The 72,089-nt window shown below is 44.4% G+C and overlaps 3 long non-coding RNA genes across 3 annotated transcripts; 2 read left to right on the forward strand and 1 right to left on the reverse strand.

Annotated features, from left to right (window-relative positions):
- Positions 1-32,032: 32,032 nt before the first annotated feature.
- Positions 32,033-35,293, reverse strand: LOC138511058 (uncharacterized). Its single transcript, XR_011280564.1, has 3 exons — positions 33,079-35,293; positions 32,856-32,989; positions 32,033-32,436 (listed from the first exon to the last, which is right to left on the reverse strand). It is a non-coding gene; the product is annotated as an uncharacterized lncRNA (long non-coding RNA).
- Positions 35,294-36,569: 1,276 nt separating this feature from the next.
- On the forward strand, positions 36,570-38,617 carry LOC138511060 (uncharacterized). The gene is made up of 3 exons (XR_011280565.1): positions 36,570-37,484; positions 37,574-37,707; positions 38,127-38,617. It is a non-coding gene; the product is annotated as an uncharacterized lncRNA (long non-coding RNA).
- A 2,308-nt stretch (positions 38,618-40,925) lies between these two features.
- Positions 40,926-43,934, forward strand: LOC138511061 (uncharacterized). Its single transcript, XR_011280566.1, has 3 exons — positions 40,926-42,794; positions 42,884-43,017; positions 43,437-43,934. It is a non-coding gene; the product is annotated as an uncharacterized lncRNA (long non-coding RNA).
- The last annotated feature ends 28,155 nt before the right edge of the window (positions 43,935-72,089 follow it).

Genomic DNA, 72,089 nt, shown 5'->3' on the forward strand with positions numbered 1-72,089 from the left:
TGCTCGGGTTCATCTTCATACCCACCGATGCCAGGAGTCCCTCCAGGTGCTCGCTGGGCTGTAATTGGGCAGGTTTCCGTTTGGCGACACTGGCTGCTTCCGGGGCCGCCATTGTTTGGGATGAATTGATGACTTTTCCTTCGACGCACTCACTGCCCCATTTCTCGGTGGACTCTAAACAGTCAATCTGCCATCACCTGTGGTTTTTGGATTTGCCTAATGCAAATTCTGTGTTTTCGTTTTGGGAATAGAAATCCATTCAGCTGTGTGTTTGCTTCTGTTAGGAAGCAAACAAAGCTGTTTCTACAACAGTTGAGAAATATGACTCCTACGTATTTCAAAAAGCTGGCGTTTCTCTACAAAGTTAGAAACAGCGACCATAAACAAGAGCATCCAAAGCGTGAGTGAACGTAAGGAGCGTGCGCTTCAAGGTAAATGCCACTGGCACTCTTTTTCAACACTTTACCTTGCTGAGAGTCCCTCCCCCCTTGCAATTCTAGAGAGGTCATCTTTCAGTGTGGGATAGAAACCCTGAATCCTAAACACGAGGGGGGTACCCAGTCCATTGTGAGTCCCCTGGGCGTTGACTATGGTTGTTTGGTGGAATACAAGCTAGTGGCCTGAAATAGAGTCGAGAGAGGGAAAACAGCAGGGACGTAAAATCTCCAGGAAAGAAAATGGAAGCCGATAGAACAACTCAGACCTTGGAATTTTGAGAGCCAGGAAGAACACAAGAAAGTGCAAAAAGGACGTGTGATGAATCACCTTCCGGGGCACCAGTGGTCCAGGGATGAATATCGGTTTCTAAACCATCAATCAGCCCAACACCATTAGTACACAGACTGGATCCAAACAGATTGGAAACACAAGCAAATTATAAACCTCCTTGTCCAAATTCGGTAACGTGGACGGAACGGCAGGCTTATCTCCGTAAGGTTGTGGATGGTTGGTTAGTTGCAACACAGTGAAAATACCATTATTACCCAATAATAAAAGGTCAGTCAAGGTTGTATAAAACTATCTACTTCATTATTATCACAACAGACAGTTCTAGCACACTGCAAAATACAACCCACCCTGTAAAGGAATGCAGAGGACAGACAGTTTCAAGAAGGAAAGGGGATGCACTCTGAATACTGATAGGAGAGTAGTTGGTAAATTAATTAATCACTATAGTTCAAGGATACCTGGTTTCAGCACAAAGGGAGCAATGGGTCATAAAATGTCACTAGGGGCCTTCAGAGAAGGGTCAGGGGGACAGAACCACAATGTACCTTGTGCTTGTAGACATTCTTGATTCTCAACAGCGTCAAATCGGTTTCAGGGCGCTTTGCATCTTCTGTGACAGAGTTCAAAACTGCAGCTCGAGGGGCTCGACTGGCTTAAAAATGTCCTTTAAGGTGGATGCCGGTTGATGTTTGTCGATGCACTCCTCCTAGCTTCTACACTGGGCTTGTGTCATCATTTAAGACGGATGGCCCAAAGCTGAGGAGAGTGTTGCAAGCAACTGCCTTGTCCTTGGTTTGGTTTAGAGACTCTCTGGCACTTCCCACCTAGGAAGGCTGCTTGCAGAGCCTACCAGGGCATGCTGTGTGCTGGCTGGGTACCGGTTCTGAAGCTGCTGGAGGGTCCTCTGGATTCATTCTCTGTTCCCTGGGAGATGTTAAGGGGAGGGATCTTGCTTCCCTCTCTGGAAATCCTGACCTTCCTTCACTGGCGGAAGCTGTAAGGCAGACTGTACCTTCAGCCAGGGTCCAAATGAGGTCTTCTTGTTACTCCCTGCAAAGTATTCAGATGATGTGCCCAAAACAGGGGCTCGACCCTCTTTTAAAGCCAAATGGGCCCCAATGATTCGTGTAGGCTAGGCCTACCTTAATGAACCAATCCTGGTCCCCACCAACAATCTCCTGTATTCCGGAGGTCATAACCAGAGTGCTTTGCACCATTAAAGGTAAAGGGGTGAAACATGTAATACTAAGTCCCACCCATCTTCTTGTCTGTTGTGGATCAAAGGGTCTATCTGGTTATTTGAACTCTCTGTGGTTCATGATTAAAGCAGCAGGTTTCCCTTGAAGCTGTGGCAAGAACAGGCTTTCTGTATCCATCAAATCACATACTGCTACCCTCAGAATGGGGTTCCCCTGCAGGGGCTGCCACTGTAAACACATGTACCAGACATGACAGCTCACTGTCACTGATACTTTAGGGCAGGAGCTGGCTTCAGGTTGACATAGTGCATATGAAAGCAGTGTTGGGGTTTTCCTGTCCTTTGTTAGTCCTGCGACCAAGCCCACTTTGGACCTGTTTGAATTAACTCTGATTAGTATGCAAGGCTATGACCAGCAGCTAACAAAGAAAAGGGCGGATTCATGGAGCCTTTATTAGTTAATTAGGCTGCCCATGGCCGGAGGGAGGTTTTTCCTTACCCCTTCTGAGATGCCTTGATGTACTCTTGGCTGTCATATTCCAACTAAACATGGTGCCTGTAGGCTGTGTCCACCCAGGATATGCGTATCTATGTGTATGTCATGCAGTGAGCATAGAAAAATGTGTGCAGATTAGCCCTACACATTTTCCAGAGGTTGATCTATCATCCTTCAATTTCATTTATAATTTCAAAAAAGCCCAGGCAATCTCACACCCACCATGCGGGTGGTCGAAATCCTCACAGGGAATTTCTGTGCTTCATTGATTTATTACATGCACTCTTTAAGGGATGGGGGCTTCTGGGTGCTTCAGCAGTGTGTTCGGGTCCCATCTGATTCCAGGTTTTAGGAGGATATGGCAAGGAGAATGTTTTAGTCCAGCTGAGTGTCACAAGGCTGTTGACGCTTCTCAGGTCATCTGGGAGGCTGCATTATAGACAGCGGACCATGGCCGTAAAATGCCTATTGCTGGGCTTTGGGCATCTAGTTTTGGGTACAGTCTGCTGGTTGCCAGTCCCTGGTCATAAGACTCTTTTTGGGCAGCAGGGTTTGACTTTATCTTCGAGGAAAGAGGGGGCTGTTTTGTTCAGGCATTTGCATATGAGGGACAGGATTTTGAAGATCCTTACCTTCCACGCGAACCAGTAGACGTTGCTGCGGTGGCTAGTCACTGATTTGGATTGTCTCAGTCTAGAAATGAGTCTACCTGTAACATTCAGTGCTTTTTTCCCCGTCTTTTTATTTGGTAGGAATTGAGGCCTCCTTTAGTTCTATAAAGTAGCCCAGCCGGGAGCTGACTGGGGTTACTTTTACCATTGAATGCATTTCATGACGTATTAATGGAGGGATTTCCTTTAATAGGCTAATTTGCAATAGGCCTGTTTTAACCACTTTTGAGTTCACGCTGAGACCGCATCCCAGTTGACTCCCAGTTTTCTTACCTTGTATTTGATATGTATGATTTCGTCAAAAAAGATTGAAATTTTGCTATTTCGCCCCATTCACTCTGCTCAATGGCTCAATGGCCTTTATGGTGACCTCTTGGCCTGGTCTTGGTGGCCTGTGACACACAGGTATATTATGTGTCATCTGCATATGAGTGGAAATGAAGACTGTGGGCACAGATCATATCAGGGTTTTAATGTTAATGTTAAAAAGCAAGAGTGAGAGGGGAGGTCCTCTATAGGCTCCTCAAACCACATGGGCTAGCTGAGAGGACACATTTCCTGGTATAATGTTCTATAGGTGACCAGACCGAAGATGGAGGTTCTGACTGCATGTCGTAGCCAGTGGATGAGGATGTTATTGCAAAATGTTAAAAAACAGTTGATAGAGGGAAACTGATACGCGTGCTTGGGGATCTCATGGCTGCCAAGTCTAGCAGGGCAGCCCAAACTGAGATCAGTGCTGTTCCTGTCTGTGGTGGGGTGGAGGCCAGATTGACAAAGGTACAGGACTTTGTAGGCGTTTAGGAGTTCCTGAAGTTGTGATGTGACAAGTTTACCAAAATGTGAAAGTGCCACAGAAGTCAAGCAATTATTTTGTGGTAGTTCTTCCGGTGATTTGTTTAGGAGGAGGGTGACTAGGGAGTGTTTTGGGGCTGGTGACACTTGAGTTGACTCTTGGGCGCTGTTGGCGAGTTTGATGGTTGGGATGCATAATATGCTGTGTGTATGGTAGCAATGACCACAGGGCAGGGATCAATTGAGGCCTTTCCTTGTTTGACCTTTTTTTGTTAATGAAGGTGAGTACTTTGTCTTTGAAACTATTGATGAGGGTGACATTGTCGTTTTGGTTGAGTTTTCAGGTTGTCTCTGGAGATTATTGCAGGGTGTTTTAATCAGGCTTGCATCAATGATTGAGGCTGTAATGCATTCTATCTTTTCTGGGAAGTTTTATATGCCATAGAAGGTTCTTCAATCTGGGCTGTAGTTGAGTTTGACATTGGGAAGAGGAAGTTTTGAACTCCTTAGAAGAGATCCTGGAGCTGTTAATAGCATCCTAGATTCCAAAGTATTGTTTATATATTGAAAATATGGCATTATGTTTCGTGGTTCATCCTGTCATACCATGGGATCCTTTGATTTCTGCCACACTGTTTTCTGTTGCCATCATGTATTTTTAAAATGCAAGATTTTCTCTATGTAGCATAGGTGTTGTCGGAGTGGTTTGTTGCTTCCAGGAGTGGGGCACATGATTTGACCATTTGTATTACTCCATTTGTCACGCCCCTTAGGAAGCGCTGGTCACTATGGCACCGTTGGGTTCGAGGGTATGCAGCGTCCATTTTTACATCTAAGATGGCGGCTACAACTGCCTGTCGCAGTCTAGCTTCTCTGTTACCACACGGAAACTCGGCTCCGCTCCCTCGACCAAGCACAGCATATCTGCCTCTTTCTGCAACAAGCGGGCGCGTTGCTACTCCTTCTAATCAACGCTGTGTAAGTACGGACCTAGGCTTTGTCTTTCTGTCCTTATTGCGTTTCAGTGTTCAATTACCTTCTACCTTTCTGTTTCCCGTATCAGTACACCTCACTTCCCAGCCGTAGAACCGATACCGCAGTACTTCCATGAGCGGAACAAACTCTCACGATTTCAGGGAAGGCTTCTGGATTACCTCTGCACTTCAAACAATATCATCCCTCGGTAACCTCCGAGGTACGAAGGCAGGGCCGGCTCTTTCTTTCTCTCTTCCACACAGTAGGATTTGTTCTAACGTTGTTACCTTCTCTCCCAGTCAATCTTATGCTTCCGCCACTCCCGACAAACATCGGACTACTTATCTGAACCACTGCTCGAAGACTATTCCGTTTCTCATCACAGGTATTCCTTGTCATTAGAGGTACAATTAACTTCACTCTCTCAGCCCGTGCTAACACGTTCTTTCTATCACAGTGAAGTCTCCCGAAACCAGAGCCTTCTGTTTCACATAACATAGTTCCCGGTCAACTACTAGGTGTGAATCTCAAACTGTTTTCTTTCTTCCACTACCATACTGTCCAAACTAAACCTACCATTACTTACTGTGTCTTTCTCATTTCCTTATTTTAGACCGCACGATGTGAACCAACCTGGAAGTACGACTGCTTAGGAGAACACCATAAGTAGACGAATTGACAGACACACAGGGTTTTCTTCCCCCCGAGGGTTTCCCTTGGCCTTTCTCTCCGTCAGCGGTATTTTGCCATGGGGGAAGAGGGAGAGTTCAGGGGAATTCCTATCAGCATCATCTTACCTGAGTTCCGGTCACGAGTGGGTCCAAGAATTCGTCCCCGTTGGTGAGTCGTTCACTGATAGAGAGTATTTCAACACAATTGATAAAACAGTATTTCAGTTATTACACCATTGGAGATGTCATCAATGAGCGAGGTGGTTGGGGCCTGGGAGTCTTGAAGGGTAGAGTTTACTCTGAAACAGGCAAACAATTGTACAGGGGGCAAAGAGCACAACCATAGAAAGATCAAAATGTGTTGCACAGGTGGACACTGCAAAAATGAGCAAAATGTCCATTCCTCTGCTGTTCTAGGCCAAAGATTCAGTCATAACTGCCAGGACAGGTGTGGGAAAAGGAAGAGATCCAGACGCAGTTGAGAACTGATTGAATAAGTATTGCCCTGCAAGGTCTCAAAGGAGGTTTGGGCAGGATTACCACTGTGAAGTTCCGTAGTTGAGAGGTGTGGTCAGAAGACCCCCAAAGTCTCGAAACACCTGGGATCCTACCTTTGCTCACCCATTGTGGGGATGGACCTTTAATCACCTTAACCAAAAACAGGCCCACCACTTAAGAAGAGAGTACACGGTTGTAAATGAAGCAAGTTTACTGTACAAAAACTCCAGGGAGCAGTTAGATGGTGTTACAGGACCAAACTAACCCAGGTATCAACAATACAACATCAGTTGGCATTTTATATACCTTTTGCAACAATTTAAACCACTGCCAGATACATGTATAACTCTGCACCCACCAAATATGATTGAACAAAACCTCTTCATTGAAATCCCATCTTTCCCCAATTCTTCCATTTTCATTTGTAAGGCTTATCTTCATTATTATCATCAGATCATATTCAAAACGCACATCTTCTTGTGATTCGTTGTAGTAGGTCCTGTTGGTGCATGGTTTAAACATTAGTATAGAAAACATAATTAATTGCTAGCAATAACTGACCTAAAACCTTTAACTTTAAGTATGATTGCACATGGTCTCACTGACGTATTTTAGCAAATCTAGAGAAAGGTCTGCCTAAACAGGATTTTTCTTGAACCATAGATTACAATCCCATTTCCCAGACTCCTGTCGCCTCTAAAAGACCTTCTAAGTTATGTGGTTACATACAGCCGCAGATGAGCTGGAAAAATACTTAAACAAACAAAATGACTAACCCCCTGTAAAGAATGTAATACAAATGGCAAGATAACATTTGTTACCTTGCATCTTCCCAATCTACAAGGCTCCCACTGTATCGCACAATTGAAACTTGTAAGTAGCTTTGAGCATTTACATTATCCCGTCTTTTACTACAGACCAGAATAAACAACGAAAATCTTTGTGTCACTCTCTCAAACATCAGGAGATTATATCTACTATATACAAGACTGATCAGGCCATAAACTCAAGGCTCTTCTGCAGATGCTGAGCGCAAAGTTTGAGATTCCTCATTTACCTGCCTTCTCTCATATGAAAACCTGTTTAGAAGTCAAAGAGCGTTTTGCAAGAGAGCCCTAACCACTACATTCTGATTCTTGTGATAAGGGCATTTATATTGAGATTCACAAATTTCCCATGTGTTTATATTAAGGTACATGTATGTTTTTACACTTGGTAGATGTGATAATTACTCTTTCTGCATGCGTGCAAGCTAATATTGTATCAGTTCTGAACAAAAAGTAAATCGTACTCAGTTCGCCACACACCCAGTCATCAATATGGCGCTTGCAAAATGAGTCCCTCGTTAATGATGAGAACCCTTCATGGCCACCCCGACAAGCTGCTAAAAATGACCATCAGACAGCTGCAAGGAAACACCAAAGGAGAATGCATCTGGGTGGAGCTGCCCATTATTGGGAAGGCATAAAAAGCTGACTGGGGCCTATGGCAGAGTGCTGGGGACCAGACCCCTGCCCTGTCCTTCCTGAGGGTCCTGACATGCAGCTGGCTTTCCTGAACTTTAAACAGAGGTTTCTATGTAGGTAGAATTGATCCCTTTGCAACCAAAAGGTGGGAGGGATCTGCTCATCCTATATCTTTTCCCTTTAAAGCAGGCGGAGGGTGGGGGATCTGTGTATGTTCGTACCCTATTTAACAAAAATTTTAATTGCAATTATTCCCCCCAGGGTGATTTTTTTTTAAATTCGAAATTAACAAAGCTCATTCCAGGTGTGCACTGAAAACTATAGACTATAATTAAATTGGACAATTTTTACCATCCAGCTTCCCCAACACAAGTGGAGGGGCATCCGAAATCCAAAATTCCTAAATCATCCCAATTTTTACCATCCAACTTCTCCAACACTGGCCTTTAAGAGGAGGGGGTCTGAGATCCGAAATTCCCAAATCATTCAAATTTTTCTGTTTAACTTCCCCAACACACAGACCAAAGTAGGGGGGGGGTCGGAAAAACAAACTGATAAATCACCCTGTGTTTATTTCCTGCTAGCCCTTTAAGCATATAGGAAAACCAAAATTGTACAGCATCACAAATGTAAAGTTATGTTATTCAGGGACCAGTGTTGATCATTTATTTTGAAATTTGTATAAAGTAAAATATTGTGATTTGGGTTTTTCCAACCAAATTATGTGTGTTATTTATGTAGAGAGAAGTTTATTGTGTTGTGCCATGGATAAAGTGGTGTGTGACATTTTAGTGTGATTTTCTATTACCTATCATCCAAAGAAATACAAATATATTTCCTGTGTACCAGCCTGGTTCTTGGCTCATTGGTTGCTCAGGGTGAGGGATCTAAGTGGCGTGATATGAGGCTGAGACATGCCTGAAGAAAATAACTAACATTAGCATCCTCGGCGAGGGAGCCAGCTAATCAGGTGGCTCAGAACGTGGGCTTGAACCACCGGCACAAGCCTGCGTTACAGGCCACCTGATGGCCAGCTCACACCACCGCCATCTTCCCCAAACCAATTTGGCTGTGACGTCCATTGCCTCCGCAGACGCACCTTCCTCTCAGCTTCCCCTGGCCACCATGAACATGGAAAGAGAAGAGGGCCTCTGTATGGAGCCCCGCCTTCCCTTTCCATGGCGGCCATCTTCAAAAAGGATGTTCCTTCCTACAACGGGATGCCTGGCGTGTCCCGTTGTAAGAAGGAAAATCCTTTTTTTTAGCACCCGGGTTATCGCTTTGGTAACCCGGGGTGCTAATGGCCTTCATCCTCTGTTCTAGCCCTACGAACGGTGGATGAATGCCACATTAACCATTTATTGTGTGACACTTAGCTTGGGGAGGGATGGAACTCCCTGTGTTGAGGGTGGCCTCTCAATAAACCGTTCCATAGCAAAAGGATATCCCTGGGGCACACACAGTAAGCCCAGTTTTGACTTCCGCTAGGAACCCCAATCCTCATGCATGATGCATTGAAGTAAAGCTACAACTACCTCCTCTATGTAATCCAAATACCCTTGAGACTGACTGCAAGTAAGAAACACTGGAACCACAGACAGTGGCTGGGTGAGCGGAGAGATACAGATGGAAAGAATCAAGAAAGTCAATCTACACAGCCATACCCTTTTCTGCAGGGTAGGTGTTTCATATATTTTTTATATACATTGCCACTCTCTAAGAAATGCAAGTTTCATGAATAAATGAAATAACAAGCATAGACCAGATCTGAGAGCAGCATAATTTTCAGAAAATTAGCAACCTTAATATAAATAAGTAAAACGAAGCACAAAGGACAGGTTTGTTCAGCAGGACCAGCCTCTAAGCGGAAAAAAGGAACTTAGAGGATACACAAACTCCCCTATTCAGTCTATACCCAGACTAATCTACTGCCACACACAGGCCTGACTCCAGCGCCTCTGGTCGGCCCTAGAAAGTAGGCCGTGCCAGGGGAACCTAAGGAATATGGGTGTGCTGGGTTAATTTCACTCTAAACATTCAGCAGCAACAGCAGAGATATCATTGTGAGAGACTGAACGGCAGGAGGTCGGCCAGAATTTGTTTGCAAACCCGAGACAATGATGTATGCCCCACAGCCATGAAACGACCAGGGAGCTATAGGGTCACTGACACCTATAACTGAGGTAGCACACTTATCCAAGCTGGCTGCCTACAACTATTTTCTCAAACCCAAAATCAGTTTTGCTTTCTGTAATTTAAAGCATGTTTATCTTTTGTGGAAATATAGCGTTTTTTCACATCATGCTCAATAAAATGGTTAGCTATATCAAAAAATAAATGACAGATGATGTTGCTTGAACACAGATTTCTGAAGAAGGTGCCTCATCTGACTGGCGTGGGGCTTACAAATTACATTCAAAGTATATATTCTGCTGCATTAACTACTTGAGTATAAGTGAAAAAATAAAGTTGATAGTAACACAAATGTAATTTTGGAGGGGAGAGTGTAGTAAAATAACAAATGATAGATGCATGGCTTTGGATTAAACATTACCACTACAGTTGCTCTACGCAACATTCTATGTCATAATTCTGTAGTATCTCTGTGCCATTGCAGAAGGGGACAAGCCATTAGCAAATGACTCTTGGTGCTGCCACCAAAAGGTGCAGTCCAATCTCAATTGCTAGGCCATGACCCCTCTGCACTGGAACACAAGCAACCACATTCATTTATTTGGCCTTGTGGTCTAGCATTATGGGAAGGGCTTCTCACATTAGTGACAGGGCCGAGACTGATTTGCAAACAATGGTAAAGAAGGCTGGCCAGAGCAGTGCCGGTGGTTATGATGGATTTAAAGACGTTTGCCTATTAGGTGCAAGCCAGACCTCATGCAGTGGAACACAGGTAGGATAGAGATCAAATGTGAGGGGAAACACACATCCCATGGGTGTATTTGGTCATTTACCCACCCAATGACTAGCCATGGCTATGTTAAAGCCTATGGCATTACCACCAACTACCTCCCCCTCGCCACCAAAACGTAACCTTTCTGGAACTCTTTGAGCAAGCTCTATTGCAAAGTAACACAAAACGTGTTGCAATATAGGGCCTGCCAGCGTTAAATCTAATCATTCTTTTAGTGTTTCATTACTTATTGCCACTGTAAATGAGCTCCTGGAATTGTAAAGAATCTCTTAATGAGTGTCTTCAGCCCATTGATTTTATGAGCAATATCTTTGTCAATGTCTCTGTCCCTTGCACTGAAGTACTGTCTTAAACAAGAAATTGCAAAGCCAACAGTTTTGGCTTGTGTATATGGGCCTCATTACGAGAATGGAGGTAGCCATGGAGCAATTAGCTCCATGGCTGCCTCCGTTCCGGGCTCCATTACCAGGTTCCTGCAATGGGGATTTAGCGGGTTACTCTGACATAGGAGGACCCGGTAATTCCTCCTTGCAGGAACCCATCCCCATTCCCATTTGAGCCCCCCATATGGCTCAATGGGAATGGGGAGGGAGGTAATAACGGGCAGATTACATCTGGCCCGTTATTGCCTCCCTCTTCCCCTCGCAGGACCCGGAAAGCACGCCTGGTTTTACCAGGCGTGCGATCCGGGTCCCACGATGGGAAGCTTGTAATCGGCACTCCCGGAATGCTGTGCTGTGCCGGCCCACTTCATTCCCGGAGCGCCAGCCTTATAATGAGGCCATATGTATTAGACATTTGCCAGGCAATGCCATCATATGCCCAGGTACACCGTTTTCCAGCTGTTCCTATCTTATGGGCAGGTGGTACCCTTGTGGCAGTGCCTGGCAAATGCCTATCCATGCCTAATCAAAAGCCCAAGATGTTGCCTTTGTCAATGCATGTTGGCTTCAGTTTGTCTCCGAAGTGATCATGTATATGCCCAGATGTGGGTGCCTTGCTTGCTACGCCTAGGGAATCAATCAGCACCTCACTCAGTTGGTCCAAAAAGCCCCTGCCTGAACATGATAAGGCTGAGATGGCAATAATGACACGTCTCAGATCTTCTCATGCCTACTTACCAGTGGGGCTCTGACCTACATAGAATGTATCTTTCTCTCTGTGGAAGCCTAGGCTATTCTGCCAGAACTTTTCATGATTTAAACTAAGAACTGACTTCATAAACTCATACTGTTTAAGTAACCTAACAGAGTTTGCATTCAAACAGAATACATCATGTGCATTGTGGGTATTGTTTTGGAAAGTATGATGCATATTCTGGGTTCTGGTTGTTTAGGCAGTGCCGGAAATGACGAGTAAAATCAGAGGTGGATTTAACATTTGGACCTGGGGCCAATGCCCATGCCCCCTGTTCTGCCTCTCTCCCCCAAATACAAACAGTCAGGGCTGCACAGGCCCTCTCACTGAGGTTGTATCTTTTTAACGTGTCTCAGAGGCAACTTATTAACAACAGGAAGTGATGAATAGAAAGGGATTAGAGATGAAAAAAGGTAGCCTGTGACCATTGCTGTGGCACTTTTTTCTTTAAAGTATATATGGTTTTTACAATCTATCTAAGTGTGATTTTTGGGTGGTTAGAAATGAAGGGAATACAGAACAAGCTGTGTGAAACAATGACCTTGTCATGCATTTCATTTTACTTTGTGTCTGTATGAGATGTTTTGCACAAGTGAATTGGAGTGCAAGAAGTGGTGATAAATGCATGATGTATGATTTGGCAGGTGAAGTTGGAGAGCAGAGGTACCCCTGCCAAATCAGATTGGTTTTCCACCAGCATGTATTTTTATGTTGGCAGAAAACCAATGGGATCCGTCTGACATTTACACCTGTAAAAGCAGGCAGATTCCAAAGGAATCCATTGTGGTGGGCTCCCACAATCATTAATTATGGAAGTGATCTACACTTTCCCGGAACCAAGTGGAAATGTAAAGAGCAAAGGCGATTTTCGCTAGTGTTTTTCACTTTACTTTTCCAATACTTGGACGAAACAATTCCAATTAATGAATTGTTCCTTTTGCAAAAAGTGCAAACATGAGTTGTCCCTTCCTGTGCACTTTAGGTCAGGATTCAAAATAAAATACCCTTCTTACTCTTTTCATCAACATGTTTCTACAATGATGAATACATTGTCAGGTTCATTTATCATGGGACTTGTGCATTTTGAAAGTAATCTGTATAACACTGAGTATTAATTTAGGTATTCAAAACCAAACTTCAACACATATTTGTACCAAGATGAGCTTGGAAGATGCATGGTCAAGTATCTAAATTTCAGGATAGGCTCAACTTCTGGCTTCACCACTTAGCCAAAGTGTGTGATCCTGTACAAATCACTTAATTTCACTATGCTTTACCTACTGAAATTAGGTGCCGCTAGAACTGATTCATTTTGCATTGTAAGCTATTCCAAATGCCCCACTCATGGTTTAATAGATGGGCAGCACCGGCATTGGGACCCGCCAAGAACACACACACACATCTTTCTTTGAAAGTATCAGGCGGTGTTTAATGAATACAATTGTGTTGTTCAATAGCAAACCCATCAAACAAAAATTCATCATGGACAATTGCATATTATAACCAGTATGTACCGAACATTGATGTACAGGGGCATGGCAAGGGAGCAAGGGCCTCTCCTCCCAGCCATACCCATAGCAAACGCCTCAACCTGCACAGTCTGCTTCCTCATGCAGCTCTCCCAGCCCTAGCACTCTCTCGTACATGCTATCACTTCCTCAAACCTTCAACTCAATTAAAATGTGCTGCACAAACACAATGTAATTTTCTAAGAAACATAATCTCCTATTCCTTATCTCAGTATTCTGGGAGCAGTCAATCTTTCACATAAGATGGAGGGATCACAAGCACCTCCTCTGGGGCCTGCTGGGAGTAGCCACAGGGTTCAGGAAGGCATTGTTGGGCAAACATCATCTCAGATAGTACAAAGAAAGGGGACCTCACTGCTCAAGGAGGTGGAGAATGCATCCCCCTCGATTTTCCGCAGCCAGGCAAAGAAAGACATGCTGGGGGCGGGTTGGAGTAGGTGGGAGTGGAGGGAAATGGGAATGGTGATTAGGGGAGTTGAAGGAAGGTGAAAGGTGGAGGATTATAGGATATAATGGCAAGGGGAGAGCAGATGGGAAGGGAAGATAGGTAGATTGATGTTGAAACACTATTTTCCTTGCTTCTCTTTTTGCTGTTTTTTATAGAGTGGTGCAAATGTATTTTTCCAGATCTGAGAAGACTTTTTTGCTGGATCACGGATCTGGGAAATCTGAATCAATGCCAGCACTTTCTTTAGGGTGCTCCTAGTACCATAGGGAATTTGAGCCCCTCTGACCACAAAACTGGGCCAACCAGATAAATATTCCTGGAGCCGGGCCTGGCCACACACCAAAAGGACCCTATGTCAAATTTTCAACTGGTAACTCCACAAGACATTTTGAAGGAGAGGGAGGGTGAGGAGCACGACATAGGCATAACTGCCAAGTGGCCCCATGCCACACAACAAACCTTAAGCCACTCTTAATGTTTTCATGCTGGTACTTGTAGGCCCATACATTTGAGAAAATGAGGCCTGGCTCATGCTGTGAGTATTACATGGGTCCACCTGGTATTTGTGGAAATTATTTGAACAAAAGTGCCATTATCCCAGTATGCATCCAGAAACCTGGAGTACCGTATACCCTGGATGCTGGCATGGCGCATTTCAGCAACCTGGCCAAAGCCTGCAGAGTTCTGTGGCAGGCTTTATTGCTCACAATCCTCTGGCAATCCAATAGAAAAGCTAAAAGGGGAAAACAAATATAGAACCCAAAGCTACCCACTGTGGCGCAGCTGTCATGAACCATCAGACGCGTCCTTTCTGGACTTCCTGGTCCCTGACCCATAAGGGCTTGCACTAAACAGTACTCCCAACATGGCCGCCGAATGCGGAATACTGTTTACCAGTTCCCGTGCTGTACGCATTACGTTCTATAAAGCGGACACGCCCCCGTAGCCCTCCACGTCTCAACGCTACTGCTTGCTGTGGCTAGACGTGTGCTGCCGTAGTTCGCTTGTGTTTCTCCTTTGAATCCTGGTTCCCGGTTCCCCTAATTTCCTCCTCCTTCATTCCCCCACCTTTTTTCCTCCTTGTATCCGTGCACTCGTCTTCCGTGTACACTCTTTACTGTTTTCCTGGATTTTCTCGGACCTCCCGGACATCTGAACGTTCCCAGGACTCGGAACGCTGAACGCACGCTGGAACCTGAGGACCTGCACTCAGGGTTATACAAGACCTGAACTCTACGAAAGAAAACTCCATTGAAGAACTCCCACAAACAAAGACAGGTGATAAGGGGGAAACCTGTGACAGCAGTGGTGGCAGTTAAACACGTATAACAAACTTGTGTTTAATTAAAGAAACGTTTATTTCATTACTCCTTAATTCAGCAGTTGTCAGAATTCAACATGTATTCATGTTACCTCATCTCTTACCCTGTTTTGAATCAGGTCACCTGTAGTTCAATTCTCGTTTGCATAGTTGTGATTATTTAGTTCTCAGAATGAAACCTTTCACACTTTTGTTCAGTTCTTCTTCTTCATTTATTTCTGATGCTTTGGGGTTTCTTACTCGAGTTGTCAGAGTGCATCATTTCAGCCTTCTTTGTACACGTGACCTCATACTTCAGTTCCCAGAATGCAGAGTTTCATTAGTGATTCGGTTTCCTCAGAATAGCCATCTTTGTGTAGTGTAAGCCTCTGAATTCCTTGCGGCTGCCAGTCAGCTTGGGAGTCATCTTCAGGCAAAGGGTCACCACTCTGCTTGTCTTCTGCACCTTAGGCCATCTGAGCAGTTTCCTGCAACCTTAGTTTCTCATGGTGTCTCTCCTGGAGTTCAACATTGGAGGTTTCAAAGGTTTGGAGTGGCAAATGTGCACTTCCGGTTCTGAGCACTCTCATTTGGGCTAAAAGCAGCTGCTCACATATTCATGAAAGTTCTGGGTTTAGTGATATCTTTCCTTCACAAGAGGTGACTTCAGGCAATCTAGAACCTTGACAATTGTTGCTCAGGCCCTTGATGGCGGAGTAGCTAAGCGGTTTTTGTAGAACTCTGGAATCATTATGGCTGCTGATGAACAGAGACACATCTCTCATGGTCCTATCTCAGGACCTCTAGTTCATATAAGCATGCTTCTGGACCTCCAGGGGGGTGGTGATGTTGCCATAAGACAGAGTTGTGTGATTGCGGACAGTGATGAGGAAGATGGAGGAATTGGATAACGCAGCGTCCAGGACATGTTTGCACGTGCTGGGTCATGTGGCATTCTGCGTCTTCGTGGTGCCTGGGCAAGAATTCATAAGAGATCACTGTTGTCACCACTGCACAAACACTGGGAACCAGCATCCAAGGATTTCTCGGCTCTGATCCCATTGGCCCAGTTTTTGAAGACCAGTTGCATTGGTGGCTAAATCTTGACAACTTGCCAAAGGAATGTCCACTAAAACAGCCCTTACCCATCACGCATGCTACAGACACCAGTGACATGGGCTGTCCGGCCACAGTGGAAGGCCTCCGACATCAGGAGAAGTGGAATGAGATAAGGCAATGCATGGCTCCCACTGGAAGATGCTCATGGCAGCCTTCAGGGCAGTCCACGCCTTTTATCCTCACATTCAGGGGAGAGCCATGGTGATGCATGCAGACAATACACCAGCGAAGGGATACATCAACAGATTGGGGAACTGGACCAGGCCTCTGTAAATCCTGGCAAGAGAGCTGGGGGAGTGGATCAAGCAGAACCTCTTGTCCCTCAGGGCCGTCCACATCAAGGGTTCAGACGGTATCCGGTCATTCTATCGAATCACAAACCCTCGAAACACAAACCATAGAATGTTTTCCATCGAAATACCATTCCATAGAATGGCCATTTCATTGAAAATATTTTGATGGTTCCATCGACATGTAATGGTAAGTATTAGGGGCTAGGGTTAGGGTTGGGGTTGGGGTTGGAGCTTGGGTTAGTTTAAGGGTTAAAATAGGGTTAGGGTTAGGGTTGGCGCTAGGGTTAGGGTTAGGGTTCGGGTTGGGGCTAGGGTTAGTTAAAAATAATTAAAACGTATTAAAACGTTACAAGGGGCTGGCTAGTGCTAAAATTTCAGCACTGGACAGCGGCATGTAACGTTTTAAAGTAACACAAAAATGCATGAAAATGCTGCTTTTTACATACACAAGTGCCTTTCCATTGAAACCAGTCCATGTATATTGTCGATTGACTGGTTTCAATGGAATTGCACTTTTATATGTAAAATATAGGATGTCAAGGGTTTGTATTCGATGCTTTTGTAATTCGACCCTTTGTTTTCGAGGCTATTACTATAAACCGTCCATCGGAGCAGAGTCTTCCCTTCTTCAGCATGGCAAGTGAGGAGGGAAATGGTCTAACGACTGGGCCTGAGGTTCGGAATCCCAGTTCTAGACCTTTTTGCCTCCCCTCAAATTCCTCAGCTTCCTCTACTCGGCCCAAGATGTCCATGATCAAAGGCATAAATGGAAGACACAAAAATGATCCAATGGCCAGAAGGGCCAGAGACGTTTTATGGGAGGGCAAAAGGGGCACTTGCCCCTGGCCCCCACCTTGGAGATGACCACAGAAGGTTGCATGATGTAAACAAGTAAGATTCCATTCTTAACCAGACTTAAATAACACATGTCAGGATATTTTATGATGTGCTGCTGAGCCTTTAAACCTATTGCCTATCTGTTTTGACAAGTACTTTCTGCCTTGATCAATTCATTGTGTAATGCTTTCTGTGTTCACTGTGGTATATACATAGTTTGTGTTTTCCTTACGGCACAACTCTTGTAGCATGCTTTCCTTCCTGTGGGAATTATGTCGATCATGTGCAATAGCCCAAGTTGAAATGCATATTGATAAATTGGGCGGCACAATGTTTCAGAAGTTAGCTCAGCGTGTTAAGCACTCGTTGCAGAAATACATGTTCAAATGCAAGATTAGAATAGCACATTCACGCAAAACTGGCTGAGCCTTTCCTGTGTCTGAAGTTTATAGACCTGCCTGCTTTTGTACTTGGTTTTGCATCACAATATAATCGGCAATGTCCCTGCACCAGATGGGGTTGCTATGAAAACGAACATCTCATTTGTGTGGTGAAGGTCTAGAGATTGGTTTGTTCAGATGGGGTGTTGTAAAACTGAGCAGTCACATCCAATGGTGAGCATAAACTGTTAGTCCACAAGGTGAATAAGTATCTAAATTCAAGACTGTGGAAACAAAGTGTTCATGCTTGCATCCTGGCAGCAGACGATACCGTGATCCTGGTCAAATCTTCTAATATCTCGTACATTACTGTACTGTCTTTTGTGAAATTTGCCTCCTCGCATGCTGGTAGCATCATTTGGCCCATTACTTGATCTTTCTTCTTATGTAGGCCATTTGGTTGGAAGGGGTGATTGACAGAAGAGATAGCGTACCAGATGTTGCAGGCCTCGGGCAAGCATATTTTAAGGTTTGCTCATTTGACACAAAGAACGGTTTGCTTTTTTGGAAAAGTCAATGGTTTTTCTGCACGTTTATAAATGGCTGTTTCACATACCAGTGTTTTCGAAGTATTTAAAGGCTTAAAATACAAAAGACAAACTCACATTAAATCTGTTCAATCACATGGATTGTTATGCTGGTACTTATATACTTCACTTGATGATTGAGAGAATTGAGGTAGAATCATTCCCATTTTGCGTAACACCCTTCTATAATATTTTGCTTTTAAAAATGGTCATGTTTGGTAACGTGATTTGTGTACTTTCCAAGTCAGTTTTATAAAATGAGATTATTTTAGCTCATGGCAAGAACTGGAAAAGAAAGTGTTCAAATGCAGATGTTTCAGAGTTGGCACACATCCCAGCTTCACCCCTTAACAAATGTGTGATCCTGGGCATCTCATTTAATCTTGTATTGCCTAACCTCCCAAAATTGCCATTTCCTAAACCTTTCAAAATTGGGGTGAGGGGGCGCAGCCAGATATTCTTGATCACTTAATTCCGTTGGTTTGGTGGAGGGTGCCCCAAAGATGTCCGTGGCCAGGGCCCCAAAAGTGCTTAAGATGGCCCTGAGAAGGGCTGCAATATGCCTTACTCCTCTTCCATTAACATCCATGTTGCTAAACTGAGATAACCCTGCAGGTTCCATTCTGGCTGTGAAGGTCATGGCTTCCTTTTCTTACGTAGCAACGGTGCTGCTGTTTTAGTTCCACCCTCCCATTGCCCTCTCAGAAAAGTTCTTGGGAGCCAGGTCTTCAGTATTCCACACTGGGGACCCTGGAACGTTCAAGACAGGGTCTGTAGAGACGGGGTCTCAGCCCACAGCTTTCTCTAGGGTTTGAAGAGGCCAGGGGACCCGATCATTTGAGGGTTTATAATAGACCAGTGGTGGCTCTCCTGAGTGGTATGGTGGCCCCTCCCCTGGGTGAGGCAGCACAGTACCCTGTGTGCTTTTTTTGTACGAGGTACAGTGCTGCCTTGTAAGTGACTTCAATCCAACAATCCAACTAAGTCAATGCTTAGGAAGGGATGCCCAATGGAAGCCCTTATTTATATATTTTGATGTCAAAATTCATTAAATCTGGATGATGAACCCTTATATAACACCCCTCTCTTTGGATCCCCCTTACCTCACTGAGCCAAGAAGTAGGTTTGTTTTGCAAATTAAAAGGTTTATTTGAAGAATTAAAAATATATATATCACACTTTTATGAACAAAAGAATAACTGAATAGCACAATTATGAATCTGGACGGTAATCGACAATGGGTAATATTACAAAATTAACAATCTCTTTAATCACTTAGGAGTATGAATATGAAGGATACTGTAGCAGAGAATACTTTATATGATTCACGAAACTGCAATAATGGGAAAGAATGCAACCCAGAAATAACTTGATATGATTTCAACAAAAGACAATATGGTCACTTTTTCCCCTGTGACTACTCAATCCCCCCCTATGCAATATGAAGAGATGGAAATGAGGGCACACAGGTTTCAGGAAGACAATTAAGAATGCAGTTCAATCCCAGTTCCCCGAGGAAGCTTAGAGAAACAGGTATGATTTTAAAACAGGCAAAAATACTTTTGAATGTGATTGCAGTGAAAGTGAAAATATGCACAATTGATTTTAATTCACTAAAAGAGATTCAGGATGAGTGATAGTTACTTGAGATTGGTTCAGGTCAACACTAGCAATGATTCATGAATGATTATCAAATTGAAAACGAATTTCAGCAATTGAGAACAAGGAGCAGCTATTTTGACAGAAAATGAAATTGAGCCAAATTGCAATTCGTGGCAATTTGTACGGAAAAACTATAATGAATTGGAATGTCGTTTTGGGTTTGTTGGAAAGCTTCCGATCTTAGCTTTAACATGACAGTTAAATTTCGCTTCTAGGACGGGCGGTGCAAAAGTTACAGATGTTTTTGTGAAGGTAGATTTTGCAGAAATACAAATAAGATTTCAGAAATGACAGATGCGCTTTAAAGATTTGAAATCAGCAGGATGGACACAAGATTCTATAATGCAGTTCTGGACAGGTTAAAAAGGATGAAAGAGGATTACTTTAAACTAAGAGCTTGGTTATGGACAGTTCTAGACTAGACACTCCCTCCTAGCTTTGGAATGGAATGGGCCTCGTCAAAGATCTGGTCAAGGGGTTTGGCTTCACTCTCGCTACCGGACAGGTCCCAGGCCCTCTGGGTTCTGCGTTCAGCACTGCACGGTGGTCTGCGGCCTCTTGAACTGGATCTGACGGGTCTTGGATACAGCTCTGCTTTCTGGGTCTGGACCTTGGTTCTAGCACAGGGTTCTTGGCTAGAATAGAACAGCTCAGCCCTGCTGTTGAATGTGAGAATCAGGTTGCTAGATTCTACAGGCCTGCTGAGAAGGATTCAGCTTTTGGTTTAGGCCTCTCTGCTTCAATGTTCTAGAGTCTGGGTTATAGAGTTCTGGTCTCTGGATCTAGATCTGGAGTCTGGAGTCTCTGTCTGGATATCGTCTGGATTTGGTCTGGCAGAGTGCTTCGCAGGAATCGGTGAGTAGTGGAAAAAATGAGTGTGTCATCTGGGTCTCAGCAGTTCCTATTTATGTGTTTCCAAAGGGGGTGGGTAGGCTGATTCTCTATGCCCAACCCCCTAAGGATTTGATAGGTTAGAGGATTCTCTGTCCCCTGACTGGAGAAAAGATCAGCGTGTCAGAATGAGTCATGTTTATGGCTTAACTGAAATCCCTCCCCTTTGCTTTTACAGAGAAAATTAATTTTACCCAAAAAACATATTTCCCAGATACACAAGTTGTTCATAATACATATAAACATCACAGATTAATTAAGGCATGTCTCTGTTCAAGTCCCATGTTCCTACGAGCTTTAGTTCCGAAATGACAACTTATTTGCGCTTTTGGTGAGTTTCCCAATATTGGTTCTGCACCAAATTTGATACATGCATACATATCCTCTCTGGGCACATTCCTGTAAATTCTTATGTTCATAGCGAAAACACTGCAGCTGCAATATTAATAATTCTGGGGTTTGGTCTCAGAACATCACGCAGCGTCCAGCTTAGTCTTAAATTGTGGGTGAATTTTTCATTTTAAGAATCCCAAAATTTCATATTTTTGTCAGCTTGGTAAAATTTATTATACGCAATTTTCTAAAACATATATTTGCTGGGCTATCTGAATCCACAATGTTTTGTCTCCGCCCCTAAATCTGGCTGCCTCAGAGGTCACATGTCCAGTCTCTCCCAGAGCAGTTGTTGACCAGTCACACCCAAATCAGCATATTCTATTAATCCCAAAGAATCCATTGTCTTGACTGAGAACAACAGGCCAGGGTGCCACTCCCCAGTTCCAGTTCACACCAGTCTATCAATCTCTTATCCAAGTGCAGGGGAGGCTTCCTTTGTCCAGGGAAAAGGTGTGAAGGGTTCTCATGGGAAGCAAGCCTTTTGGAGTTTCAACTGCAACAAGTTACTTTCTGATCAATTGTAACATACTTCCTTGTAAAAAGAAATATAACATTTATAAACTTAAGATAAGCAACATATCTTAAATCAAGTCTTTTTCCACATTAAATCAACGTGTGGCACTCTATTTGGCATTTTGATGGAATTCTCTTCTTTGGCATATTTAACTTCTGAAACACAGCTCTCCTGTCAGAATTATAAATCGCCAGCACCTGACAGAGGCGAGTAACGGTACTACACCCATTTTGACAGCTGTCTTTCCATCAAATATCTTTAAAAAGTGGATTTTGTTCTAATAACACATGATTCTTTCTGACATTGGATTTATGTGGAGTCTTGCAGTATAATGATGTGGAACACCCAACAAGGAGGTTGGATCTTTTTATGTGGTTTGTGAGCCATGAATTTAGCTAATTTGACACCAAATAAAAACAGATTTTTGAGACAGCTCTGTATACCTTGGCAGAGATTTTGCTCTTTCCAAGTGGTTTCAGGCTGCTTTGTGGGTAGCCCAATGATGGTTTTTGGCATTGATCTCCTGTTGGCAGCCTATTTTTCAGGTTTTCACTGCGCATTTTCTGGTGATTTCTGGCGAGCAGCATGCTTTCCAGTGGCCATTCTGATGTTTCTGCTGCCAGCAATGCCTAGTGATGTTGCAGGGCTTGGATGCGTGGGTTGAGACATCCCACAGCCTGTTCCGAGCAGCGGCGCATCTCCCGTTACGCTTCCCGCTACGTTTTTTTGTTTTTGTTTTGCCAAGCCCTTTCGGCTACACAACAAACATTGCGCATAATAATGGGAGGCAGTGGGGTGGCAGACGACTGGCCCGCTGCCTCTCATTTCTGCGCTAGCAGCGTAGTCACAATGACTTACTGACACAAGGTGTGTTCTCTCCGGTCAGTCAGTGTGCTTACATTGCGGAGAGGATTGGAGGGCCATCTGTCCTACCCGTTGACGCGCGGGCGCATGTTGTGGGTGCATGCAGGTATGGTAGTGGTATAAGTGTTTTTATCAAACGCAATGCGTATGAATGCATGTATGTATTGTATGCATGTATTTATGTATGTATGTTGGTGTTTGTTATGAATGCGTGCATGCAAGGAGTTGTATCATGAATTATGTCTAAATGCGCAGGTGAAAGTGTTTGTGTGTGTGTGCGTGTGTGTATCACTGCCACCCCTATATTTAGGGGTGAGGGCTTCGGGGGGCATGGCATTCTTCTTTGCTGTACCCTTTATGCACAGTACTGCAGTCACAAGGAATTGTTTTAGCAGATTATTTTCAGAATCCAGCCTCTCCAGTGGAGGTTCAGTGGACTACACTGGATGCAAACAGATGGGAATGAGCATCCCAGGACAGAAGAGCTGCTGTCGAAAAGTCAGCGTCTCCTCAGAACTTTCTGGAGTCCTCTTCCGGGCAAGAATGCCTAACAATCAGCAGATGGATAGCTCAGGGGCAACATGCTCGCCTTGGAAGCAAGTCCACACAGAGCAACACAGGTTAGATGCCTGGGTCCACGCTTAGAGACCTCTGGGTATTAAGCGTGTTATAAATAACCAATTACAATATGGGGAAACAACCAATGGGGCAAATATGTCTACAGGCACTCCTCTTCCCCATCAGTACACAGAAGATCGACTAGCGAGATGTCCCATCCTAGGCTGAAGCATAGGGAGTTTCTATCCAGGACATTGTAGAGCGGCACCTAACACTTACGGCACTATTGCTCAATGTGCATGGACTGATAACGGCTGAGTGCATTTGCCTCAGGTATTAATGACAGACATCTCAGTTTGCCAAAAAGAGAAATAAATCACTGATTGGGTGCACAAACAACATACTTTCTTGTCTGAGTATTTTCTATTAGGCCAATTCATCTGTGGCTTTGGTATTCCTCATAACTAAGTACTGGCACAAGGAAGAGTGAGGATGCAGATATAAAGCACTGATTATGTACATGTAATCTTCATTACTCGAAATCCAACTCTCCCTCCTCACAGCACTTATGACTCCCTAATCCCACCCTCATGAGGATGAAATGGGCAACAATGTAATGGCTGAAAAATAATGATGGGATGCTGGGTTATATGGTGTATTTTAACTTCGGTGAACAGGGCAGGGCATAAAAAAATACATGGTGGTGGTTGGTACCTCATAAGTACTGTGACGAGGAGGAATTGCACTGTGAGTAATGAAGATTCACATTAAGTAATCCAAGTTTTTCTTTCATGAAACTGCAGCATATTTTATACACCACAAGGTCAAGTTTGCTGTCTTTAGCAACTCTGCACATTCTTACACGTTTACACGAGGCGACTCAGCTAGCACAGGCGATCCCTATGTGTCTTCGCACGATTTGTGACCACCTAATGTGGTATACAAGTTAAACGGTGCAAAATGACACAATGGCTCATCATCAATACTACATGTATTACACAGAAACATTCTTTACAACTACACGTCTTAAAGACGGCAAACCAGCCCCCAGAGAAAAGTCATACAATGAAGCGAGCATAACCCAGCCTCCATTCTGGAGTGGAACAGCTGCGTCATTGTCCCATAGGCTAATAAGATAAAGAACAGCGCTTCACGAGGACAAGTGCCCATTGTACTGAACGCGCTCTAGTGTTTACGTTAGATGAAACATTCATACAACCACTATTCATGTGTAATAAATCATGTTTCATACGAACATTTGTTAAAATGGAGCCCTGAGGCACAGACCTCGAAAGACAAAACATGAAGTCAATGGAGCCATAGCTCTCAACTCACCCACATAGCTCTCAACTCACCCGCTTTTGGCGGGTGTCACCCGCCTTGCAAAGGGCTGACTCACCCGCCAGGCCTCCTGCACGCCCATTCATTCCAATGGGCGTCTCACCCGCCAGAAACAAAATCGGGTGATTTCACCCGCCTTTGCAAGACAAATGGTTGAGAGCTATGATGGAGCCAACGGAATCTGTACGTATCTTTCAACGGGACCCGGAAGCCTCGCGAAACAATACACCACTTCATTATTCCAAATTTCCTCAACAGCCATTACTGGTTGGCCTATTATAACCAGGGCTGTCGCAGGCAGTGCAAAGTGGTTTCTCTTCGAATATGTTATCAATGGCACTTTGTTGAAGGAAAGATGTCTCTCAAAGCACATCGAACAAGTCCAGGTAGATAGGTTAAGTGAAAGAGATGCACAACCATCTGGCATTCTGACAATAAGGTGCAGGTCAGCACAAAAGAATTCTTTATGCCTCAATGGCTTACCAGTAATCTTCATTACACTGAGTCCTGGTCCTCCTCGTCACGGTTCTTACTACGTAAGGCGAAGTCTGCCAAGACAGACGCCCAATATCACTCTTTCCAGTAAGCTTGAACCTGGTGGAAACCCCAGCCCTGTCATAGTACCATGAGTGTTGCTAGGTTTGTAAAAGATCCGGGGCTAGAGCCCATGGCAAGTTTAGACAACCATATCATTTGTCTATATCATAGGAACGCACGTGCCACGTCACGCTTTCTAGCATTAATATTGCATAGTATACTGCTCATACTCATTTGGAGTACTACTAACATGCAGCTATACTGCCACTCCAAAGTGTGACCATTCATCCAATAGTGCTAGGCAATACTTTATGAGGTTATATTAGACAAAGAAAAGCATTTGGACAAGACAGCTGTGGCTTGAGAAATTGTATTTAATCAGCAGCTGGAGAGCTACCTGTTTGCCACATTAGCCATACGGCCACTTGCTTGTGGTTGTTGAGCTGACAAACTGACGGGGTAGCTAGTGGGCTTAAAAAGTGGTGGCACATATTTTATTTAATTATACATTAGCGAGCGACCGAGCCTGAATTTGACCAATTGGGTATTGGGGGGAGGAAGGGTGGGAGGTTCAACCCGCTGAGAACCTTTTTGAGAAAACCCTGTCAACATTACACATATTTCACCAATATTTGTCAAAAATACCCAGAAAAGAACATATGTTTCTTAGTGATCTAAGGGGCTACTGAATACGGTACTACTAATAAACTGCAGCCAATGGCAATCAGGTGGGATACAAATACCCAAATAACATAACGTAGCATAACATAACTAACAAATGAAAAGCATTTCCATTGCCAACATAGCTTTTTAAACAATGAAATGTGTGGATTTATTCCATTATCAGGAGTTGCATTTAGCAGAAATGCAGTATGGACAGAACATACTGCAGTAAACATGAAAGATGCATTTCCTTCAGTTGGCGCAGTGCCCCTTGAAAATGCAATTAGGAGAAGGTCATGACTTTAACTCAATTTTGACAACCATTCTGAATGACTTTCATTATTTTGTTCATTAAGATACAACTGTGAGGAATTCGACCATCCGCACGGGGAAGAGTGCGATTACCTGGACATTTTTGATTTTTTTAATATTGAAAAGGAATGATGGGAGACCAACCTCCGAGGACTGTGTAAGGCCATTCCACACACAGTCCATCTGCTTCCCACACAAAACGCATAGTCACATGTACTCCAGGAAGACACAGCCTACAGGCGCCGTCTTCTCCTGTCATATTCAGCTGGAATGTGACAGACAGGGAGATTGGTGGGACTTAGTTATATGTTGTCACCCCCTTGTCTCTCCTGTTGCAGAGCACTACGGTTCTGACCTCATGCATAACAGAAGATTGTTAGTGGGGACCCAGGATAGGTTCATTAAGGTGGGCTTAGCCTGCACCAATCACTGGGGCCCATTTGGCTTTAAAATAAAGCTGAAACCCTCACTTAGCAGATAATCTGAAGACTTTGAAAGGAGTAAGAAGAAGGACTCATTTGGACGCGAGCTGAAGGTACAGCCTACCTAACATCTTCCGCCAGTGAAGGAAGGCCAGGAGTTCCAAGAGAGAAGCAAGATCCCTCCCCTAGACATCTCCCAGGGAACAGAGGACCTGTCCAGCAGCACCGGAACCGGCACCCAGCCAGCACACAGCATGCCCTGCTAGGTTCTGCCAGCAAGCTTCCTCTGTGGGAAGTGCCGAAGAGTCTCTGGACTAAGGACAAGGCTGTTGCCTGCAATCACTCTCCTGAGCTTTGGGCCGTATGCCTTGAAATACACAAGCCCTGCAAAGAATCTAGGAGGAGTGCCAGACCAGCATCATCCAGCGTCCATCTTTTAAGGACATTTTTGAGACAGTCGAGTCCTCCAACCGCATCCGGCTGCACTGCTGACTGTTGTCACGCCACAGTCAACAGAGCCATCCGAGACACATCGACTAGCATTCCAGATCCACCAACCAGCACAGAGACAGCGATTCTTGGCCCCAGAGTCACCGCGCCGGACATTCTGCAGATGTCTGTCCAGCCTCGCTTGCCCAACTACATGCCTGCAGCTGTCTTCCGCCACTAACTCTGTCTCAAGGGCTGCGAAGCGTCCTGGAACTGCTTCGACGCTGTCGAGCATCAAGAACTTCCTCAGCACCAGGTACATTATGTTTCTGCACCAGGTCCTTCTCCGAAGGCCCCTAGAGACAGTTACGACCCTTTGCCCCCTTGATACTGAAACCAAAAACCTTGAACTGTAAAACTGATTACTTTACCAACTACCCTCCTGTCAGTATCCAGAGTGCACCCCGTTCCTTTGTGAAACTGTCTGTCCTCTGTGTTCCTTTACAGGGTGGGTCGTATTTGTAGTGTGCTAGAACTGTCTGTTGTAGTCATAATAAAGTAGACATTTTTATACAACCTTGACTGGACAGTCCCTTTTATCACTGGGTAATAATTGTGTTTCCGCTGTGTTGCAACTAACCAACGATCCACGACCTTGCGGACATAAGCCTGCCGTTCCGTCCATGTTACCACAATTGGACAAGGAGTTCTTATAATTCACTTGTATTCCAATCAGTTTGGATCCCTCCTGGTGTACTAGAGGTGTGGGATTGATTGATGGTTTAGAAACCGATATTCACCCCTGGACCACTGCTGCCCCGGAAGTTGATTCGTCACATCGAGATAATTCAAATCTTTAGGTATTCATGCTACCATCTCCGGTTCTGGAAGCACCTCAAGACCTTCCTCTTTGCTTCTGCCTTCCTTCCCCCTCTCCCCTACTGATCTGCTCTCTTGGCACCGTGCTCCTGGCTACCCTCTGCCCCCTTGGCCCAGGTACCTACTCACCCGGCCACCCTCCTGCATTGCTTCCTGGCCACCCCTTGCACTGGGACTGTATCTGTACCAATACTGTCCCCCACACCTCCTTTTTTTCTTCTTTTTTGCACTTATCAGACCTACCCAGTCTGCTTCCTATATCACAGCACTTGCCACTTGCTGGCTGCACTACCACTATTTATTGCCTCTATTATTTATTTATTTGTATTTATTATTATTTATGTTTCTCCTCTGCTCCGCACTTTCCACTCTCCCACTTCCGTGCACTTTTTCCTCTTTCCCTTTCCCATGCACTTGCGCGTTCTCAATGTCACCGGGCCTAGTAAGATCGTTGTTTTTGTTCTCCCCTGTTCCCCTCCCTTGCCTTGTTGCGCTCTGAAACACTTGTGTACGAGCGCAATATAAATAACTTATCATATCCTATCATACAGGTGTTTCCAAATGTGCGCCATCCATCCGCAATGGCGAAGATGCCCACCACTGGTCGCAATTGGGCATAAAGGAGTTAGTCAAGGAAAAACGAATGAAATCGTGTCAGTTGCCCTGCTAGAAAGATGCACAGCAAATGCAGAAGAACAAATATGTTGGAATGGACTTCCATTCATCAGACATTGTGCCCAGTCTGCCTCAGCAGCATCCTGTTTTTTTACAACGATGATAGCTGGAGAAATGGTGAACTGGTTCGGCATAAATACGTTTCATGTTGGATGCAGGAGTGTGGCAAAGGATGAACACTCACCGCTTCAGAGTGGTTTGGGCTACCATTCAAAATACATTTTGAAACGAGTGCCAGTTTACAGAAGTCAAAGTGATAATAAACTGCCATGTATGCCTCAGTAACAAATGGAATATTCCAGCACTTAAAGTAGCAAATAGCTCTCCTCATACATGTTCTGGGAGCAAATCATGATGTAGCCAGCATATTATTGTATTATGGTAATGTTAAAGGTATTTATATAGCGCACCATCACCAACAGAGTTGGTCTCCAGGCGCTCAGGCGGATCTGTAAACAAAAAGGTGGGGGATGGTTTAGTGGGTGAAGAGGGCGTAGGAAAGTGAGAGGTGGTTGTTATGCCAAAATAAACAATTGTTGCATACTAGTACGCACATATGTCCCACCCCAACCCCAAATTCCCTTGGCCCTCTTTCACTGCAGCCGACGCTCCTCTGCCAAATCTTTAATCTGCTCTGCTGACTGCGTTTATTCAAAATACAGCGCAAGTGCCGGAAACTCAGCGCGAGGCAGGGCAGCTGAAGGAACTTACATCACAAGCTGGCTGCCAGGACTCATGCCCCAGGACAGGCGAGGCGATTAGGGACCGTCCACAAAGTACTAGCCACCTACTAATCCCAATGCACATTCCATGGCACGCTAATGTCAGCATTAGGGGCTAGCCTTTTGCAGTGGTCAAGCACAACATTTGGGGGGCCCCTACGAGCAATGCTGAGGGTGTTCCCCCCTTAAAGCTCCTTAACAAAGGACAGGGCAAGCCACACGCAGGCCCAGCCCAGGCCACCACGTGTGCGCAATGTCCATCATGATTATGCCGCTGCAGGGGTATGCACGACTCCAGGTGAAAGATGTAAATATGTTTGTTTAATCAAAGCTTAAATGTTTCACCTAGCATAAAAAGAAGGGGGCAGTGCCTGGTTTGCAAAGATACCAGCCACCAGTGGTGGGAGGTGAGTTGTTTCATTAGAGGGTGTCAATATTTGGCACAACGACGTAGATAGGCTATTGTGTAGCACCTAATACCACCTCTGGGAAGTTTCAGAAGGGCCGCCACGAGCAGTGTCATTCTCATTAATTTCTGTTTCCTGCTCAGCTTCTAACTACTGGTATGTGAAACACAGCTCAGTGTGACAATGTGCCTGTTGCAGAGATCTGTATGCAATCTACGGGCTCCATGTTTGACTCGCCTTTTTGCCCGTTAATCTTTCTGAGGTTCATTCATTCAGTAGTACCTTTGCTAATAGTAACGCTTGCCATTCACAGCGCTTGGATGCCCCAGAGGGGGTTCAGCACTCCCGGCGAGTTTGTGTGCATGCCCGGCTGCTTGCATAGCACTTGGCTGCACTCCCAGAGGCCATCTGAAAGTGCCGCAGCAGAGGAGGTGTTTGGGGGGAAGAGGAAGGTGCCTGGGTGAAGAAGGGGTGGGTGAGGGTGAAAATGAGGGTCTGATGATGGCAAAAGGACGGAGTTTCGAGTCTCGAGAAATAGGAATGGAGAAGGTGCAGGCTGGTGGCAGGGGCATTGGGGAAGAAGGGGCAGGTTCCGTGGTGAGGGTGAGTGAATGAAGGGGTATGCTGGTGATGACATGGGGGAGACTGGAGTCAGAGGAAGACTAGGCCAAAAAGTCATGGGGAGGCGAGAGACAGGTGAGGTAACATTGGGGGGCGCTAGATAGCCTGGAGATGGAGCATGTGAGAGTCAGGAGGACTCAGGATAAGAGTTAAACAGGCTGGATGATGCATGTTTTGGTGGGGGGTAGGGTACCTTACCTGCTGCCGCGGCACACGCAACGAGCAGCAAATCGGTCAACCGTCAGCCAGCCTGGCAGCAGCCTGCATGGTAGGCCTAGTAGGCCACTGGAGGCTTATCCGAGTACGACAGACGACCAGGCCAGAAATCAGTTGCCAAATGGCACCCGCACCACCGTCGGCACCCAACGCTAGTCCAGAGGGCCTCCAGGCCCCGACCGGAGTCACTCGTGCTACCGCTGGCATCTGGCGAGTGAGTGACTAGCTCTAGCTCTCTGGCTGTGGTTTTAGAGATGGCACCATGACATCACTTGAAATCATGGCGGCAGTAGCGCGGGCAAACTGTTACATTGTTTCCTGCTGCTAGCCACTCTGTCCGCTATGGTGTGTCACCCCTTCTTGGGAGCATGGTATCTCCCAGGGCTCGTGTGATGGTCAAATGGTGGTGAGAATGTGACCAATATCATAAAAGGGACGAGCCAGGTCCGGCTAGACCATGGACCCCTACCTGCTGTGTGTGTCATTGAAATGTGACGTTGGCGCTGCAAAGCAGGTGGAGGGCCTGCTGTAGCAGGACCCTCCACACTGACCGTGCCCCTGCTGGGCAACACAATTTGTGATGGGCTCTCCCCCCCAGGTGTATATGTATGGGGGGCGTCGGACTGTAATGAGGAAGACTAGGACTCAGTGTAATTGAGTTTACTGGTAAGTAGTCGGGCTATTACCCCTTTGTCCGTTTTCCTTGTCAAGTCCTTACTGTGTGAGAACTTCCCAATCCATATCTCTGTATCAAAACAAATGTCCACATTGAAGGTCACATGGTGAGCAGCTGACTTCAATGGAGATACAATGCAGAAAGCACTGACTTCGAAATTGGGTGGATGTTGACCTCCCCAGCCCCCCTGCAACCTCAGTTTTTATTGTATCATGAAGGTGGAAGGGACCGCCCAGGTTGCTGCCTTGCATATATCCTGAATAGATGTCCCGATGAAGACTGCGCAGGAGGCAGCTACCCCTCGAGGAGTCCTGACCTGGAGGAAGACGGGAGTGGGAACCCCTGTAACCTGTAGGTGGTAGAAGTTGCCAGTCTGCTCCACCTACTGATTGTAGCAACAGGTGCCTCAGATCCCTGTGTTACCAGGAACCTGGAGCAGGGCCTCCTGTACATTGCGAGGTTCCCTGCCTGCTATCTGTGGGGGAGGGGAAAGTGGATCTGGGAAGGTTGAATATGCTGTGATTGGCAAGGTTACTGACTTTTTCAAGGGGCTCAAAAGAGAAGGAAGGGAGGCGAAGGGGATCATTGGTAGAGGAATCCAGCTTGTGAAGGATAATTCTGTCAGTCAGTGGGCCTCATTACCAGCATGGCGGTAGCTGTGCCTGTATGGCAGGCACGGCTACCGCCATGCTCGCTACCGGCCCCACCACCCGCGATTGGGCAATAACCGGCCCCTTACGAGAAGAAAGGGCCGGTAATTGCCCATTCGCGGGTGGTGGTATTGCCGGGCTCCCGATCCCCATTCTGCCCCATAGGGCAGAATGGGGGTGGGGAGCATGGTTGCACCGGCACCGTTTATAACGGTGCCGGTGCAATCACGAGTTCTGCTTGCGGGTGCCGCACAGCCAACCAGGTAAGACCTGGCGGGCTGGCAGGGACCTGCGAGCAGAACTCGTAATGTGGCGGGACGGTATGACCAGTGCCGGTGCCTTGCCGGCACCATTCATACCGTTCCCGCCACTATTATAATGAGGCCCAGTGTGTCTTTGCTGAGTCAAAGGTGAGATTGTGCTGAGAGTACCATTTTAAGACTACCTCATGTTTCCTGTGTAAGGAATTTGGATAACGGAAAGACATCCAAAGGAAACGATTCAAGAAGTATGGTATCAAGGATTTTATTGAACCTGATATTAATTTAATATATCAACCAAATCGTGATTAAATCTGCACTTGTGAAAACAATTTACATAGCAGGAAACAACTTTTATTAAAAAGAACACATCTATATAATAAAATTCATCTTATTCACTCATCCAAGCATACAACCTCATCCATCCATTAGACAAACCACTCATACTAAACACCAATCAATATACAATGTAAAATCTATAAGGAATTCATCACAGTTAATTCATCTGAAATATTTATAGAAAAGAGTATGAAATCAGAGCCACAACAGGTAACATCAGTGGCATAAGTGATTGAGATGGGTCCCAGAATTTTTTGACCACGACCTCATCTTAGTCCAAACTCAACCGGTTTCGACGTATATACTTTAGTGTAGTGACGTCTTCATCAGGAGTACAAAAGTATATTCTAACATAAGGAAAAGAAAGAAACACAGATGGGACACATCAATATATGAAACCCCTAAACTTGGAAAGAAAACATATAACATCAATAATAAAATTGATATATATAATGAAAAAATTAAAAAATTAAATAAAACAATGGGTAATCATGTACAAGAGCCTGCTGCCACCCCGTGGTAACTCTGGGATGGGCCTGAGGTGTCTGGTAGAAAGTAGTGCTACCCTCTTATATTGGTGTCTCTGGGAGGCAGATACGATGTAAAACCAGGTCATAAGCAGAGTCACAGATATACACACAAATGACAAGGCCAATGTATAAAACCTTCACTATTGCGGCCCGTGAATAGAACACAAAAGTCACATACTTAAGATTGTACCAGTGGTGTAAGGGCATGACCGCAAAGAATATAAGTATAAACTAACCTTCATTCATATAGTAAAAGGCTGTGCGTCTTTGCCTTTAATTAAACACTGGGTCCACTTGTATACACTAGATAACAACGTCCCAGTCGAAGTTCCTGCAGTTATTTTAAGTGCGTGAACACCAAAGTTCTTCTCTGCAAAGTGTAAACAAACATTTACACAATTGGCTCCCACTGTACAGATCATAAATTAAAATGTACAAGGGTGAGCTAACAGGTCTTACCAGGAATGTCCAAACACTCGTTGAGCCCGCCGCCATAGATGTGAAGATGAATCCCCGGATCCAGGGAGGGCTGCGCCTGATATTATATGGGCCTAAACACGACACAAACATTTAAGTGTGTGAAAAAGTACCCAATTGTTCTTACAATTATATTATTCACTAGACTCAAACGGAAGCTACTGCAAATTAATAAATTAAGTGCATAAACCAAAACCAGCTAATATGTGCAATATCTAATTATGGTTAATCGAATTTAGCTTACTGAAAAGATTACTTTTTTGGAAATTTAAACTAAAATTGCTCAATCTATCTGACTTCACACGAATTTACTTTGCTGGGGTATCGCCTATAGAAGACCCAAAGATGTGGGGCTCCTTTCTGTATGTAGTAAAGGCAAAAAACGATTCGAAAGAACACCCATGCAGCTGAGTATTTACCTTAAGCGAAGGAACTCTCCGGTTCTCGCGGCAGCTAGTCACCCGTATAGCAGCTGGGTCCAATTGAAAGTAGCGTGCAACAGAGTATCACCGTTTCAAAGATGTTAATATACGCGTGGAAAGCATCATGTGATCACGTAGTCAACCACGTGACCACAAACTGAACTGGTCTACGTGCTGCGTGGCCATACGATCTTAGAAGAAAGACACGCAAAATTGAGCAACAAAATGGTGTACTACACGACATGTCCACACGATCGTGAGGAAAAGACCGTAATTAGAGCATGACAGATATGGAAATAACGCACACTGTGGCAAAACATTTAGAAAAAGACGATCTCTGTCATGTATGGGCAAGATTTTAGTTTATGCACATTATAATGAGTGCTGAAAATATTGTAAAAACAACATTTAATGCCTTTCTTAAGATTAGAACGGTCCAAATATGTCAGATATTGTGGCGAGTAGTGTTTAGTTACTCGAGTTCCATGGTTCCAGGGTATTAAGGCCCAATGTTAGTGTTTTTAGATTAAATATCCACATTTGTTCTTTGTAATCTAAGTTTTTTAATAGTTGGGATTGATTTTGTGCATATACTTTTTCTATGCAAAACCATTCCACCTGGTCAGCCGTATGACCCATCTCAATAAAATGGATTACCATTGGAGCATTGAGGTTTCGAGTTCTAATCTTAGAACGGTGTTCGTTAATGCGGGTACTCACTTCTCTAGTTGTTTTGCCTACATAAAACAACTGACATGGGCAGCGAATGGCATAAATGACATTCTTACTTTTACAAGTGGTAAAAGTGCGGAGGGTCCACTTTCTAGTCTGTGATTCAAATGACATAGTTTTTTTAGAAAACTTACATGCGACACATGAAGTACAAGGGTAGTGTCCCACCACTGGGTTGGAATTAGTATCGCGAATTGTATGCACTTTAGGAAAAGTTCTACTGGCACGAGTAATCTTTTGCTTCAAATTTTTACCTTTTTTGAAAGCAAATAGAGGTCTGGGTATAGATGTTCCTGAAGTGTTAAGGATTCGCCAGTTTTTTAGAATAATACCTCTAATAGCATTGCTATGTTGACAAAAGGTTGAGACACATACTAGTTCATCTTTCTTTTCAATGTCTCGCTTAGGTGTCAATAGAAGATCTCGGTTGGTATATCGAGCTCTCTTTTTGGAATTTTTTATAAGTTTCTTTGGATATCCCCGTTCTAATAGTCTTTTTTCCAAAATCGCTGCATGTTTAGCAAAATCTGCGATATCTGTGCAATTACGGCGCAGCCGTAAGAACATCCCATATGGTAAGTTACAAAGTAAACTAGCTGGATGTTGGCTCTCGTATTTCAACGTAGTATTTCTCTCTGTGGGTTTTCTATGTAATTCTGTACAGAGATGCCCTTCTTTGACAAAGATAGATAAATCCAAGAAAGGAATTCTGTATACTGAATATTCAAAAGTAAAATGAATATCTAAGTCTATCTCATTAAGCCATTGAACAAATGAAGTCAATGATGTTGATGAGCCTTCCCAAATCATAAATATGTCGTCGATATATCGACGGTATACCTTGATTTGACCCCTAAATGGGTTGAATGTTGACAGAATTTTTTCTTCCTCCAAAAGTGCCATGAAAATAGTGGCAAGGTTGGGTGCAAAAGTACACCCCATTGCTGTCCCTTTACATTGCAAGAAGAATTCCTCCTTAAATTTAAAGAAACTATTCTTAAGAACTAACTCTGCTGCTTTACATAGGAATTCTGTGGGAACCAAGTGTGGTTGCACGCGCCGGTCTAGCATTATGCGCAGGCTCTCCACCGCTCTATCCTGAGGGATATTTGTATAAAGCGCTTCAATATCAAGCGTGACTAGAATTTGAGTGCTGGGATCAAATGCTTTTGTTTCCACCAGATTAATAACATCTCTTGAGTCAAGGAGAAAAGTGGGCGTGGCCATCGCCAGTGGTTTAATGAAAAAATCAATATATTTCGACAGGGGTTCAAGTAATGAACCACATCCCGAGACTATAGGTCGTCCTGGGGGGTTCTCAATGTCTTTATGTATTTTAGGCATAATGTAAAATAAAGGTATTCGATCTTCCGAGAGGTTGATGAATTCAACCTCTTTAGTGGAAAGGAACCCCAATTGGTTTCCTTCCTCGGTGAGTTTAAGTACCTTTAATTTAATCATTTCTGATGGATCTTTCATTAAATTAGAATAGTGCCCAGGGATGTGTAGAAGTCTCAGGGCTTCTTGATCATAGCGATCAGCATCCCAGACAACTATCCCACCACCCTTATCTGCAGCCTTGATGACTATGGACTGATCCGAGGCTAATCTCTCAATAGCTTCGAACTCGGAAAGCCTCAAATTGGGTCCTTGTCGGTTTCTTGGGTGGCGGATAACTTTTTCTATTTCTTTGAGAACTAATTTTTCAAAGATCAAGACCTCTGAGGGCAGATCATTAGAGTTGGGGGTAAAAGTGGAAGGTCTTGAAAAGCCTGAGATATTAGGTTCTCTAGGAATCATATTATTCGAAAAGAAGAACTTTAATCTCACTTTACGCAAAAAACCTTTTACTTCACTTATGATTGACATTGCGCTTGGATTTTGAGTAGGAACAAAAGATAGACCACATTTAAGAATTGATGTTTCCGCAGGTGTTAATGTACGGGAGGATAAATTAAAGATTGGCATTGTTTCATTTACCACCTGTACGCTCGATTCCGGGTCTGGAAATCCCGGTGCATCATCCCTTGTCCCGGAGTGCTCTGCATCGGCATGTTGTGTGTCATTTGACCTTGGGAGATATTTCTGCGGCCTCTTCGGCCGCCCCTTCCTCGAAAAGGGTGGTTACCCGAGGCTTGATTGCTCGATTCCTCATTGCCTGAATTACTGGAAGAAGTATCTGAAAATGTCACCCATCTTTTTTTATTTGTATTATTGGGTCCCATATTCCAATTGGTATTAGTTTTCCAAGCCGTCTGGGGATTAAAATCTTCTGCTAGATAGGGATACACCAATTCTTTCTTAAATAATGAACTCGAGTAACTAAACACTACTCGCCACAATATCTGACATATTTGGACCGTTCTAATCTTAAGAAAGGCATTAAATGTTGTTTTTACAATATTTTCAGCACTCATTATAATGTGCATAAACTAAAATCTTGCCCATACATGACAGAGATCGTCTTTTTCTAAATGTTTTGCCACAGTGTGCGTTATTTCCATATCTGTCATGCTCTAATTACGGTCTTTTCCTCACGATCGTGTGGACATGTCGTGTAGTACACCATTTTGTTGCTCAATTTTGCGTGTCTTTCTTCTAAGATCGTATGGCCACGCAGCACGTAGACCAGTTCAGTTTGTGGTCACGTGGTTGACTACGTGATCACATGATGCTTTCCACGCGTATATTAACATCTTTGAAACGGTGATACTCTGTTGCACGCTACTTTCAATTGGACCCAGCTGCTATACGGGTGACTAGCTGCCGCGAGAACCGGAGAGTTCCTTCGCTTAAGGTAAATACTCAGCTGCATGGGTGTTCTTTCGAATCGTTTTTTGCCTTTACTACATACAGAAAGGAGCCCCACATCTTTGGGTCTTCTATAGGCGATACCCCAGCAAAGTAAATTCGTGTGAAGTCAGATAGATTGAGCAATTTTAGTTTAAATTTCCAAAAAAGTAATCTTTTCAGTAAGCTAAATTCGATTAACCATAATTAGATATTGCACATATTAGCTGGTTTTGGTTTATGCACTTAATTTATTAATTTGCAGTAGCTTCCGTTTGAGTCTAGTGAATAATATAATTGTAAGAACAATTGGGTACTTTTTCACACACTTAAATGTTTGTGTCGTGTTTAGGCCCATATAATATCAGGCGCAGCCCTCCCTGGATCCGGGGATTCATCTTCACATCTATGGCGGCGGGCTCAACGAGTGTTTGGACATTCCTGGTAAGACCTGTTAGCTCACCCTTGTACATTTTAATTTATGATCTGTACAGTGGGAGCCAATTGTGTAAATGTTTGTTTACACTTTGCAGAGAAGAACTTTGGTGTTCACGCACTTAAAATAACTGCAGGAACTTCGACTGGGACGTTGTTATCTAGTGTATACAAGTGGACCCAGTGTTTAATTAAAGGCAAAGACGCACAGCCTTTTACTATATGAATGAAGGTTAGTTTATACTTATATTCTTTGCGGTCATGCCCTTACACCACTGGTACAATCTTAAGTATGTGACTTTTGTGTTCTATTCACGGGCCGCAATAGTGAAGGTTTTATACATTGGCCTTGTCATTTGTGTGTATATCTGTGACTCTGCTTATGACCTGGTTTTACATCGTATCTGCCTCCCAGAGACACCAATATAAGAGGGTAGCACTACTTTCTACCAGACACCTCAGGCCCATCCCAGAGTTACCACGGGGTGGCAGCAGGCTCTTGTACATGATTACCCATTGTTTTATTTAATTTTTTAATTTTTTCATTATATATATCAATTTTATTATTGATGTTATATGTTTTCTTTCCAAGTTTAGGGGTTTCATATATTGATGTGTCCCATCTGTGTTTCTTTCTTTTCCTTATGTTAGAATATACTTTTGTACTCCTGATGAAGACGTCACTACACTAAAGTATATACGTCGAAACCGGTTGAGTTTGGACTAAGATGAGGTCGTGGTCAAAAAATTCTGGGACCCATCTCAATCACTTATGCCACTGATGTTACCTGTTGTGGCTCTGATTTCATACTCTTTTCTATAAATATTTCAGATGAATTAACTGTGATGAATTCCTTATAGATTTTACATTGTATATTGATTGGTGTTTAGTATGAGTGGTTTGTCTAATGGATGGATGAGGTTGTATGCTTGGATGAGTGAATAAGATGAATTTTATTATATAGATGTGTTCTTTTTAATAAAAGTTGTTTCCTGCTATGTAAATTGTTTTCACAAGTGCAGATTTAATCACGATTTGGTTGATATATTAAATTAATATCAGGTTCAATAAAATCCTTGATACCATACTTCTTGAATCGTTTCCTTTGGATGTCTTTCCGTTATCCAAATCTAAAGTAATACTCCCATCCAAAGTGTGGGGTCCCCTGTGTCTTTCAGAGAAACACATATTTCCAGCCCTTGGCTGTACAGGTTATATATATATTCTTTAACACTGTAATGTTTTTTCCTATTTAGGATAGTTTAACTTTTTTCACATTTATTGCACTGGGTGTGTCATTTTGGTGTACTCCGGACTGGTGGATTTTCCCCAGGTCATGGCAGAAACAGATACCATCTCCTTCTCGGAGGCACAGATAACAGAACTTATTCAAGGTCCATCATTCTTTGAAAATTTACAATTACCAATATCAAATCAAGGCGCCACAGGAGATGCCCTTCTGAATTTAAAGAAGAAGCAATTCCGCACAGAAATGCATGGCCATATACTTAAGGAATATTTGAGATCCAGCATTATTCCACAAGGTCTACAGGTTAAAATTATCCCATGCCTTTTTCTGGATGATAATGACTATAAAGTGGCTTTCAGTCAAGTTGCGACCAAATGCAGCCGTGATTTACTAGTATTAACCATAACTACAGCCCAAAGAGTTAGTGGGAAGATACAAGAAACGTTGGCTGAGCAAGAAAAATCTTTTTTGACAAACACTCTGATTGTGGAATCTAAACAAAAGTTTGAACAGATTGAAAAATCTTTTCAGGAATTCAAGAAGCTTACTATTGAAAAAAAGACTAATAAACTTAAAAAGGATATTTCATTATTTAAGAAAGAATTGGTGTATCCCTATCTAGCAGAAGATTTTAATCCCCAGACGGCTTGGAAAACTAATACCAATTGGAATATGGGACCCAATAATACAAATAAAAAAAGATGGGTGACATTTTCAGATACTTCTTCCAGTAATTCAGGCAATGAGGAATCGAGCAATCAAGCCTCGGGTAACCACCCTTTTCGAGGAAGGGGCGGCCGAAGAGGCCGCAGAAATATCTCCCAAGGTCAAATGACACACAACATGCCGATGCAGAGCACTCCGGGACAAGGGATGATGCACCGGGATTTCCAGACCCGGAATCGAGCGTACAGGTGGTAAATGAAACAATGCCAATCTTTAATTTATCCTCCCGTACATTAACACCTGCGGAAACATCAATTCTTAAATGTGGTCTATCTTTTGTTCCTACTCAAAATCCAAGCGCAATGTCAATCATAAGTGAAGTAAAAGGTTTTTTGCGTAAAGTGAGATTAAAGTTCTTCTTTTCGAATAATATGATTCCTAGAGAACCTAATATCTCAGGCTTTTCAAGACCTTCCACTTTTACCCCCAACTCTAATGATCTGCCCTCAGAGGTCTTGATCTTTGAAAAATTAGTTCTCAAAGAAATAGAAAAAGTTATCCGCCACCCAAGAAACCGACAAGGACCCAATTTGAGGCTTTCCGAGTTCGAAGCTATTGAGAGATTAGCCTCGGATCAGTCCATAGTCATCAAGGCTGCAGATAAGGGTGGTGGGATAGTTGTCTGGGATGCTGATCGCTATGATCAAGAAGCCCTGAGACTTCTACACATCCCTGGGCACTATTCTAATTTAATGAAAGATCCATCAGAAATGATTAAATTAAAGGTACTTAAACTCACCGAGGAAGGAAACCAATTGGGGTTCCTTTCCACTAAAGAGGTTGAATTCATCAACCTCTCGGAAGATCGCATACCTTTATTTTACATTATGCCTAAAATACATAAAGACATTGAGAACCCCCCAGGACGACCTATAGTCTCGGGATGTGGTTCATTACTTGAACCCCTGTCGAAATATATTGATTTTTTCATTAAACCACTGGCGATGGCCACGCCCACTTTTCTCCTTGACTCAAGAGATGTTATTAATCTGGTGGAAACAAAAGCATTTGATCCCAGCACTCAAATTCTAGTCACGCTTGATATTGAAGCGCTTTATACAAATATCCCTCAGGATAGAGCGGTGGAGAGCCTGCGCATAATGCTAGACCGGCGCGTGCAACCACACTTGGTTCCCACAGAATTCCTATGTAAAGCAGCAGAGTTAGTTCTTAAGAATAGTTTCTTTAAATTTAAGGAGGAATTCTTCTTGCAATGTAAAGGGACAGCAATGGGGTGTACTTTTGCACCCAACCTTGCCACTATTTTCATGGCACTTTTGGAGGAAGAAAAAATTCTGTCAACATTCAACCCATTTAGGGGTCAAATCAAGGTATACCCTCGATATATCGACGACATATTTATGATTTGGGAAGGCTCATCAACATCATTGACTTCATTTGTTCAATGGCTTAATGAGATAGACTTAGATATTCATTTTACTTTTGAATATTCAGTATACAGAATTCCTTTCTTGGATTTATCTATCTTTGTCAAAGAAGGGCATCTCTGTACAGAATTACATAGAAAACCCACAGAGAGAAATACTACGTTGAAATACGAGAGCCAACATCCAGCTAGTTTACTTTGTAACTTACCATATGGGATGTTCTTACGGCTGCGCCGTAATTGCACAGATATCGCAGATTTTGCTAAACATGCAGCGATTTTGGAAAAAAGACTATTAGAACGGGGATATCCAAAGAAACTTATAAAAAATTCCAAAAAGAGAGCTCGATATACCAACCGAGATCTTCTATTGACACCTAAGCGAGACATTGAAAAGAAAGATGAACTAGTATGTGTCTCAACCTTTTGTCAACATAGCAATGCTATTAGAGGTATTATTCTAAAAAACTGGCGAATCCTTAACACTTCAGGAACATCTATACCCAGACCTCTATTTGCTTTCAAAAAAGGTAAAAATTTGAAGCAAAAGATTACTCGTGCCAGTAGAACTTTTCCTAAAGTGCATACAATTCGCGATACTAATTCCAACCCAGTGGTGGGACACTACCCTTGTACTTCATGTGTCGCATGTAAGTTTTCTAAAAAAACTATGTCATTTGAATCACAGACTAGAAAGTGGACCCTCCGCACTTTTACCACTTGTAAAAGTAAGAATGTCATTTATGCCATTCGCTGCCCATGTCAGTTGTTTTATGTAGGCAAAACAACTAGAGAAGTGAGTACCCGCATTAACGAACACCGTTCTAAGATTAGAACTCGAAACCTCAATGCTCCAATGGTAATCCATTTTATTGAGATGGGTCATACGGCTGACCAGGTGGAATGGTTTTGCATAGAAAAAGTATATGCACAAAATCAATCCCAACTATTAAAAAACTTAGATTACAAAGAACAAATGTGGATATTTAATCTAAAAACACTAACATTGGGCCTTAATACCCTGGAACCATGGAACTCGAGTAACTAAACACTACTCGCCACAATATCTGACATATTTGGACCGTTCTAATCTTAAGAAAGGCATTAAATGTTGTTTTTACAATATTTTCAGCACTCATTATAATGTGCATAAACTAAAATCTTGCCCATACATGACAGAGATCGTCTTTTTCTAAATGTTTTGCCACAGTGTGCGTTATTTCCATATCTGTCATGCTCTAATTACGGTCTTTTCCTCACGATCGTGTGGACATGTCGTGTAGTACACCATTTTGTTGCTCAATTTTGCGTGTCTTTCTTCTAAGATCGTATGGCCACGCAGCACGTAGACCAGTTCAGTTTGTGGTCACGTGGTTGACTACGTGATCACATGATGCTTTCCACGCGTATATTAACATCTTTGAAACGGTGATACTCTGTTGCACGCTACTTTCAATTGGACCCAGCTGCTATACGGGTGACTAGCTGCCGCGAGAACCGGAGAGTTCCTTCGCTTAAGGTAAATACTCAGCTGCATGGGTGTTCTTTCGAATCGTTTTTTGCCTTTACTACATACAGAAAGGAGCCCCACATCTTTGGGTCTTCTATAGGCGATACCCCAGCAAAGTAAATTCGTGTGAAGTCAGATAGATTGAGCAATTTTAGTTTAAATTTCCAAAAAAGTAATCTTTTCAGTAAGCTAAATTCGATTAACCATAATTAGATATTGCACATATTAGCTGGTTTTGGTTTATGCACTTAATTTATTAATTTGCAGTAGCTTCCGTTTGAGTCTAGTGAATAATATAATTGTAAGAACAATTGGGTACTTTTTCACACACTTAAATGTTTGTGTCGTGTTTAGGCCCATATAATATCAGGCGCAGCCCTCCCTGGATCCGGGGATTCATCTTCACATCTATGGCGGCGGGCTCAACGAGTGTTTGGACATTCCTGGTAAGACCTGTTAGCTCACCCTTGTACATTTTAATTTATGATCTGTACAGTGGGAGCCAATTGTGTAAATGTTTGTTTACACTTTGCAGAGAAGAACTTTGGTGTTCACGCACTTAAAATAACTGCAGGAACTTCGACTGGGACGTTGTTATCTAGTGTATACAAGTGGACCCAGTGTTTAATTAAAGGCAAAGACGCACAGCCTTTTACTATATGAATGAAGGTTAGTTTATACTTATATTCTTTGCGGTCATGCCCTTACACCACTGGTACAATCTTAAGTATGTGACTTTTGTGTTCTATTCACGGGCCGCAATAGTGAAGGTTTTATACATTGGCCTTGTCATTTGTGTGTATATCTGTGACTCTGCTTATGACCTGGTTTTACATCGTATCTGCCTCCCAGAGACACCAATATAAGAGGGTAGCACTACTTTCTACCAGACACCTCAGGCCCATCCCAGAGTTACCACGGGGTGGCAGCAGGCTCTTGTACATGATTACCCATTGTTTTATTTAATTTTTTAATTTTTTCATTATATATATCAATTTTATTATTGATGTTATATGTTTTCTTTCCAAGTTTAGGGGTTTCATATATTGATGTGTCCCATCTGTGTTTCTTTCTTTTCCTTATGTTAGAATATACTTTTGTACTCCTGATGAAGACGTCACTACACTAAAGTATATACGTCGAAACCGGTTGAGTTTGGACTAAGATGAGGTCGTGGTCAAAAAATTCTGGGACCCATCTCAATCACTTATGCCACTGATGTTACCTGTTGTGGCTCTGATTTCATACTCTTTTCTATAAATATTTCAGATGAATTAACTGTGATGAATTCCTTATAGATTTTACATTGTATATTGATTGGTGTTTAGTATGAGTGGTTTGTCTAATGGATGGATGAGGTTGTATGCTTGGATGAGTGAATAAGATGAATTTTATTATATAGATGTGTTCTTTTTAATAAAAGTTGTTTCCTGCTATGTAAATTGTTTTCACAAGTGCAGATTTAATCACGATTTGGTTGATATATTAAATTAATATCAGGTTCAATAAAATCCTTGATACCATACTTCTTGAATCGTTTCCTTTGGATGTCTTTCCGTTATCCAAATCTAAAGTAATACTCCCATCCAAAGTGTGGGGTCCCCTGTGTCTTTCAGAGAAACACTCCTGTGTAAGGAAGACATGACTTTGGGTTGAAAGAATGGGGAGAAACACAGAGGGCCTTATTACGAGTATGGAGGTAGCCATGCTGCTTTTAGACCTTGGATGGCCCGGTAAATCCCTTTCGCGGGGCCCGGACCCGGTACATCCCGATTCCCATTTGAGCCCCCATAGGGCTCAATGGGAATGGGGAGGATGCTAACAACGGGCCCGTTAATGACGGGCCTGTTGTTAGTATCCTGGACTGCTAGCGGGTCCCGCTAAGGACGCCTGGTCTGACCAGGTGTTCCAGAGCGGGACCCGCTGCAGACCATGTAATAGCGCGGCCCGGAATGAACGGTGCCGGTCCCTTACCGGCGTTCATTCTGTGGCCGCCGACCTCCTAATGAGGCCCAGAGTGACCTTGTCCTCGAAGAATTGGAGATAGGGCACCTGACACAGGAAACCCTGATCACACTCTCCTTGTGATGCCAAGTGAAGGGGAGCCGGAAGGCATCCATGTGTGACAAACGGATGAGTGGGAAATTGGCAGGAGCTCAAATGTTTCCTTATGGAGGTACCTTAGCACCAGTGGGAGGTCAGACAATGGGTGGGATGGACAGGAGGAGGCATGCGATCAAAGCTCTACAGAAACTTCATGACCAGGTACTCTCAGTCACCCAACACCGCCAAGTTTATGAAGAAGGCCTACATGGTGGCCCATTTACCCCTCAAAGTGGAAGGGGTGTGATTTCGAAGGCACGCATCCCTACGGAAATCCATGATACAGATCGGCTCAGCGGAAAGTGAACGGAGGAGGGAAAAGCCCTGCTGAGGAGATCAACATGAGTATCCTTCCTCCACACTACTCTCCTGGAAAGGGCCAGCTAGAGACCTACTTAAATGGAACAGGAAAGCTAAACATGGAAGAGGGACTGTGGAAGGTCTGCCTTTCTTCCAGACTCAAGCTTTTTGGAAAGGGTGTTATTGGGAGACTGTCTCGGGACACTTCATCTCACGTAGTAGGAATGTAATGAGGGGTAATACACGCATAGCCACGTTTTTGACATCATAGTGGTTGTAGGGTGGAAAATAAACACACAACCAGATTTACTGCAGCTTTTGCTCAATGTGGCTAACTTCAGGAATGCGCATGGCAACTTTAGGGGTGCCCAGGGTAACTTTAGGGGTGCCCAGGCATCTCTTCATTTTGGCCTTTATTTTAGCTGTGTCTTGTGTGGTACCAGACATGCCAAGGTACTCAGTTCAGGGAGCCCCAGAAAATAGAGCGAAAATGTGTCCAGGGAAAGAATATTGGGTAAAGTAGGGGAGGGTGCAATGGAATATACCATTACAAGGTTTGCGTACTAGAGTAGTGAGGAACGAGTCTTGAAGTCCTTCGTGCTAGAAAGTTCACTTCACCATGCTTTCAGATCGGACAACAACAAATCCTGGAAGGTGCAGTTGGAAACCTAAGCTGCTGGGAGGAGGCAGTTCTCGGTTGTGCTGGTGTGGCTTCCTCTTGAGGAGCCTTTTCAATTCATCGTGGCCTCTGAGGGAATTTGAGTCCAAAGGTAGGAAATTCCACGACACAGAGCCTTGTGTTGATAGTAATTGTGAGCCGGTCCTGAGCCTTCCTAGCTCTTTTCAATTGCAATCACCTAGAAAATGAATATCAAATGTTCTGATCGAAGTCTAGTATTTGAAGCTGTTGCTATAATCATTCTTGAAGCTGTTGCTATAATCATTCTTGAAGCGGTTGCTATAATCATTCTAGACCTTAAAGCAGAAGCAAACATTGATGACTTTATCTACAGGGATTTGCACGGGAGCCTTCTGGAGACGCCGGGGGACATTTTGGACGTCTTCATGCATGCATTTGTAGACTGCACAAGGATTTCCTTACATTTATCTCAAAATGGCAGATCATGTCTAGGATCTTGGGGGCATCTCTGCATTTCGTGTTTCTTGCTTTGGGTGAATAGTATCAGTCTGTGCGCTCTACCCATGGTTTAGTTTGTTAAATTTCCTTTCTGTTATTATGTTTCATTCGTAACTGACCTGTCCACATTTAGTTGGGGGTCAGTGGCTGCATCGCTCAGTAGGGACCAATATTCACCTGTCGGTCTATTTGTTATGAGAGATGGGTTTTCCTATGTGAGCCTTTGCGCTTGAAGTACCGGTGTCCCCACAGGTTCCCAAATCATATAACAAGTGTGAGGTACACACCTGTTAGTGTTTTTCATACACTTTACACACTTTATTTAATATATTCTTCATTCCTATCATCAACACAAGTTACTAAATTCCTATCATCAACACAAGTTACTAACAAACCCGAATGACTGGAGGACCCGAGCACGGGACCGTGGAACAGTTTCAGCCCAACAGGGCCTGTAATAAAAGCAACAGAAACAGAATTGCTGACTTAACAAACCGAAAGAAATACCCTATGCAGCCGCAGAACACCAACAATATACCAGTGTACTTACCTGGTACCTGAGACCCACTGATGTTTTCTCTCTCGCAAAGCAAGAAAAAAGAAAAAATGAAATAATCTTATGTATGTAGCTGCAAGCATATATAACATATGCGTGTGTCATAAACATGAAATGTTTGCACTCAAATGTGAAGCTTAATACAAAACTGACACACAATACAAAGTAAAGAATGTGCCTTGACAAAGCCCAAGAAAGGGCGAAACAGTAGCACAAATGTTTTTTGCAAAAAATAACACATTTTACACTGGCATAAATGCTTTATATAAGAAATAACGCATTTTTGGCTTACTGCACAAAACACCCAGACTCGCCTATAGTGGAAAAGGTTGCTTTAATATGACATGCCAAAGCTCACAAATAACCGCTAACCTGGCTCCCATGGCCTTACAGACTAACAAAATGTTTTAACAACCAATTTAATAATTCAACACTTTCATATTTCCCCCATAAATAAATAATTAAATAGTTCCACTTCCTCCCTAACTATCCCTTGGGCCCTACCGTCTCCTTACCATCTTCTCAAGGCGTCCCGCTTTCTCCCTGGGGCCATGCCCCTCCAGGTTCAATACCTGTTCTCCCGGGGTAGCCCGTTTGTGCAAAACAGCACCACCCCCATCCTTTCACACGCTATTCCCCCATTGTGCTTCACTCCCCCCACATCTAAAGGGGCCATGCCCCCGGCACCAGAAAAACCCTCCACCAAGGTGGTCTTTGTGCCCCACCCCTACCACTTATTTCTACTTCCAACTCCTTACTATCTCTTCCACCTGCAAGGTCAAATCCGCCAGATAATAACTATTCCCGTAAACTGACAAGTGGACGCCACCCTCTCTAAAGATCTTGAAACCTTCATAAACTATTTCTTTGTGTTCTAAAACCTTCACCACACCCCCGAGGCACAACATTTTCCCATCTCTCTCTTTATTCCCTTCCTTGCCCGCTCTATTGCTCCCTCACTTCCCGCTCCCCTCCAAACTCTCCGCGGCAACAACGTAGTCCAAACTACACATGCTTGGGGCCACATTTCCCTGATCCATACCAAATCCCTTTTCATTTTTCTAAGAAAAGCCATACCTGTATCTCCTACAGGTCATTTTCCCCTGCATGAATGATCACCCCCTCTGGAGACCCATAGCTTTCCCTCAACCCAGCCAGCATAGGCAGCAGCTGAACCCAGCGAAGCCCCCCTGAACCGCACCATCTTACCAATGCCACCTTGTAGCTGCAACCCAATTGCCTGCCAAAGACTCTTTTCTCTGCCTCCTTCTCCGCCCACTTAACAATAGAGTGGCCCACAATCCAAATCTGCAGCATCTCCCCTGGCCTCCGAGCAGCATCTGAAAAAGAAATTACAATATCACTTTCAAATCAAAACCACCCTACCACCTTTGGCACTCCTGAAATCCCCCAAAACCTTGTTTCAAACGTCCCCTTTACCCAAGTCCCCGACGTACCCTTTGTATTTCCCGGACTTCCACCATCCCAAACTTTTCTCCTTATCCTCCGATAAGCCCAATTTATTACCTTCAGATGCTGCCCCCATCCTAAATGAATGAGTTCCAAATTCCTTCACGTTTTCCCTTACCGCTACCAAAACCTTTCGCAGCACCCCCAAAACTTGCGCCGCTGGTACTGCCGCCCCGTCCTTATGTTGAAAAACCAAACCTGTCCTCCCACCACATCGCTCCTTCCACACCAAACCTGTGCGCACCGGGCACACATCCTTCTCCCCCAACCCAGCCAAACCCAAGAGCCCTTTCCTTTTTGATCAGTCTTAGACCTTTTAATCCTGATGTCCATCCCTAATTCCGTAAAATAAACATCTTCACAGCGCAGTCCACTTACCCCACTCTTTCCTTCCACCAGCCCAGAAACCCTAAAGGCCCCAAAGAACAGCCATGTAAAGCAAGTCACAAACAACTCTCCTTCCCTGGCCGACCAGCAAACCCCCACCCCCACAGCCCTACACAATCTGGCTAGTAGCTCCACCGATACCGGTCTCCTCTTGTCCATTTCCCTCCTATTCTCCCTTGCCCACCCTTCCAACATCCTGGTCGCCATTTCGCCACTGTTCGGCTGAAAACCACAAAACCATTTCCCATAGAAAGCGATCCTTGCCATCTTCCCCATTATAGTTGCCTTAGACCAACCCTTATCCATGCACCTCAATAGGAAGTTAGTGACATCATCCCTGCTCTGCTCTTCCGCATCCCCCTTACCCTTCCAACTACGAGCTCCCCCTTTTATGAAATCTTTCCATGCTCTCCTGTATGCCTCCCTAGATGCCCGGGCAAGCGAACCCTCCGCCAGGGAAAGCGCTCTCAGCTTCCTATCTTCCACAGCTCCTCCGGAATCCGCTGCCCCTCCTGTTCCGCTCCTGGAGCCAATCCACGGAATCTCTGTCATTGAAAACGAGATAATGCATCAGCGGTGACATTATCCTTCCTCGGCACATGTGTCGCTTTAAACACCACATTCCATTCCAAGCAACGCAGCATGAACTCTCTCATCAGCCTCACCACCCTCTGATCCACTGCCGACTGCCTGTTCACTACATGAGCCATGCATTCGTTGTCAATGTTAAAATGTACTTTCCTGTTCTGCAACTCCTTCCCCCACAACTCCATTGCAACCAACAAAGGAAAGAATTCAAGAAATGCTATGCTCCTCCCTTCCTTCAACCATTGCGATGGCCTCTTCTCCACGCACCATTTTCCTCCCCAAAGCACTTCAAACCCTCCCGCACCCTCTGCATCTGAAAATGGTATCCAGTTAAATTTTAGAAAAACACATTTTTTCGAAATGCCATTTTTGTCGAAACAAAATTGCCGAAAAAAAAGTGAATAGTTTTTTTTTATTTATATGTTTTATTTTTATTTAGTAAAAAAAATTGTCAATATAAAATAACAGGGGGTTGGGGGGAACCCCCCCATTTAAAAAATAAAACAAAAAAAAAACATTCGGAAAATATTTTTTCTGCATTTTGGTTTAAAAAAAATGGCATTTTGAAAATGTGACGTTTGAAAATGTCACTATAAACCTCTGAAAATATCTGCACTTCCCATGACACCGGATCCCCTTGCAACCACATGGACACCCCGTTAAAACTCTCCAGAAAACGCAGCCAAATCCTACAGTCCTCCCGAACTGCATCTGATACCCTTACCCGATGATGTGGGCACTTTGCTCCCGCCATGGACCGCACCGTTTCTACAAAAAGTCCACCCTGGGGCCACCACCTTGCATGCAAAATTCAAATGCCCCACCAGTCTCTGCATTTCCACTAGCTTCATCCTCCGAGCCCCCACCGCTTTCTCCAGCAATCCTACCAGTTTGCTCACCTTGTCGTGCGGCAAGCGTGAGGTCATGGCCACTGAATCTAATTCAATCCCTAGAAAGGTTAACACCACTGCTGGTCCCTCCGTTTTGTCTTCTGCCAAAGGTATCCCCAACTCTCCTACCAGGTCCTGAAACATCTTTAGCATCTCCCTGCACTTCCTCTCTCTGTCTGCCCTGCTAATGAACAGAAAATCATCTAGGTAATGCAATACCCCTTCCCAACCAGAACTGTATGAGAAAACCCACTGTAAAAAGGAACTGAAACGCTCGAACAAGGTGCAAGAAATTGCGCACCCCATTGGCAAAGCTTTGTCGATGTAGATGCGGTCCTCAAATTGCATTCCCAGTAGTCAAAAATCCTCCGGGTGCACCGGCAACAACCTCAAAGCCGCCTTAATGTCACACTTGGCCATGAAAGCCCCACACACAGCTTTCCTCACCAAATCCACTGCCTGGACCACACTTGTGTATACAACCCCACACTCTTTAGGAGCAATAAAATCGTTGACAGACATGCCCTCTGGACATGATAAGTGGTGTATTAATCTAAATTCCCCCGGGCCCTTCTTGGGTACAACTCCCAATGGGGATACCACTAGTTCTCCTGGCAGATCATGAAATGGCCCTACCACCCTCCCTACCGCTATCTCATTGCCTCAATTTCTCCCTCACCACATCCTCATTTTCCTTGGCGGACTTCAAATTTTCCACCCATCGACACACCCTTGGCCCCTAGTAACCCAGCCTGAAACCATGACGAAAACCATCTCCCAAAATCTCAGCCCCTTCCCTGTCCGGATAAAATTCCAACCACTTCTCCAAAACTTCCAATTTAATTGGAGTAAAAGCCTTTCCCCACAACCCCTCTGCCGGATCCTCTCCCCCTCCCCCTGTCTCCTTCTTGGAAACACTGAGTAGGTGGGTGCTTCCTTGCACACTTGCTACTTTCATGTCTGAACCTACACACATTCCTTGTGCAGCTGTCCTTATTAAAGGCCCAGCATGCCGCTGATGGTTACCTGGCCGGGGCGACCAAGAAAGGGCCGGAAAGGCACAGGCAAACCACTTGCTGTGTGCAATGTCAGGCAGGCCTTGTTGGTGCCATCCACTGCAGCCATAGATCCATGTCTATTTTGCCCCAGACCGCCTGGCTGTCCTCTGCCATTCTTGCCCTAAAATCTTCATCGCAACGCACCCACGCAAAGCCCCCAAAACGTGTAAATGCCTTTCTAATCACATCGATGTATTTTAGCAGAGCCACACATCTCTCCGGAAATTTCTCGCAATAGACACTAGCGTAGATAATGAATGCCGACGTCCAATTGTCACCGGTAGCCTTGGGCGTGAGGCCAACTCCCTCTCCTGCTCCTTAGAACCCTCCTTTGCTCTCACATCCCTATGAAGCAACTTAAACACATCCACAAATTCCCCTGCCTGAATCTTATCCTTAGTCGCTGTCATCAAGTGTGCTCCCAAAGGTTTTGTGATGCCCATGTATGGTAGCTTTTTCTCCTTGCCCTTCACCTCAACCTCTTTTTCTTTTGAAACTTGTACCCCGAGCGCCACTGGCTCAATCACCTTGTCTGGCTGGACCTCCACCGAGCAATTTTTCCTTTCTCCCACCAAGGCTCCAATAGCCTGTACACCAATCTCCCTCCTTACCCCTTGCAAACCTGACCCTTCACTTCTTGCCCCCGTTCTCGTGTCCCCCTCTGCCATGCAGTTGACCAGTCCCCTTCCCGCTCACCTCTTTCCGCCCTGCCATCGTCCGTCTGCAGCCTGGCCTCCACTCCGATGCTCCACATCTCCTTCCTTACTGGGCTCCTGCTGCGAGGATAAAACATGTCAGCAGTCTCACCCAGCCAATTATTCACCTGGACCTTGTGTCCCCCAACCCCCTTGTTCCTGTCTTTCACAATCCCACCTATGGCCCCTTCTCGCCCTCCTCCTCCTCCTTATCAACCTATAACCTTCATCCTCCCACTGCCCCACATATTCTTCCATCCCTTTATCATTACCCATGAAATACCATTGCTGTTGCGAGCACATGCTCGGGACGTGTAGATCCTCCTCTTGTGAGCCGGGGCGTCCACCCCGCCACTCCTCCGACGTCTTCTCGGCAGGGCCACAGAAACCCCTTCCTGATCCTCTTCTCACTTCTCTTCTCTCGGGCGAGGCGTCCTGTCCTCCACCCTGTGTTCTACCTCGCTGGGGGCCAGGCTGTGCCCTCTAGACTGTCCTCGCGCAGTTGGAGGATGGGCCGTTCCTAAACCCTCTCCATATTCATCCTCTGCAACGGCCTGGGCTGCTCTGTGCCCTCCGCCCGAAATCCTCATATCCTGGGGGGCCGTTGCGCCCCTCCCTAACATCACTAATTGATGGGGACCGCTCTCTCCTCCTCCCACCTGCACTCTTCTGCAGGTATTTCCCACCCTTGCCCCTGTGCCCTGTCACCACTCTCTGAACCCCGTCACCTACACCTTCGTGCCCCACCTGACCTACACCTTTCTGGACACACCTAACTTCCCCTTCATCCACCTGTTCATTATCCCCCAAAACCCTTTCTAACCCCTCTCCCAACTGAACTCCCCCCTAGACGCTCTCCTGTCAATCTCCCTCCTCATCTTCCTGCCCCTGGATTCCCAGACCTCTCCTCTGCCTGCCGCTGGGCTACAAGCCACCACTGCCGCGAGTGCCCCATCTGCCGCTGCTCTCCGTTGCGGGCTTCCTCCTCTGTCCTCCCCTTCACCTGTAACCTCACCCACAGCCCCCTCAAGCTGGGCTTTCAATGCCCTACTTATGATCTCCAATGCTTCCCTGAGGGCCTTGGCATCCACCAATCCCTTCTCCCTGACCCACCATGGCGAACCCAAATCAATATAGCAGAGCGCAAAAATATGCCCCTTGCTGCTCTACCCTAAGAGCACTGGCCCCTGAGCCAAAGCCTGCCCGAGGACAATACGCGTGGAGGGGCCAGGGGGGTCACAACCACAGGTATACCCCAAATACACAACAGATAATAATAAATCTACTAAGGAACATATTTAAACTTTTATATTCCTAATATTATAATAAAAGATACCCACTATTTTTTTATTTTTTGAAATTACGACACCAGCTGGAAAAAATGCCCAAAAAGAAAAATTGTCCTTTAGAAAAAACCTGCCCCCACAAAAAATTGAAGTTAAAGCCAAAACTAGGGGGCGCCACTATTCCTACAACAGATTAACATAAAAACACTACTGCCCTCTGGCAGCGCACTGAAAGCACTGCACTGCCGTGACCCTCCAATGCAGGCTGCCTTTCCCTGGGCAGGAGCAGCAAAAGCAGAAGCAGGCCCTTTAACAAAACAGTCCCGCCCCACAGAGCAGATGCCTAGGAACACGCCGCGGGGCCCGCGCAATGCCCAACGATACTCCCGCTGCTAAGAAAGCCCTCTACAATCAGCTCGCACCCGGAGGAAACGTGCTAACAAATGGGGGCACGATGCACAATCCCAGGCGAACGAAGCCTGAACACGATGACAACAAACTCCGGGTCTGGGCACCCACCTCCTGACCGAGGAAAACCCCAAGTGGCTGCTACCACGAGACGTAAGGGTGGGGGGGGTACCTTATGTACGGGTCCCCCGGCTATACCAAACAAAAAGTTCCTATTTTATTTTATTTTTTTTAAAAATGTATCTAACTGCCTGCCTGACCCTCTGAAACTTACTAAACTGACCTCCTCACCTCCGCCACACAACTAACTGGCCCCGACGCAGGGAAGGCTCGGAAGCAGGCGACCTGGACTGCAGTCAAACGCACGTGCCATCCATCACCTGCTCCAGAACCTTCCCTGCCCCCTTAAGTACCCCGGTGAGCGCTCTATGCGCAGGCCAGCTCGCTGGCCTGTGCAGCGCCAAAAACCACCCCGGGGGGGAAACGCTTCCCGGGCCCCCCCTTCTCACCAAAAAAGTCACTACTAATGTCACAAGGGAAGTGAAATAACTTGTGTCGTATTGATGAATGTAGGGACGTCATTTAGGGGTCGCACCTGCGACTCCTGAGGTGTCCCTTACCCCTGTGATCTTCCTTGCTACCCCTAAAAATAAAAAATATCTTTTTTTTTCTTCTTAAATTGAGCATCCTGGGCTACGGCCAGCAGCATGTGGCTTTTTGTTTCTGGAGTGGCTGGTTTTCTGATAGCTATAGCTGGTAAGATAGCTCAGTGGGTTGAGATCTTTCAGCTGCAAAGTGTGTGTGATCTGCAGGTTGCAGGATCGACTCCCGGAAAAGTCAACTCAGCCTTTCACCCTGCTGAGGTTCATAAATAAGTACCAACACACGATGGGTAATATTATATGTATGTTTGTTCTATATGAAGTGCTTAAGCGTAAGTGCTATATAATAACACCTAATTTTCGTTTGGCCTTGGACGTCTGCTTGCATTCACAGTCATTTGGTAATATGGGCCTATACGCGCTGATATTAATGATACATATGGTGATCCATTCTTGTATAAATGTATATCACTTTACAGTGTTTTGTCAAGGGGTGAAAGGTCATGTTCCATCGCTTCCCGTGATGTCACTTTGCAGTGGGGTCAAATAACATCACTTCCTGTGATGTCATCAGAGGTCAAGGGTCATGTGATGTCACGTCCGCTACCCCTGGCATTTTGGTGAAATGACGTCCCTGATGAATTTGGAACAAAATTGAACAAACATTAAGTGAAATGACTTGTGTTGATGATATGAATGAAGAATATATTAAATAAAGTGTGTAAACTGTATGAAAAACACTAAGAAGTGTGTACATGATTTGGGAACCTGTGGGGACACCTGAACTTCAAGTGCAAAGGCTCACATAGGGAGAAAAAAAACATCTTGCATCTCTGCATTTCCTCCAGGATAAATGTTAGCAAATATGACTGCAGAGTTTGAGGCTAAAATGGAGAGAGTCTCAGAGCAAATCTTCGTTAAACTGGACAAGAATTACACGGACAGAGCTTTGATACATATTTCCAGACTCGCCAACGGCTACTATCGAAATTCTCAAAATGTATGCAGTCGTTTTTTGTGGAGTAAATGCAGGTACTGACCGAAGATATCAGCCAGAATGGTGGCAACCTCTTTAGTAAAACCACACGCCGGGTACTCAAAGATTGAAAAAAAAGCCATGCAGAGCAACATCAAATATTAGGTGTCACACAGATGAGCCATAAAAGACTTGCCGGCAAGCTGGCTGAGCGGAAAGGGTCCCCCCGGGGAGTAAGATGCCATAATGGCAGGCTCACCAGACATGCTGCTTATATCATCAACTCGAGATGCAGAGGCACAAGCCATGATTTACCATCATCAGGTAACCAGTGCAGAGCAGTTGAATATTAGCACCAAACCCGCAGACTTTGGATGTTATTTTGCATTAATGTATTTATTTGCTCAGCTTCTCAAAGAGAAAACTGGGTGATGCATACACTGCATAGAAAAATGGTGCATAGAACATTTCCTGTTCTTGGTAAAAAAAAAAAATTAAGAATGTGCGGAGACGAGGTTGTCCCCAAAGACTTAAAAAAAATTATCCATCAGTACATATATAGTAGTCCACGGAGTGATCAGGATTTACTTGATCTTGCAGTGCCGAGGTGGCCGTGAGAACTGCTGAGCTGGAGGAGGTGGGTTTTGAGGCCATTTTGAAGTTGCTCATGTTCAAAGCCAACGTTAGGAAGAGAGGGGTGTTTCAGTAGAGCAGTGCCAGGTCGGGAAATTGTCTTTAATAGGGTGACATAGGACACTTTGGAGATGGTAAGGCAGTGTTTGGTCTGGGGTGGAGAAGGCTACGGGGTTCAGTACAAGTGTAAGGAACCTGGAGCAAGACCTTGTACACCGTGAACCACCCTGCCTGATATCTGTAGGGGAGGTGTGAACCACCCTGCCTGATATCTCTAGGGGAGGTGTGAACCACCCTGCCTGTATCGGTAGGGGAGGTGTGAACCACTCTGCCTGATATCTGTAGGGGAGGTGTGAACCACCCTGCCTGATATCTCTAGGGGAGGTGTGAACCACCCTGCCTGTATCGGTAGGGGAGGTGTGAACCACTCTGCCTGATATCTGTAGGGGAGGTGTGAACCACCCTGCCTGATATCTGTAAGGGAGGTGTGAACCACCCTGCCTGTATCTGTAGGGGAGGTGTGAACCACCCTGCCTGTATCTGTAGGGGAGGTGTGAACCACCCTGCCTGTATCTTTAGGGGCGGTCTGAACCACCCTGCCTGATATGTGTAGGGGCGGTGTGAACCACCCTGCCTGATATCTGTAGGGGAGGTGTGAACCACCCTGCCTGTATCTTTAGGGAAGGTGTGAACCACCCTGCCTGATATCTGTAGGGGCGGTCTGAACCACCCTGCCTGATATGTGTAGGGGCGGTGTGAACCACCCTGCCTGATATATGTAGGGGAGGTGTGAACCACCCTGCCTGATATCTCTAGGGGAGGTGTGAACCACCTGCCTGTATCTGGAAGAGAGGTGTGAACCACCCTGCCTGATATCTGAAGGGGCAGTGTGAACCACCCTGCCTGTATCGTAGGGGAAGTGTGAACCACTCTGCCTGATATCTGTAGGGGAGATGTGAACCACCCTGCCTGATATCCGTAGGGGAGGTGTGAACCACCCTGCCTGTATCTGTAGGGGAGGTGTGAACCACCCTGCCTGTATCTTTAGGGAAGGTGTGAACCACCTTGCCTGATATCTGTAGGGGTGGTGTGAACCACTTTGCCTGATATCTGTAGGGGCGGTCTGAACCACCCTGCCTGATATCTGTAGGGGCGGTTTGAACCACTCTGCCTGTATCGGTAAGGGAGGTGTGAACCACCCTGCCTGATATCTGAAGGGGCGGTGTGAACCACCCTGCCTGTATCGGTAGGGGAGGTGTGAACCACTCTGCCTGATATCTGTAGGGGAAGTGTGAACCACCCTGCCTGTATCCGTAGGGGAGGTGTGAACCACCCTGCCTGTATCTTTAGGGAAGGTGTGAACCACCCTGCCTGATATCTGTAGGGGCGGTGTGAACCACTCTGCCTGATATCTGTAGGGACGGTGTGAACCACCCTGCCTGTATCTGTGGGGGAGGTGTGAACCACCCTGCCTGTATCTCCAGGTGAGGTGTGAACCACCCTGCCTGATATCTGTTGGGGAGGTGGAAGATGGCAAAGTTAAAGAGCTTTTGAAGGGGCTTGAAAGATTAGAGAGGTAGTCCAAGGGGGTCATTGGAATAGGAGTCCATCTGGTGAAGGACCATTGTGCTTGTTAGTTTCTTTGCTCAGTAGAAGGTGAGATTGTGCCTAGCATACTGTTGTGATGTCTAATTGCCCACCACGGTATCGATTCACTGTTTAAAACCGGGACCTTAGACTCGTAGATATTTAAGGCAGGCAAAGATAACCAGGCCTACCCTATCTTCCTGTTTTCTGTCTGCCACTGCAACAAAACCTCTAGCTCTGTCGTTGCTCTTAAACGATGATCACTCCCATGTGTCTGTTTAATTCCCTTTCACATTCTGACAGCAATTTCCTTCAAAGGTTTGATGCACACTTTTACTATGTTTTTTCCAGATTATCGTTATATTACTATTACTGAGACTCCCCTTACAATTACAATCACACGAGGAATTCTTCTAGATTGTTCTAGATTTGAACGTTTGCTGAAATGTTCTCATACTCTGTTTTTATATTTTCCTTGTGGGTCTAATTGTCTCTCTGAACCCTCCCCCTTTCTTCCAAACTGTACAGATTTGATTGTGTTCACCTGCCTTCCAATGCAGGAAACGCACCGCGTTGATAGCTCTGCACTTCACTGTCTGTAATCTGTATCCTTCCGGGAGATGTAGCACCGGAAATGATGTAAGCATTGGGAACATGACTTTCTGATTTCCTCTCCGTATGCACCCCGGCCAATCCCCTGCCTCTTCGCATTGCCCTGTCTCACTTAGGCGATATGTTGATGTCTTTGGGCAGAATTATCACACATGGACTGAACCATTGCTCTGTTTGGTTCAACAGGATTTTGTACCCCAAATAGACCCCAGCCGCGTGAGGTTTACACAGGGCTTCCCACCTTCTGCACAGGTAAGACTAAAAGAAACAGACTCACAATAGTTTAAACAAAACTGATTTTTAAAAAACACCATCATTCCACCTCGGGAACCCATCCCACCACAAGCCAAACAAACTCGTTTCAGCTTCACTAACACCGCAAAAGACTTAGTACTCACTCGTTAAAAAAAAGATGAAATGAACCCTCCCCTGTAACCTTTGTGACAGCCCACAAGGACATGTACTCCCACCACCAACCTCATCAACTGCACCCCCCAATCGAGCCTAATGCCCCTTCTAATTCTCTGAGCTCAAACGACTTGAAAAACTATTGCCATGCTGCTGGACGTCCTGGCACTCTAAATCCCTCACCACTTTGCAACTTGAGGAACACATAGAGGGTAGTTTTACTGAGGGCAGAGGCGTGGACGGGTTGTGATTTGCTGGTGGAGGCAAGCACTGCGCCAATAAATTATGATCCGTACCTTTTCCACCGACACTGCGAGTGGAAAGTCTACCCTCGCCTCTTTAACCAGCTGAATGCAGCAAAAATACCTACATTTCTGGAGATGACCTTGCTCTCAATATGGAATGACCTAGGAGACAGAGGATACATCAGAATGCTTGTGAGGCTCCATCTCTCCACTGCCACAACACTTTCACCCATCAGCTACAACATGCTGTCAGACTCTCCACTAGGACCCCAGGAGACTTATCCTCAGGAGGCCCCCGTATAAAGTGGAGACCCCCAAAGATCTCCCTCCTCATTGTTTATTTTTAACATCTGCATGAAACTCCTTATGGATCTACAGTTCCTCTGATTGAGAGACGGTCCACAAGGCACAGTCCACCAATACCAGGGGAAGAAGGCAGCACTTGGGCATGAGTCCATTGATCACTAGATGGGTCAAACCAATGGCCGAACTGGCTACTCATGTCTTTGTTCCTTACCACATGCCGCCCTCCCGACTGTGGAGAAATACTACCTGTCAGATTTAGGCTCTGAACCCTGATAGCTGGAATGAGAATTTCCGCATGAACTCAGAGATATGAGCGCTAGTTTCCAATAAATTTAAACATAATTTTGTTAATCCTGCATGAAAACCACACACTGGCGGTAGGTTCCTGTTGTATCCAGCCTGGAGGTATGTATGTGGGTGGTTCCGGAACCAGGCGGAACACCATAGTTGTAGAAGAGGAGTGTTTATTAGTCACAGCAGTTACAGGTCCGTAAGGCACAAGCAGGGGACTCCATTATATGTAACACCCACAGGACGTTCCATCTCTCATCTCACCAACGAACACTCCTGCAACACTCTCCTCCACACAGATGTCATCACACACACACACACACCGACATTCGACGTTCATTCATCTCACACCAACATCCGACATGCACTCGGCAGGGTGGAGAAGCCAAGGCACTACACACCTCTGAACAAAAGGAAGTATGGCTCCTCGCCCACACAAAGGAACCACAACATCACGCGTAAATTCGAACTCCTGCACCACCACAAACACTCCCCCACAGGATGTCCCTAACGAGCACCACCGATCACCAACAAGCATACGCCAGCCACTCCTCATCCCCTGCTGCACACAGACATTTAAAATAAGTAAGATCACACTCATAACAAATGTGTGCTGCACAGAAGCAGTCCCATTGAAGTATAGCGAGTCCCATGACATATCAAAGCACCAAATAAATGTATGAAGAGCAATGGAAGTGATTGACGCTTATTTGCTCAGTAAATTGTGGGATTTGTGCCCACTCGCTCAGTAAGGTCATGGGACTTGCACCCACTCGCTCAGTAAGGTCATGGGATTTATGCCCACTCGCTCAGTAAGGTCATGGGATTTGCACTCACTCGCTCAGTAAGGTCATGGGATTTGTGCCCACTCGCTCAGTAAGGTCATGGGATTTGCACTCACTTGCTCAGTAAGGTCATGGGATTTGTGCCCACTCGCTCAGTAAGGTCATGGGATTTGCACTCACTCACTCAATAAGGTCATGGGATTTGTGCTCACTCGCTCATTAAGGTCATGAGATTTGCGCTCACTCGCTCAGGAAGGTCATGGGGTTTGCGCTCACTCGCTCAGCATGGTCATGGGATTTGTGGTCACTCGCTCAATAAGGTCATGGGATTTGCACCCACTCGCTCAGTAAGGTCATGGGATTTTTGCCCACTCGCTCAGTAAGGTCATGGGATTTGCACTCATTCGCTCAATAAGGTCATGGGATTTGCACCCACTCGCTCAGTAAGGTCATGGGATTTTTGCCCACTCGCTCAGTAAGGTCATGGGATTTGCACTCACTCGCTCAATAAGGTCATGGTATTTGCACCCACTCGCTCATTAAGGTCATGGGATTTTTGCCCACTCGCTCAGTAAGGTCATGGGATTTGCACTCACTCGCTCAATAAGGTCATGGGATTTGTGTACACTCGCTCAGTAAGGTCATGGGATTTGCACTCATTTGCTCAGTAATGTCATGGGATTTGCACTCACTCACTCAGTAAGGTCATGGGATTTTTGCCCACTCGCTCAGTAAGGTCATGGGATTTGCACTCACTCGCTCAATAAGGTCATGGTATTTGTGCTCACTCGCTCAGTAAGGTCATGGGATTTGTGGCCACTCTCTCAATAAGGTCATGGGATTTGTGCCCACTCGCTAAGTAAGATCCTGGGATTTGCACCCACTCACTCAGTGCTGGGCTACCCACCCTGGTCGGCACAGGGTCTGAGCTCCTAGGCAATGGGGAGAGCTCTGGGCAAGTCTGGGTCTGATTAACCTCCATCTCTCTTCCAGCCCCAGAGTGGTTTTGCTGCACGGCTATCTATCCTAACACATCCTCCATCTACTCCACACACTTGCGGGAAGACACCAGCCCCTGTCCTGCCCAGACAGTGTCAGCCCATTCGCCTTGCAGGCACATCTTGTTATCTCCTGAGAGAGTTTTGGCCATCAGTTCCTTTGTGATATCGGAGAGTACAAATCTTCACAATTAAATCTGGAAACAGGAAGGATCTAGACAGACTCTTGAAGTGCCTAGAAGGATTTGACTTTTGCCAAGTGCACAATACATATCAAACTGACATAAGCATAAGCATTCTCCACCCAAACGCATACGTTTTGCAGATACGTTGATGGCATCATATACCCCCAATTTAAGTTTCAACAGCGCATATCAATTTTGAAAACAGAACATGTTTTGAAGATAATCCCAGGCTTATAGGAAATATACTAAGATCTATAATCTTCTAAGTCAAAGGTCTTCAAAAGTGTCTATGTGCCAGAGTATGATAAAAGCATGTGATGCTCCTACTATGTGATAGAATACATGAGATGTCCTAAGGAGGAGATTGGAGATGCGATATAGAGATAAGAATGAGGAGGGCTTAAAAATTTGTTCATGAAAATAATCCAGTGGGAAACCTATCTGATTTGTTTGGGTTCTCTTAAATGCCGCCTCATTTCCTTATTTCCTCCATCCAGTTTGGTGTATCATCTTTCCCACAGCTCTTTGTGTCATCTACTAAGAGTTGCACCTTCTCCTTCAGCCCCTTTGTATAGGTCTAGAAAAAGGCTTTGAACAGCATGGTCCTAGCTATGATATTTGACGCCTGCCACTGATCATAACCTTATCACTAGAGAGAAATCTGTTTACCAGCAAACATCATTTCCCATCAATTAGCCGGATCACATGGAACCAGACATCTTGCTCGATCAGTTATCGGATGACGCTCCCACGACATCACTCGCTAACAGAAATGACTTGACATCACTCAAATGTGGATGACAAGTGCATTACAAAAATCTGAACCCAACCAAAATGGAATTTGTGCTCTTTGTCGTTGCCTCCAAACAAGACATCATCCAAGGATGGCTGAACAAGATGCACATGGATGGATTCACCGCCATCTTGCCCTGTCCGCCAAATCCAGTTCATCGTGGACTGCAACATCTCCTTTCAGCAGCACATCAACAAGAAATCCCAGTCCCCATGGTAACAGATCCCGCTGCTCAGCAAGATTAAGTCTTTCTTCATTTCCCATGACTTTGGGGCTGTGAAACAAGCTCCTATGATCACACACATTGATGCGGGCAACAGCCTCTTCAGTAGGCTCCCGATGGTAAACCTGGCTCCCCTCAAAGCAGTCCATCATGCCACATCTTACCTTGTCACTGGTTCTAAAATATTTGACCACACCACCCCAATCCTGCGCAAATGTTGTCTCTAGCCCTGGCAGGATGCTTTTAAAAATTGCCCGTATCACCTACAAGGCAACCACCACCAGAACACCTGCCTAACATTTGCTCATGCACCAAAGGTTAATGTAGGCACAACCACAAGGGTACAGCTACATTATGCTTGAAACATAACGAATTCAAAGTTTTGATTGAATTGAACAATTATATCACATTTTAAATTTGTTAAAATGTCCGTTGATGGATCACACCTGAATTGGCCGCACTGATTTTGGGGAAATGTTTGCTCTGCTGTCTTTCTAAGGTTGCTTCAGGGGTTACAGCCTTTCTCCCCCATACAGTTGCTGACAGTTCACCAACAATTGCCCATAGCTCATCCAAACACTGTACCACCACACTCAATCCCAACAGTGAAGTTGATGGGTTGGCGCTACACATCTCAAACACTTTCGCCTTGTCCTTTTATCTGGAAAATAAACTAGCCTGCAGGGAAAAGACCGGTAAACAGTCCTTCTCTTGCAATGTGCCGGCATGCCGCAACACCATCCCAGCGGCAATTAGGGCACTCCAATGCTCCTGCAGTTCAGGAAAACCTGAAACCCCTGCTCTTCATGGGATTCCCAGGCCTGACTTAGGTAAATCGATCCCCAGTTCTGCCATCATGTAAACCGCCCTCCTAGTCCTTGAACTCTTGTTCAGGGCTCTGTTGTTGTCGAGCGAGTAGATCTGATATCTTGCCTACACGTCGTCTGTATGGCAGCTCGCCATAGGCTTCATTAAAATCCAGGACCACATCCGTTGCTCTCCTTTTGACCTAAGTGTTGCTTTGCACAGTCAAGAAAATGCATATGACAGCCAGATTCTTGTCTTGAAAGAAAAGGTGCAGCTCATTTCCACTGTTAGCTGAGAAATCCCTTTAGGCCTGCGGCTAAAGATAATTGGCTGTTCCCTGCCGATGAAAGGGAACGATTGAGTCGAGGGTGGCGCAAATATTTTGGTTCACCACCCAGGATTCTGAAGAAGGAGGTGCTATGCCTGTGAACTGAGTCAATTGGGGCTTACATATTCTCAAGTCGGACACCCAGATTGTGTTTGAGTTGTGAGGATCCTATATTAAAGACTCAGAAAGGGTAAAATAAGTTTTCAATGCCGTACAATCTTGGATGGCTGTGAACTCATTGGCTCTGACTAGTAAAGAAACGAGCTGCTTATTTTGGGAATTGGCCCCAAGTACTTATACAGCAGTTTCACAATTGCTGGTTACAGCATACAAGTCTCTGAATTTGAAAAAACACTGGTGGTCTTTTTTGACTCTCAATTATCTTTTAAAAAGCATGTTACATATTTAAATTCCTGATACTCTTACCCATTCACGTGCTATGGCAAACTCGTCCATATCTTTCAGAGACTGACAGGGCCTTGATAGCAACTGCTATCATTAACACTAAATTAGACTATTGCAATAGTCTTCTTGTAGGTACTACCCAAGCCAACATGAAAAGAATACAGGGAGCTCATAATGGTGCATTCCGTGCAGTTTGCGGGATTGGACGTCTGTCTCAAGTGTCCGATGTTCGCCGAAGGATGCACTGGTGAACTGGATTGCCAGCCCTTTAAGATGAGTAGCAATACACTGGAGATGGACGGGGATGCCGATTTTATTCATACATCAATAATCATGACGACTCAGGTAGTTTGGCAAAAGGGAGTCAGTTTTAATATCAAACAGGGAGTACAACGAACATCAGCTTTTGCTCGATCCTGTTACTCAACTCATGTTTAGTAAAAACGTAGGTTATATCATACAAAATCGTCATCAGTGATGTGCTGACCGGCATCAGTACCAATGTCCTCCGATATGGCAAAACCTATTGAATGGAGTGATTGGCTCTAAGTGAATATCTAAGTATACGTTCCATATCACTATAGAACCGTGAAGGAGAGTGATAGGGTATTTAACATCAGGTGGGGCAACTAAGACCTCCCCTTAAAATGGGCACTATAAACGTCACTAACTACACAACGTTCCATTGGCTACACAAACTATAGGACCCTTAATTAAGCGGTCCTCTACAATTGGTTGGCTTCTAACCCCCGTCGGTACTTTTCCACCCACGTCTAGCGGATGTATACGAATTGTTCGAACTACAATTGTTCGAATTACAATTTACCTTTGCACAATTGACCGAATTGTGAAGGTCAATTGTTACATATATGCGGGGGGAAACCCTCCGGAACCCCCATTATATATAAATATATATATATACATATATATGTATTACCAAACCAATATATATATATATATATATATATATATATATATATATATATATTTATATATGTGCGGTCAATTGTGCAAAGGTCAATTCGGACCCTCGACTTTCAGTCAATTCGGTAATTCGAACAATTGTGTTTGAACAATTTGGGTAATACTCGTCTAGCAGCATTCAGACTAAATATCCAGGTGCTGGTGAGCTCATCTTAACTGACCAGCTTCCCACCAATTAATATATCAATCCATCATCACCTCAATGGTCCAGTGTCAATTAGTGCTTTGAAGTTTGGCCTTGAGTTTGTACTGTGCTCTGAGAATTTTAAGGAGTGTGGGCACATCCTGCCCTCGTGCGTAGGTGTGACCACCTCGACATGCCAACTTCCTTCTTCCACGTGACTGGAAACCATGAAATCGAGCCTTTTTGTGTATTTAATATTATTTTCTAATATTCCTCTGATGTCTTTTGTTTTGCTCAAGCCTTCTGAACAGTAGTCTCTGTTCTTTCACACCACTTGTATCCAATGTCAGCCAATTCCAGTTCTGATAAGACCTTGGCTTCTTTGCTCATCCAACTCCTTCTGCTGAGATTCATTTGTAAATTCAATTTGCTTTTTAACTGCGACACACTGAAATAAGGCCTTCTTGTTAATGTTCACCACTGCTTATAATGCGTAGTGGAAACATCCATCTTTTACTTGTTCATATGCATCTATATATATTGGTGCTTACCGCAATCTATTTACTATAAAGCTTGAGGCTAGCTTTTAAGATTACTTTGCTGCTTGCGTTTCTTTTGCATCTGTAGATGTTTAAACTAGCTTAATATCTTCATCTGTTTCTGTGGCATAGGTTTCTTCACCTTGATCCCAAGATGTCACTTATCCTTGGTACTTTCTTGATGCCTTATAGAATGTCTGCATTCTCTGGTCTCTGCATCTCTTCTATGTGTGTCAGTTCAGCTCAGTTGTGATGTCACCATTCATCTCTGCCCTTCATCTGCTATGCTTCTTCAGTAATCTCATTTAAATGGCCATCATATTGTCTTGTGTGTAGGTACGGTTTTCTCAATGGGTACCTTGCCTCACAGATCTTTTTAGGTATTGGTACTCTAATTGGCACTGCACAGAGTCCATACGCTGCTCTTTGTTCAACTGCTCCGTGTATGTTCTTACTCTGGTTTCCAAGACAGGTAATATGGGCGGGCGGTTGGAGTAGGGGTTCTTGGCTCCTTCTCTACACTCCCCCCTATGGGACCACTTTCTCATCATCCTTCACATCTAGACATCTTTGTCTGAAGAAATGTTTCTTTGGGATCCATATCTTTATGACTCCCTTCAGGCATCCGGCTGATTTTCCATGCTCATCCTTGTTCCATGTCATGAGCATGCACTGTCCATATGGACTGCAATAAATCCATCTTCCCACATATTTCTTATGGTTCTTTGTGTACAGGAACTTTGTTCCCTCAGGTGCATGGATACTGGCCTTCACAAAGTCTCTGATCGCTTCATCTGTCAGATCTTTGGGCTTTCATCCTGTTTCAACATCAATCATAATCTTCATCCCTATGGCTTTCTTTGCTGTTCTTGCACTGCCAGATTATTATCTTGATCACACAAAATCCAAGTAATACCAACACAATCAGGTCTCCATGGAACTTGAATATATCTGCCATCCATTGTGGAACCCAAAAGAAGAGTGATCCAAACCAGCTGTCATCAGCAATGTCTTCTTTTGTTTATTTATTTATTTACTTAATTTGGTTAGCTGAGAACATCAACCTTTCAAATCAACGTATTAATACATATTAAAATTGTCTTAATTGTCTGAAAACAAACAATAACAAGGTATTCTTTTACAACCAAATACAATGTCAGTGCAATTCATTTAGAGTGTTAACAAGGTAAAATATATAAAATATGAACAAAAGAAATTCGAACAAGTTGTATCAAACAACACAAGACCTTATACAATTTTCAAACATTTGACATCAATTAGAGCATCGTAGAGGCTTGTTGTTAGATTGTTATTTGCCGGAAGCATGCCCATAAGGATAGAGCCAATTTAGAACAAGAGACATTGTTTGCAAGACAGCTGTCGTATCCTATAAAATCTTGTCAAACAGCTATGGTGGAAAAATTGCTTCAAGAAAATGAACTACCGCTATTTTTATAGCAAGCCTAGTATTGGAAAAAATAAGCTGCCATATGGTATTGGAATCTAAGGAGCGATAGATGCAAATCACATTTTTGAAGTATAGTTGGCATTTGCTTGTCAAAGCAGGACAATCTACAATGAGATGCTGTAATGTTTCTTGTTGCAAAGTGTCAACACAAAACCGGCAAAAATTCTTGTCCCCTTCTCGCTAGCACAGCATTAGTTGGCCATAAATGTAGCCTAAAGCGTAGACATTGGTTACTAATATGGGGGGCTGAACACTTTACTACATAATCTGCCATGTTACGAAATCTTTTATGTCCAAATGGGGACCCATTAAAGTCTTTATAAGAGTCGCATTTGGAGCGATTGCTTATCCAGTCAAATTCAAATAGTTTGTTCTTTGCTCAAGTAGGATTCTCCAGTAGAGGTCCAATGTTATGGAGGCATCTGATAATTCGTCCAATACACAAGTCCAGCATTTGCAAGGGAAATTATGGTCAGATTTCAAAAGATAGTATGCAACTACACTCAGGATGTTATTTGTTCTGAGTCCCAAAAGACATTTTTGTAGTAAGGCAGACATTGTCCATAAAACATGGACAAATAAGGAAAGTGAGCCCAGTTCAAATTGTATGATTGGTAAGGGTGAACAATTTGGGAGTTTTAATACTTGTCTCCAAAATCTCACCTCAAGGAGATCCCAAGTCTTTTGGGATTCTTGCTTTGATTCCATACAAAAGAATTGGGACAACTTTTTGTTGGAAAAACATCATTACATGCATACAGGAGAATTTGCCATATCTGTACATCAGAACCTTTGCCTGTGATATCAATGTTGTTAATTTTAAATCTAGGCTTTGTTCAAAAATGACATCTGACATCAAGTTATTAAATGGCACTTCTAGATCTTTATATTGCATTGATACCTTGAGTTCAGAATGTTGTAACAACCACTTGAATTTGGAGATGGTTGTGTTTTTTGTACTAATATTACAAACAACTACTTGTGTTTTGTCTGTATTTATAAGCAGACTGTTACCATGGGCGTACTTGTCTAATCTATGAAGGAGATTTTGTAACCCTTTGGGGGTCTGGGATAGGAGTATAAGATTGTCTGCATAAAGAAGCCATGCGATTCGTTGTAGACCTAATTTTGGAGCATCTGAAACGGTAGCTGTAAATGTTTCGGCCATGTCTAAAATAAATAGAACAAAATGGAGGCCAAAATGCATCCCTGTTTTAGGCCCTGTTCAGTCGGAAAACATGAGGACAATAGTCCTTTTAGTATTAGTCTCACCTGCATAGTTGTTTTTGTGTGCAGAATTTTGATTAAGGGGAGAAGCGAGCTAGGGCATTTGTAATGGGTTAATTTCTCAAACAGTAAGTGGCGGTCGATGGAATCGAATGCCACTCAGAAATCTACGAATGCTAAATATATCAGTTGTTTCCGAGTGGCATAATATGATTTAAAGGAATAGTGCGCTCAGAATATTATTGTCCTGAGGGTTTGGGTATGTGTTTTTAAGCATACGTTGATTGATCGTACAAACATTTCCTATGCACCTTACCGTAGTTTTCCACTTTTGAACACATGCAAAATCAAGCAATAGGGCGTGGCCATTTGGTGATAATCATATCCGTTGCCACATCGCCCAAGCAGGACTGCCCTTGGGGTACTAAATCATATCCCCCGCCCCTGACATCACAAAACCTAGTGATATTCTCTGCCTTTCTCTGTAACGTTACTGGGCAGCATAGCCAAACGCGCCCAGTCATCACCTACGTGACATGACGCAGAACCCGGAAATCAACACACATAGTCTCACAACACAGCGCATCACAATTCGGAATATAAAACTGTACTTCAAAAGGAAAAAGCAAGACTGTACAATTTGTAAAGTACTTTTATTTCACAATAAACGCTCCGAGAACATCCGGCTATTGCCATATTCAATCAAATTGGAATTTTTTTCTTTGCTCTCAATCCGCAAATGTTTATCGTGAGTCACGCTGTGTTCCTTTTGGGTACACAAGATGTTCATTTTGGGTAAAAAAAGCACTTTGGTCGCACAGTGAATTGCTAGGCTTGTGCATCAAATTGGCGCTAGACCACCACAAAGGATGGTATGTTGCTCCTAATCACTAGTACCGCGTAAGGGCATATCAGCCATTGGCAATCGTCCCAAAGAAGAGTCAAATATATCCAGTTATTGACATTATCTGCAGCTGCCGGTTGAAAAAGCCATCAGTTGGTATCTGAAATCGATGACAATCGCAGAATGGCAGGATGTACCTGTTTGGAAAACATAATAGAAATGTGTCTCAGTAGCCGATCTTTCTTACAATTCATCATTTTACTTATTAATTTGGCATCAAGTTAAAATTAACGATTAGCACAGACGTGAAACAATGTGAACAGAGAGAAAACAACATGGAAAGTACGACACAATTTGCTTCCGAGGATAGTGCTATGGAGCATGTTCAGCTCTATACGGGATGCGGAAGCTGACGCTACAATTCGAGGTGCACATAGATAGCATTTTAATGAAATATTAGCATTGAACCTGGGGGAACCGAGTGGTGGTCTACATGCATCTCGATGCTGGACTGCCCATGTGCCCGGTAGAAAGACCAGTACACACAAAGGTTGTACTTGCGTTTCATTGCAATATGCCACACAGAACAAACAAGTACAATGTAACCCAGCAATAACAGTCAGCTAATGATGAGTTGATGCTCATTCGGATATAAAATCGTCGAAAGTCAAACTTACATTATATTCCGCATTTCCATTCTCTTGGCGTAACGCAGACCGTAACGCAGACTCCGTTCCCATCAATGATTTTTCATGAAACTGAACTTACATGTTTGTTTGTTCAGTTTTGGAATGGAGAACCTTATCATACCTTACGTTATTACACCCCTCCTTTAATTCAATTCCTTTCGGAATGGTCCCTTTCTCTCAAGGTCAAAAAACAATTGAACCTTATACTGTGTGTGCGATGCGTGGGCTTCCTCAGCTCGCAAGCAACAATTCAAAGCTGGTGACCTTCACTCAGAATGAAGATACATTCTTAGTTTGCAGCATCTTGGCTCATCGCATCCATGAGAACTGGAATTGTGAAGAACGGGCACAGGAGGAAAAATGTGGGGGCTGTCATTGCTCGCTGTTCGTGGCACTGCTGAGGGTTAGGGGAAACTTGGCAATGACAGGATGCGCCATACTCCAAAATTGGAGTTGAGGGTACACAAAATGGAGTCATAGTGTGTCTAGAAATAGCCCCACCTCTGCTTATGTCAGGGCCTCTGAAGGAAGTTGGACAACACAGGTTACGCGGGTAAGTCTTTTATTTTAGGAGCCCCCCGGAGCCCTTCATGGCCAGGTTCAAACTAGTTCAAACTGCAACCGCCTCCTGTGGTCATGGGGCCCACGTTCCATAACATAACCCGAGGGTGCGCGTGACCACAGCGAGGCTGACAATAGAGTCTCTACACACCTTTCCCCTTTAGGGAAAACATAACAAAACAGAATATTTGAAGAAGAATAAGTAAGGAGAACAATATAACCAATTGTAGCAAACGCAGTATCTAAGAAATATATGCTAAAGCATAAAAGAGTCAAATGCTAAAATCATGTAATAGGATCTGACATGTAATTCATATTTATATATCAAGTTTCATAATCTCTCATCCACACAGGCTTCGATCTAGACCTATGCAATCCTTCTTCATTGTTTCTCACGCCGGTGCCATCACTGTTCACATTTACCTCCCTTCCTTTCATCTCTTCTCCCAATTCCATATTATCGTTTACATTCACTTCCCTTCCTTTCACTTGCTTAACCCACTCATTCTGTTTACCATTCCCCACTCTTGCCAATCTTCCTTTTGACCACACTTCTCCTCCTTCCAATATGACAACGTTACTCTCTACTGCACATATCCTTTTCGGTCCCAGAAATTTACTTTCCACACATTTGTTCACAGCCCTAGGATTTTTAACATATACCATCTCTCCAACCTTCCATTGTCGTTTCTTCACCTTCATCCTGTCATCAAACAATTCCTTATTTCTTTCTTGACTCAAAGTAATGAGTCTCATTATGTGCTCACGATCAACATTAACAACTTTGGCCATACCTAGCCATCCTGTGCAAAGCCTTGTTCCAGGTTCTCTACCTTTCATAGACACAAATGGAGATACACCAGTCACAGAGTGCGGTGTAGTAACATAATTCCATGTTACCATTTTTAACACCCCCCTCCATGGTTGTCCCGATTTCATGGCCATCTGCAGGCCTCCTTTTATGTGCCTGTTGACTCTTTCAACAAGACCATTCGCCTTGGGATTATACAGCGCCGTCCTCGTGTGTTTTATGCCATAGCCTGCAAGAAATTATTTCATTGCCACAGATACAAATTGTACCCCGTTATCAGACACAATTTCAACAGGTACACCTTCCTTAAGAAAAACTCTCTCTAAGAAACCAATCAACTCCTTAGCCGTGACCTCTTTTACGGCCTCCCATTCAAACCATTTGGAGTGAAAGTCTACCACTACAAACAGAAATTTTAGGCCTTCTCCCAGCCCAGTTACGGGACCCATTATATCCACTGCCAACTTACTCCAAGGCTGGTCTGGTATCACATTAGGTATTAGCGGAGCTTCTCTTACCACTCTACATTTGTCACTAGTTTGGCAAGTCATGCAATCTTTGACATATCTTTCAGCACTTCTATTGATTCCCGGCCACCAATAGCTCTGTCTCAATTTCCTTTTCATAGCAGCCTCTCCTGGATGTCCCTGATGTGCCAGTCTCACCAATACAGACCTAAGTGACTGCAGGGAACAATGCATCTGCCCCTCCTTGATCTGCTTTCACACAAGTTCACCTCATCCTTCATCTCCCACCAGGTATTGAATTTACTATCCAAAATTCTTTCTGTAGGCCACCCCCTCACTGTCCAACTCTTTACAAGCTTAAGATCCTCATCTAAATCTTCTTCCTGTGTCCACTCTTCCTTACTAACTGCACTCTGTATTTCAGCCACTACTGACTCCTCCTCTGCCTCCTTTTCTTCCACCAGATTACTGTTTACTGGCAGCCTGGACAGGCAGTCCGCCACCACATTCCTCTTCCCCGGCAAGTAGCTCACATCAAAGTTAACATTTTGGAGTCCCAAACCCCATTTACTTATTCTTGGGGAACCCAACACCCATCTTCCACTTTCAAAGAGCTGAACCATGGGTTTGTGGTCCGACCTGACTACGAATCTTCTTCCCCACAAGAAGTATTTAAAATGACTCACCGCCCAGAACATGGCCAACGATTCCCTTTCAATGACGGAATACTTGCACTCCGCACCTCTTAGTGTCCTAGACGCAAATGCAATAACTCTCTCAGTATTATCCCTGTCATACTGCACCAATGTTGCACCCAGCCCTAACATGCTCGCATCAACCACCAAAACAATCTTATCCTTGGGATCAAACCTACCTATGGATGGTGCCTCACTCACCGCTTGCTTGATACACTCAAAAGCTATTTCACACTCTGCTGACCATACAAATTCTGCACCCTTCTTGA

This window comes from Ambystoma mexicanum, chromosome 6p, assembly GCF_040938575.1.
Source record: "Ambystoma mexicanum isolate Mex_15411 chromosome 6p, UKY_AmexF1_1, whole genome shotgun sequence".
Classification (NCBI taxonomy): domain Eukaryota; kingdom Metazoa; phylum Chordata; class Amphibia; order Caudata; family Ambystomatidae; genus Ambystoma; species Ambystoma mexicanum.